Raw genomic sequence first — 72,089 nt, 5'->3', positions numbered from 1 at the left:
TATTATTAATTATTGATCTACTGACTTGAAGAAAGTCGAGTTCGATAATGGTGCACGCCAATCCATACGATTTGACTGGATGTTAGGGAATATGCTTATATTGGTCTTATGGGTAGCCAAGTTGGCTACGAGAAAATAGCAGAATGAATAAATTTGTAAACAATCTCAGTAGGTCTGTAATAAATGTTAAGGTGTGACATATTAACACACGTCGCCTAATTGTACCAACACATTCAAGATTTGAAGGTAATTTTGAGTTTAGACTTGTATTAGACACTGATATGAAACTCAACTGAAGGAACAAAATGTGAATGTATTATGTGGCAGGATATCTCGAGGAATATTTTATTTATAGGCTTTAAACTTGTAAACTTGAAACATCATATCTACATGGACAATAATGAGCTCTATGATGTTGTTTATTCAACAATGGAATTGTGCTGACTCATCCCTTCATAGGCTGAAAAAGTGTTTCTTTTGTTTGCTGTGGAATGTAATTTTTTCCATATATTTGTCTTTCATTCTGTCAATGATCTACATAGACATTATCTATATAGACTTGTAATTATACATTGAACCCGAGCGAAGCCTGATACATTTAGAATAATCCTCCTTAGGGTAGGAAAAGTTTAGACGATACATATATACATGATATGTGATAGATATTTCATTTTTATTTTATTTTATTGTAATTATTAAATTCCATATAACGTTATAATTTTTGTTTATGTTTGTACGGGTTTGATATTTTAATAATTTACCTTGTATGTATTTATATCTTGTATACACGATAAGCTTGAGTGGTACAGAGGGCTGATAGCCATAACTCTTATCTTTGTATAAAGGCAGTTTGTCTCCCATTTAAAGTTTTCATACATACAGAATTGTTTAAATTTCCATACTGCAATGGGAAGATTAGAAATATATGTAATATCGCCCGGAATTACTTAAAATGTGCATTTGATTGCCGTTTCACTTTTGGTGGTGGAATGTTCAAGCGGTCCAATTGGATAGGTAAGGTAAGCCATAATACAAATTATAAATTACCCAAGTAGTGGCCAAAAGTTATTTCTAACCGTTTTAACTCTTACTATTTCATATTTTTTGGGTTCTTTGTTAATAAATGCTTAAAAAAACGTGAAGGCTCGTTTGCTATTATATACCATTTTATACTCCATGGTATAGGTTGTCGAAAATATATTTTTCATATACTGTGAAATACACATATACTATATCTCATATACTCATATCTCGTATACTATTTCTCATATAGATTCCTGTGTTACTTGTAGAGTAGGTACCACATGGCTAATTATTTCATTTGAAAGAAATGAGACATTCTCTCCATATAAGTTTAATGATGTTGCGAAACGTACTGTTGAATAATTTATTGTCTACTGTTACTTGCGATGTACTTTTCTTCAGACTAGTCCCTATCCGTAATTTTCAACATCCAATATCATGTGGCACGGAAAAGTTGTTTACTTTAACTGGCTGAGCTTTATCAAAGCTTATCACTCATAGGGCTGGAAAAACTTCATGTCTGTCTGTATGATATCTCAAAAACTAACTGATCTATATGTAATCGCGCATGAAGCTTCTATTTGTATATGGAGAACACTGATTTTGATGATGGGACATAGCCTAGCAATCCATCACATTTGGCTGTGTGTTAGCAAATCTATATTTACATTGGTCTTATGGGCAACCATGATATAATTGATAAAATAGCAGAATAAATAAATGTATAAACAAACTCAATACACCCATAAGATATTTAAGATTGTGATTTACCATATGTAGCTGAACGTATTATTAAACTGATATGAAACCCAATGTAATGAACAAAAAAGTGAATTAACCATGTGGTAATATTTGTTGAAAAAGATTTCATAACTAGATTTCAAAAGTTTTGCATGAATTTTCGTTCCTACAAGAATGCATTTATATGATGCCATTTTCATGACAAATTATTTTTTGTACGATTGTTTGTCTGTTCGCAGGAAATCTCGAGAAATGAGCTGTAGATCCCGCTGTTACGTAGTGTAACGTACTTCTACCTTGTATTAGAATTTTACTTGGACCAAACGTATCTTCAAATCTTAAAGTGTTTTTCCTATTGCGGCTCGTATGTTCAATTGTTGTTAAAATTAAAACCACCATATAATAGAATGTTAAACTTCTTTTTGCTTTTCTACCTGTAAAACAATCATTTAAAAACGACTCTTTATTATATATTGTAATACTAAAACTATGCATGTATCAAAACATTTCTTGATTTTTGTCCATAAACTTACAAGAAACGCATCAAAAAATATCAACCTAAAGCTCTTAAACTCTGACGTGCCCTTTGCAGATTGTGAATACGATCTACTATAGGGCTCTGCGAGACGGACTTCGAAAATTCCAATGTTAACTTTATGAGAGTATTCTTCTTTAGTTTGAAACTGCTGATTTCTAAATCACACGTGTTGCTAAGGTTGCTATTCTCAAACTACTAACCGAACTAGTATACAAGTACTTAATAAATTATCACAATTTTTAATTTATTTTAACTTTATTTACCGTTAAGATTCTTCTATTCGGCGTAACTACAGTTCATCAAAGGTTGACAGGCTGTAGTACTCCTATAATTAACATATAATTATTAAGATCACAGGTCACAGTAAAGTACACAGAAAGTTGTTGTGGACCGTCTTCAGGTGGTTTAACATTTCACACCTCACAGATACCATGAGATGTACTCTATCGCACACTCACTGCCCCGAGTCCCTCCTCCAGGGAACGAGCCTTAGAGGCGATAGTATCGCGCAAACTTATTGCCCCATTATTGGGTGCGTCAGGTCTAATTGTCTTCACATTCTGGTACTGTATATATATATTGTAATTGTACTCTAACGCACACTCACTGCCCCGAGTCCCTCCTCCAGGGAACGAGCCTTAGAGGCGATAGTATCGCGCAAACTTATTGCCCCATTATTGGGTGCGTCAGGTCTAATTGTCTTCACATTCTGGTACTGTATATATATATATTGTAATTGTACTCTAAACGCACACTCACTGCCCCGAGTCCCTCCTCCAGGGAACGAGCCTTAGAGGCGATAGTATCGCGCAAACTTATTGCCCCATTATTGGGTGCGTCAGGTCTAATTGTCTTCACATTCTGGTACTGTATATATATATTGTAATTGTACTCTAACGCACACTCACTGCCCCGAGTCCCTCCTCCAGGGAACGAGCCTTAGAGGCGATAGTATCGCGCAAACTTATTGCCCCATTATTGGGTGCGTCAGGTCTAATTGTCTTCACATTCTGGTACTGTATATATATATTGTAATTGTACTCTAACGCACACTCACTGCCCCGAGTCCCTCCTCCAGAGAACGAGCCTTAGAGGCGATAGTATCGCGCAAACTTATTGCCCCATTACTGGGTGCGTCAGGTCTAATTGTCTTCACATTCTGGTACTGTATATATATATTGTAATTGTACTCTAACGCACACTCACTGCCCCGAGTCCCTCCTCCAGGGAACGAGCCTTAGAGGCGATAGTATCGCGCAAACTTATTGCCCCATTATTGGGTGCGTCAGGTCTAATTGTCTTCACATTCTGGTACTGTATATATATATTGTAATTGTACTCTAACGCACACTCACTGCCCCGAGTCCCTCCTCCAGGGAACGAGCCTTAGAGGCGATAGTATCGCGCAAACTTATTGCCCCATTATTGGGTGCGTCAGGTTTAATTGTCTTCACATTCTGGTACTGTATATATATATTGTAATTGTACTCTAACGCACACTCACTGCCCCGAGTCCCTCCTCCAGGGAACGAGCCTTAGAGGCGATAGTATCGCGCAAACTTATTGCCCCATTATTGGGTGCGTCAGGTCTAATTGTCTTCACATTCTGGTACTGTATATATATATATATTGTAATTGTACTCTAACGCACACTCACTGCCCCGAGTCCCTCCTCCAGGGAACGAGCCTTAGAGGCGATAGTATCGCGCAAACTTATTGCCCCATTATTGGGTGCGTCAGGTCTAATTGTCTTCACATTCTGGTACTGTATATATATATTGTAATTGTACTCTAACGCACACTCACTGCCCCGAGTCCCTCCTCCAGGGAACGAGCCTTAGAGGCGATAGTATCGCGCAAACTTATTGCCCCATTATTGGGTGCGTCAGGTCTAATTGTCTTCACATTCTGGTACTGTATATATATATTGTAATTGTACTCTAACGCACACTCACTGCCCCGAGTCCCTCCTCCAGAGAACGAGCCTTAGAGGCGATAGTATCGCGCAAAACTTATTGCCCCATTATTGGGTGCGTCAGGTCTAATTGTCTTCACATTCTGGTACTGTATATATATATATTGTAATTGTACTCTAACGCACACTCACTGCCCCGAGTCCCTCCTCCAGGGAACGAGCCTTAGAGGCGATAGTATCGCGCAAACTTATTGCCCCATTATTGGGTGCGTCAGGTCTAATTGTCTTCACATTCTGGTACTGTATATATATATATTGTAATTGTACTCTAACGCACACTCACTGCCCCGAGTCCCTCCTCCAGGGAACGAGCCTTAGAGGCGATAGTATCGCGCAAACTTATTGCCCCATTATTGGGTGCGTCAGGTCTAATTGTCTTCACATTCTGGTACTGTATATATATATATTGTAATTGTACTCTAACGCACACTCACTGCCCCGAGTCCCTCCTCCAGGGAACGAGCCTTAGAGGCGATAGTATCGCGCAAACTTATTGCCCCATTATTGGGTGCGTCAGGTCTAATTGTCTTCACATTCTGGTACTGTATATATATATTGTAATTGTACTCTAACGCACACTCACTGCCCCGAGTCCCTCCTCCAGGGAACGAGCCTTAGAGGCGATAGTATCGCGCAAACTTATTGCCCCATTATTGGGTGCGTCAGGTCTAATTGTCTTCACATTCTGGTACTGTATATATATATTGTAATTGTACTCTAACTAACACCATGCATCACAGTGCCAGAGACGTCGGCGTCGGCTCGGTAACTCATTATAATTGTGCAATTGGCGCCAAAACAGCTTGTCTGATACGTGGTGGAGCGAGGGATCTGAGACGCTAGCCGATCCGCACCGCTCTGGGCCGACGGTGTCATTTGAGACCATCCTGTAGCTGTAAAGAGAATGAATTAATTTTTAATTACTGCACAGAAAAATGCCTATTTTTATACAGACTGTTTAAAAAATGGGGAAATATTTTGGATGTTGTTCAACACGTGAAAATAAAAAACTTTTTTTCAAAAACTGTGCTACATTTTCGTTCATTTAATGCCGGTCTGCCTTCTTAAAATAAAGAAAACCATAACTCAGAAATATTTTCAACTACGTCATTTAAATTTTGCACGTTTATGTGTTCCTGTTCCGAGGATGTTGCTTCGGCTGAAAGAAAAAAAAATCAATGATTGATAGTTTAAAAATAAGTCTTTTACAGATATTAAACAAAAAAATAATAAAAACCGACGAGCAGGCAAAAATGTTTAAGATGAATAAAATGATTTGTCCATGCCTTGTTATAAACTACTGATGAATAACGAAATAAATATGTGTTTTTTATTCTCTTAATCCACTTAATTCAATAAGTACACAGATAAGGATTTTACGATTGCAGTAAGCACGCAATTCTTCCGTTATTTATCGTCCACTCATAACGGAACTGATTTTATATCTAAAATTGTAAAACATCCTTAAACTAAACAATAACTAAGTTTTTCAATTTATAATTACAAAAACTTATATGATAAATAGAATTATATAACTATAAAAGTTGTTTCTAATTGAAGTTGTAACGCAATAATTAGGAGTGTGTGAATGTGGAATTCAATAAAGTTTGTTCACCAATTTAAGTTAAACGGTCATCCTGGTAAATATTTTGATGTAGCAATTACATTCTATTAGTAGAAAAGATTCTATTCACATTTAACAATAACATCTGCAGAGCCTCTAGTTCAATGAATTATGTCAACATTTGGATGCCGAAATAAAAATACTATATATTAAGAATCAGACCATTTTCACTGGAAAAACGCTGTTTTTACCTGTACTTGGGAATGTATATTTTGTGCCTTCACTAGTTTAAAGGTAGGTTTAATTTTATTTTAATATACTGAAGGGAAAAACATAACAAAAAAAAAAAAACAAGGACTTTCGAGTATTCTAATTCGAGTATTTACAGTCCACAATGTTCACAAAACTGAATGTAACGTTATTGCTTTAAAAATCTTCAAATAAGTCACTGGTGATAGACAGCAAATGTTAGTGATGTAAATAAATAAAGTGAAATAACCCCATTAGGGTTCTAAAAGATGGTCTATGTTAGAGAAATATGAAGCGTTCCCATGCTCAATCCGACAACCCCGTGGAGGGATTAACACATCAGCCGTAAACATCCCTCCCTCTCCCGCCACTTCACACCCCACACAAACGGGGGTGTAAAATCTCACGTATGGCCGTGACGTAATAACTGTTAAGTGAGGAAATATGGACGAGTAGCGGACGTAAAGAGTGGTACAATGTAACATTACTTGGTGGCAGAGTGTGGGTGGTGTTAAGGGCGGGGAGGGGGATTATCCCGGTCCCCTGTCGTTGGTTTCCCCGGCAACCGGCAAAGCCTCCATTCCAGACTTACACGCTATGGCCCCTATTACACAATATCACTTTGACTTTGATTGTACCTTTTTCCTTGGCGATTCAAGGAGTAAGAATCTCTTTGAACCGATGGTTTCTCTGCGAAATGTACAAGATTGCCCTACTTAAAATACTATCTTGGTCCTCCTTTTCCGCTAAACTACTTCAAACCCTTGGTTTTATATACATCGGTTTAAATTTATTTTAATTCATACTTATCTAGGAATATTGAGATAATAGTGGTCTTTAAAATGTAAAATTGAAAATATAAATTTTGTTTGGTTAACAAAATAAAGGATTAACGAGAATAAAGTGACGGATACAGTTCTTGAAATTGTTCAGGGAAAACTATTAAAGGCATATTGTCAGGAACTATTAAAGGGAACTATTAAATATTACTATCAAAAGTGATAATGCCTTTGTAATTAACACTTTTACAAAGCCTAGTATAAAAAAGGCATCTTTGAAAATGCTATGTACAAAAAATTTACTAACAATAAAAGTTGTTATAGCTTTCTTTTAGTTCCTATGTTGTTTATATATCCAGTCTACCTTGAGGCTCCATTCTGTATAGACACAAAATATTACTAACACGCACAAGCCTGCGTTTCTACCATTATGAAAATTTGTACTAATTACTACCACTTCCTACCAACACTAAATACAGACATTAAGCTAACAAGGAGTGGTATGGGGCAACACTATCCGATGACTTTGCAATAATAAACTTATTCGCAGAACTTTCAGTATCTCAGTACTTATGCAGCTGCGGCAAGAAGTAGCAGATCTTGAATTTTCTAAGTAAGTGGTAGTTTTAAAAGGAACATTTTGATCATTTTGCAAACAACTTTAACTGTTTGCAAAATAGTAAATTGCGGACGCGTACTCAAATCACTAGTACGCGTGCCTGTAATAATTTCTTAACTCACATAATACAGGGTTCTAAAAGCTAAGATAATTTTCTGCAAATGCTAACGGCAGCCTAATTTAAACCTTTTAATGTATAGGGCTTGTCAATGAGCTTAATCAAGGCATATGCATTTGTGAGTATAACTGTGACACAAGGAATATTGGAAATGTTGTCATGGAGATAATTGCAATAGGATGTATGGTTGTGTAACCATTTGATAGTTTAATAGTTTAAAATACCTCTCACCATCGTTTTACAAATTTCACCCCAATATTTTATTAAAAACAAATAATAACAACAATTTGCCAAACAAAAAGATTGCATTTTAGTGGACATAATTTTAAATAAAACTTTCTATAAAAAAATGAAAGTGTCCTATAATGGAAGACAGCATTCTGTAGTTTTAGGACTCCAACAAAACGATTAAAAAAACTAGCAGAAAGTCAAGGTATTTATTTGTCAGGATCGGATGCCTTTGTCCGAGTGACGAGGGTGCTTCAATGAACTCTGGGGTGCCTGGAACCCCAAATGTGCCACAGCAGTGCCATGAACCTCACGGTCGGTTGATTTCATTGACTCTAGTTCATCATCCATTCACCTGGCCGTATACAGACATCAACTGTTTACCTGGCGTCACAACTAGACCTGAAAATAGGGGAAGTCACAAAGCACCTTTTGTGGGCCATTTTGTGGAGTCATTTCTGGCTTTGCCATGAACAACCACTTCATCCTGACTTGGATCGCCTTCCACTTCTTCTTTCTGTGTAGGGCCATTAAGAATTATCCTTTGAATGGGAGCAGGCGATTTGGTGACAAGGCATTTAATCTTTCCTGCATTGAGAGGAATTTTCTAAGCAAGTCTTCACACTTTCTGTGTTAGTCAATGTTAAATCGCCTGCTTTGTTGACCTAATATCTTTATACAACAGAGTACAGGACCCAACAGAACGTCATTATTGCACAGAAGAACAAACTGCTCTTTCACCTTTCTAAGAAAATCAATAGCTCTTCGTTGGACTTAAGGATCCAATGCGCCAAGTTAAGTCTCTGGACCTTTCTACCAAGAGTTATCACTGAAAAGGACGGACATACTGATAACAACACGATAAGACCCTGACGAGTCATCAATAATAATTCATCAACAATTAGGCAAAGTGCGAATTCACATAATTTATGTTTTCTTTGAGTATATATTATTAAGTATACTATTGAGAATATTCTAACAGCATTGTTAGACATTTTTGAGAGAACTTCGATTTAAGTTTTAAATACTATAAAATTGGTAACTCTAACTAATACAGAGGGTAAAACATTAGATCCGTCCTCCCTACTTGTTATGTTGACGGTACATTTCATATCTACACCAAACAGTACGTCTAGACCCCAAATATAACGCCTGTTTATTTAAACTGTTTCAAATCCAGTTCGGTAAGTGAACGTAACTTATGAGTGGCTTTATTACATATATTAGTATAAAGTTCTTCATTGAATATACAGTTTTGAAATATTGTCCGATTGTATTTGAACAAAATTGTCACCTCAATTATTGTATTAACTAAGGTGAAAAGCGCATAAAACACTAAGCAATTGGTTTTTTATGTCTTTAAAAGTTTTAATATGGTGGAAGTTTAAGGTATGAAAATGCCACAAAATATGAGTGAAAACGAAATTATATTTCTGATTGGTAATAACTTATTTCATTCATTAAGCTTCAGCTGGTGGCTCTACACTGAAATTTGTGGGTGATGTTTTCTGGTAATCTCACAGCATAGATTATTAAGGTAAAATATGAAAACCGGTGGAATTATATAATCAGCGTATATAGACATCGCCCTATACTATATAGAGCAAAACATATTATATTCATAAACTTGTCTGGTGTAGCATACGCGTAAACATGATAAGTACAGTAATTTATAATTGACTCTGACTAACCAGTATGTAAATAGTATGCCTATCTGCACATGCCTTAGATGACATAGCCAGTTAACCTCATATTATAATCAGTTTCAAAATGGTGGTCATCAAGCAAATTTTATTTTAGTTATTACACAATAGAAATCAGCTATGAGAGTTTTATAGTTACGTGATCAAAAATATTTTTTATGCTGTATTTTAAGGTTGTAAAGTTATTTTTGAAGATTGTTTTTAAGATGGTGTCCATTCAGGTTCAAAAGGGAATAGTTATATTATATCAGGGACATGTCACACGGAGTATCTTTGACATGGTGGAGGAGATGGGTCCGCTAAAGAATGTATTGTCGGCTTCTGGTTAGGATAACCTTTAAATTTTAAAAGCACAACACCTTACGATAACTTCAGTAAAGATACGAAAGTAAATTTATATATATATATATATATATATATATATATATATATATATATATATATAAAGAATAAAAGAAAACGACTTCACATAAATCCTTTAATATTTCGACTGTTATTGTCGTTACCAAAAAGGATACAAAAAGTCTATTATATATATATTATATATATATATATATATATATATATATATATAAAACATTATAAGTGAGGTGAAACTTACACGTTTTTAATGATGATTTTTTAAGAAAAAAATATTCCTCAAAGAAATTAAATTTCTTTTGTGTAAAAGTCACTCCCTCCAGAGAGTTTGATATTTCTAATTTTTAAATTATTTAAAAATTACAGTGAAAACTAAGAATAATATTACTCTGCATAATGACATATTATATTACATAACACAGAAAGTATATTGTTCAAATCCATTCACTCGCCATCGGTCTTTTAGACGCAATCATCCGTTCCCAGAAGTTTATTCTACACTGAATTAAGTGCGGGAGTCCGTGGGTGCGAGGCGACTACCTGGCCTCAACCGCAATCCCTATTTTCTAATGGTATAAAGTAGTGTGTGATGATCGTGGCTGCCTAAAAGAGACGTAAAACTTTTTGTTTTAAATACAAATTTATCAAATTTAGTGAACTGGCTCACTGAGTTGTGCCACTAATTGAGCCAGCAGCGTACGAGCAGACAAACTCTGTGATCTTGTCCATTTTCTAAAAATTATTGCAATATTCAAAAATTTTTAAGTAATTTGAAGTATATATACACACACTTAATAATAATATATATCGTTATTTTCAAGTGTTTATTTTTGTCTTAAGATGCTCTTAAACCCATATATATTTAAAATTCAATTAGAAACCACTTTCTTTTTTTCTGATGGGCTATGAGTTTTTTATTTAAAAAGAGTTATAGCAATCTAACATTATCGGTTCCACTATGTTGATCAAGAAGTGTTCATATACACGCTCGTACTCTTGCCTAATATCCACGCTAAATCGTAGATCTGAAATATTTGGTACAGTTGTCACCACTCCATAAACGCAAGAATACATGATTTTTTACTATTCTTCTCGAGAGGCAGAAAATATCATAACTGTCCCTTCTTAGTGTGTTTCCCTAGCAAAGTACTTCCTTCTCTCTACTACTCACCAGTGCCTTTGATCATCTATTTGGTTTAGAATTGAATAAGGATCTTAAAGTAACGGATATATTCGTGGCAAACCCGCTGCCTTAGTAAATTATTTGACGGCAATCATGTAGGAATGGACTAAACCCACCGTTTTTGTGTTGCAGCTTTTAAGGTTTGATCTCTTTTTTCGTTTTCTTATCAGATACTAAAGAATAAGGCCCATAATTGCAAATGACACAATATTAAATACTGTCAACAGAATAGATAAACTTTCAAATTGATTGGAAATGGGGGAGAAGCGTCTAAAAGTATGTGATTTAGTGAAATTGTAAATGGAAACTGATATTCTTCATCATACAATCAGCGTGATAGGACTTTCACCGAAGCATTGTAGATTAAAGTGGAAAGTGATAAACTCTTCATTCATCTGTAATAACTTTATATGTCTATTATATACAGTTGAGGTTGGGTCCGTCCTTAGTTTTTAGAAGTATAAAATAACACATCAGTAATACCAAATAGTGCGATGAACACTATAATTGTATCACGTAGCCTATGGCAACGCGTCTTCACTTAGAAATACAGATTATATATGCTCTAGGTACGATAGCTGCTCACGCTCATTCGATAAGCAATATCAGATTATGGCCTTTCACATTGTTCAAAGTTCACTCGTGGAAAACGCAAAGCAATATCGGTTTTTTAGAAATTTACTTTAAGTTTCTTAAAAAGTAATAGTTTCTATATGCAATACAGGTTCAAGCTTGCAGCCGGTGAAAGTATATTGCTACTTTATCGATCAACAATTGAAGATGTTTTAAATAACAAAAAATATTAAACATTTTTCTCATATTTTTTTCAGTAGATATCATATCTCTTCATGGGAATAATATGTCCCTAGTGTATCCACGTGGTACAATATATTTATTTGTTTTCGTGACATAGTTGCACGTAAGCTACGAAACTAATTAAAATTAATTGCGAAGAAGTAATACGAGTAGGGTCGTGTTTACAGCTGTATTAAGTATTTAGTTTTTGTAATGTTACGGCTTATGAAGGACTTCACCAGTATATCTCTACTATATCGAAGGCCTACTGTATATGACGGTGCTTTAGATACACTACACTATTTATGGCTTATTTATTCGTAATTCCCTCAAAATTTGCCATATTTTTTTTAGAATATATTTATTAGATATAAAACACAAAGTTACTATCTAACATTTAGTATAAATTTAAAGACTGTTATAAAATCCATCTTAGTTTTCTTTTGAAAGAAGTAGACTTCTCTGATCTGTAATGTATATTTCCTTGATCGGGAACAAGATAACTCTGGAACAAAGAATGCTAAGAACAAAGTAAAATTTAAAATGACATAAATAAACTCTTTTTGGCGTATTTCTTGATCGTGACAATGACGTAAACTCAATACTAACGTCCGAAACACAATTCACTCGAACCAGTAGTGGCCATACACGTTCAAAGCCTACTAAATTTCGTGTAAAGCAGAGATTAACTGCTAGCATTGCAGATATAAAATACAAAGTAGTTTAACTTTTACTATATATTTAAAGACTGTCATGAAACCTATCTTAGTTGCTTTTTAACAGAAATGGGCTTCACAGAGTTGTGTGTATATATGTATATTTTCTTGATCGGGGAAAATTAAAATCAACTATGAAAAAAAACACACTAAGATCTGATTGAATACCAATGGCCCTAAGTACACACTATACTTTCTTGATCGGGCCTAGAATGTTAAGTCAATATTGGCGTCGGAAATATCATTCATTCGAACCAGAAGTGCTCACACAGGTGCAAATCTACGATAGGCCTATTACGTGCGAATTCGCACGTAACTGCTGGTTTATTATATATTTTCACGGTTAAAAATAAGCACTAAACAAGTATTATACAAAGTTGACAGTTAGACTTTCCTTGGTCAATATATTGCGTTTTAACCACATGAGACCCTTAAATTTAGCCCTTAATAACAAAATCGTTAATAGCTACATACAGCTGACTCAAAGAGAGATGTTTAAAATATGTAATACATATGGCCCATATACTTGATATTTTATTTATTTATCTTCAGTAAGTTTACTAAAACTACTGATAATTAATTACAAAAATTAGTTAATTACAAAAACACCACTTCAACTTTTTCGAAAGTCATTTTCTGGTTGGTATCAAAACAGAATCCGTCATTTTAGAAACACCCCATATCCATTTTTGGCCAAAATTGATTTCGACATATTAAATTTTTAGCGAAGGCTAAAATAATACAATACGCATAAAACAACCACGGTAAAGCCAGATGTTCAAATATACATTCCTTTGAGCACATCTCATCTCCTGGAATTGAGTTGTATCTCAAATGACTTATAGTGTAGTAGGTGCCAACACTTTTTATTCTGACCCTTTTTTAACCTAAACAGCTATAATAAAGTTTTCTGTTGTGAAGTCGTGTTTATTTTATTTTTGTTAAATTAAGTTTATAAGTAAAAATAAGTTCTATTGAAAGTGACAGTAAAAATTCCACAGATTAAAACGTAAAAAGGGCGGAAGAAAGTAAAGTATAAGCGTGAAAAAATAAAGAAATCCCGTGCAAAAAAGAGGAATTTAAAAACTGAAAAGGAAGTGTTGCGAAACCAGAAGAATGTGGGTAACTTAACCTGTAACCTTTATCACAGAACATCTTACATCCTTTAATCTAGAACCCTTAAAGAAAGAACATTTACCTGTATAGCAACAGGTTGTAATGTTTTGTAGATTATAAGCTATTATCATCTATACCAAGGCCTATTGAGATTTTATTGTTTTAGGTGCAGATGGAAATGTATATCGGAAAGGTTACAGATAATAGAGTAAATGTAGCATACACCAAGTTCATTTATTTCAACACAATTTGAATAAGTGCAATCCAATTGAAAAAAGGCAAAATTGGAAGATGGAAATAGGCCTAACTATGGAGCCAAAACCACATTCCTTTGCATATTCTTAGTCTACACCTGGTGGAACAGTACAGTTGTGTAAGCTTACGTTTTTTCTTCCCATTGCATATCGTCTGAACGTGTCAAATACTGTGTAAACTACTCTATCAATTCAAGTCACCAAAGGTTTTAAAATAATGTCATATTATAAAGGCGACCACATAGCCTATTTCCCCAGAAAGAAAAATCTTACACTAGCAGGTTTTACAAATATTTGAACATAAGCCTTATGTAAGAATTATGTGGTAAATTGTAAAGCAAAATATCCAGACGAATGTTGATTACACAAGTTATCTTTGAAAATACTTCATAAGCATAAGAACATACTTTTAAGAGGCTGATTGATTATTGTTAAAAGTGTGAGGAATTGTCTGTGAAATTCAAAAGTCCATCTTTAAGTGATGCAGTTAAGAGATTTTATGTTGCTGAACTCCTTGTGAATCAAAGTTTGTTAAGGCTATTGAAAATATATCAGACTGAAGTGTTTAAAGCGTGATAAAGTAGGTGGTATCTGCACAGTTTTTACGCAAAACCTTCAACTTCCGCAAATACCAGCCCACGAAATACTGTATTTACGCAGTTGACAGTGAATGTCTTAAATATCTATGATGTTTTAAACAATAAAGCCAAGTGTTATGTATATAATGAGGGCTTGGATGACGAGGAGCCGAATGAAATTTGTTTATTTGTAGTTAAACTATATTGTTGACAAGTTCAAACAAGTTCTTGTCTCTGGTGTTAAGCATCTTTACGCTTTTATCATATGCTGCAGCTGGACATAATAAACACAACGTGGTTGTGCAGTTGTTTTTGCTCTAATATAAAATGGCCGATTTGACAGTATTCATCACTATTTCCCGATACGAAGTCATTCATATCTCTCGTGTGAACAAGACTTAAAATGAAATGAAAAAGAAAAAAAAAATGACAGGATTTAAACACTAAAGTAGTATGCTGAGCATATGTTCCATTTTACTGCTACTTTAATTGTTTTTAGCCTTGAAGAATACAACAAAAATTCTTGAATGCATACAAAATAAGATTATGTTTAGGCTTATGAAGAAACGATGTGTAATACTTTCCCGTGTTAGTTTAAGCAATATTGTTTCTTTATTTCTCCAATAAAACATACATTGGTCAGATTAGGTCTCCCAAAATGCTCTTAGAGGTACGATTAATAAGAGGACCGGGTGTAAATTCTTCCGCCATCCTAATTAAAGGGCAATTTAGTTACCAATATCGGTTTCTAGCTCAATCGGAAGGTTGAATAATATTTATCAGTAACTAAGTTAGTATTATACAGTAGCAAAAGTCGTGGACTAAAGCATTTCATAGTCCAGAAAGTTCATATAGAACAGCCTCAACAATAGGGGTGGAGTGTGCTTCCCATTGTATTTCAGGCTATGATTATCTTCCATTTGTTACCGGTTTTCGATGAACCACACATTAGTAGGTGTTATCATGATTCCTTTCTTCTCCTGTGTCCTTTCTTTTTCTACTTTTCTTTGCTATTTTTGTCCACAACTTACCTTGCTTGGTGTGTCGTTGTTGTATTGTGGTTCTGTTTCTTCCAACTTCAACTCAATGTGGCTTTAATGCTGTGCTGTGTATGTGCTTTTGTTTTTGACAGATTATTTATCACAAATCTTTGATTTGTTTATCGTCATATTTGTTTTACTAATTACTTTCTTGAATGCTCTACCTTAATATTTGCATAAACATTGAGTGTAATTTTATACAATATATAAGAGTTTTTGTTACGTAATGATTTTGCTATAAGATACAACGATGTAAAATTTCCGTAATCCTGATATTATTTAATTATTCCTTACTAATGAAGTGTTGTTACCATATCTCCCTGTGTTAAAGCATTTAAACTGGTACAGTCTTGCATACGGTGACATTATCAAAGGTAAATATTTAATTCTGGAATATCAGTTTAATTTATATATAACTAAAAAATTAATGTTTTTAGCAACGTGATAAATACAAATATGAAGAAGCTCCTTCTTCGTGTGCAAAAGGTATGAAAAGTGTCGGCCTGTTCCATAATCAACGAGAGATGGTTGCTTCCAATGAGAAAAATAAATCTTTTTTATAACGTGAAAATATAAAAAATGTAAGTGCTCTTCGTTTACGAAAATCATTACAAAATTAAACTATATGTAAAATCAGTTATTTTACAGGCACTTTGTAGAAAATAAATTTAAGTTGAAAATTAAACACTATATTAATAAATGTTTGCCCAGAATGTTACAGTAGAATTCAATAAATCTTACTTTAAAGTATATATGTATAAAATCATTGCTGAGGTAACTGAACTTGACACATTTATCAAACTTATTTGCTTCCTCTAACTTCAATGTAGAATAGGAAAATAAGAAAAAATAATATATGAAGAAGATTCACAATAAATTTATTCGGGTTTATTTACAGTCGAAGAATATAAATCTATTTTCAGATCTACATAGTCTACAGAAGGCGTAATATACAGTTTTTACAATAGAAAATGGCACAAGTCTAGCACTTCCTATAGGTATACTAACTTCACTGGTTAGATTCTGGCAGAGTCCAATACAGTACTATCAGACAATAGTATTACTCTTTCTTAACAAAACCTTCCTGAAACAACATATGCAACGCTTCTATTTACTGACGAAAATACGCAAAAACTATGTTCACATAATACGAATAATTTTTACAATACTTACATTAAAATACATAAGAGTCCTTACATTTACAATAGTCTCTAAATAAATAAAGCTAATCGGTAACAAAATTATTAATAGGAATGGCCGGTCTGGCCAAATACTTGATCAAAAGTCAAACAATTGTTGTTGGGTACTACTAAAATGTTTGCAATAAAAGTTTGAGGGCGTTATAACCTTTTTTATAATTCAAATGTAAATAATTTTAATCCAGAATTCCTGGTTCGTTCACAATTTACTTCCCGAAGCAAAACAAGTACTCTTTAAGGTACTCAATTTTGAATTATAACCTGTGCTTAATTGTTAAATTTAATTTCCCAAAAATGTTATATGAGGAACAAAATTGGATAAGCGCCTATAGATACAAAATGTATTGTTCTTCCGAACAAGCTTCTACTGCAGTGTTATCGGTTTATAACTTCGGTATCGGATATAATCGATTTCGAACATTCACGTTTGATGTTTTCAAAGATTGAAAGTTGTAAACGAAGCAATTCCGGTTAAATTGGAGCCATTATCTGCCGCTCGTACAAACACTACTGTGTAGTTCTACAGCGAGCGGCACGACATGGAGTCGAGTTGCTATAAACGCCCATGCCCCGACACAAAGACTTTGTCATTGCTCTTTACGCATTATAAAACATTGCATTTTTACAACGGTAATGAATGTTGTAAACGATCGACACAATGGATCGTGATAGTAATTACAATGTAGGACTGTAATACGGTGCTGCAACATAGTGACTGCAATACCTATTGCCAGTGATTACAACGTACTTCAGCCTACAGACGCAGATTCAATCTGCAACGCTTTGTATTATTTCACGTGTTTTAAAAATATCACTAATTAAATGCATCTCAAACTTTTATTACCTAGTTTATATTTAATTGCCGTTAAAATAATATAAATAAATAAATTGAGTAATAACGTTTCTGTAAATCACAGTATTTAGGGCGGAGAAGACAAGTTGTGTAGTCTGAAATAAAATAAGTGGATAAATAAATCCTTAGGCCAACTACGCGTAAAGGTCTCTACTAAATAACGTAAAATAACATATAATTGTACACATAACAAAATACTTAGGTACGACACTGCTTATCACTTTAATTTAATCGAAAATTATGTACAAAAACGAAAGCATACAACGAATTTCTATTTACAGATATATAACACAGATAATGTACTCACTCATACATAAGTTTCTTGTTTAGTCAAACGTTTTTGGTTTAAGAGTTGTCAATCTCACTTTTACTTAGTATTTTTCACTGTCACTTTTTTTAAATTTTTCTTAGGGCAATAGTAAAATAAAGTAATGGTTAATGTAGCTTTTAAATGTCAATCAGAGTTCATATTTGGTTTCACAACGTAAGATCGATATGGGAACAAATGTATCTCAACTTTTACAATAGGTTAATTTTAATTATTTCAGTAAATAAATTGAAACTTCAGATACAGTAGAAGAAAGTTTCGATTAATGTTTGTACTGAGTAAAATATTTCAGAAAACTAACAATCTGTTCAAAGTTGCAAAGACGTCTAGAGGTTTATGTGACTCCATTCGCGACACAGTTCTTGCAGAATCTAGCCGTCTTCTTTGGTTAGTCAGAGTGTGGCGTGGTGACAGTAGTATAATATCAGTAACTTATAGACTTATAGCTGAATGTTTTCACTTTTTTCACATTCTTCAATTAAGTCAAATGCACTCTGTTAAAAACGAACTCATCATCATCAAGTTTAAAGAGTGTTAAAACAGCCAGGAGTGTCCTGGATCTGCTATCCGTGCTTTGCAGGATTAGGGATGCCCACAGTTAGGATGACTGAAGTATATATACTGAGGTCTTGGGATGCCCTGGGGGCGGCGCACGTTACGAGAGGCCGGAAGGCGGTGTGGCAGCCCCCGCAGCGGCGGCCGGTCCTGGGGACGACTGCGACTGATGGTGAGGTGGCATGGGGCCCATGAGGTGTGCCATGGGGTGCCTCAGCAACGCCATAGGGTGGTGCAGCAGCGCCTCTGCCGGGTGGTGCTGGAAGTATTGCAGGTGGGGTGGTGGCCCGTATAAGGGGTGGTGGGGTTTCGCGGCTACTGCTGCTGCCATCCTCAGCTTCTCCAGTTCTGCCTCTTGCAGCCGCTTTGCTTTCGCTCGTCTGTTTTGGAACCAGATTTTTACCTGCAAGAAAAATTCCATTATAATTTAGTGTTTTGAAAGTTACACAACAATTATTTCTTCACAGGTGTATGCTACATGCGCAGTTTATGAAGCAGAATAAAGAACTTTTAAAATAAGAAACATTGGAATTCTTTTAATTTTAAGTCGTGTTGTTATAAGCACCTTTATAGTATTTTTTTCTCTTATTATGTTATGTTCTTTTCAAACCATACGTTTCTTGAATATTATAAATTGTATTGAAGTTAAGTGGGGAGAGGACTTAAAATGCCTGACTTCGCCTCCAAAATATCCAAGTTTCATTTATATCATTCCCTTTTAAGTTCGACCCGCTTAATGGACGAATAAGCTACATCCACTATTCTTTACTATTAAATACAATAGTTACTGCTATAGACTAAGTATAGTTACTGCTAGTGCTGTATACTGTAAATGTTGTATTGTAAGATCTACAATACGTATGCTATTTTTGTCACGGAAATATATTTAAAACCGATGACATGATTATAGAAAAGTGGCTTTTGGAGTTTTTAAATGGAATCACATCATATTCGTTAATTGTATTTGAATAAGTGTGACAATGTCACCGATACAATGGTACCTTTTTCATATGATTGATTACCCAGTTCACTATCCTAAAATTATTTTGGTAAGCCGGTGTGAAAAGGTCTCACAGTAACTGACAAACTGTCAGATGGAAATATTACCATTAGATATGCATTAGTATTTTAAAACTGACTAATTCGTAATCATTCAAGCTATGATTGATAACTGTGGAAAATAAATGTGTTATTATTTTTTGTTGTGAACCTGTTAGCTAAATAAATTGTAACACGTATTGATAAAGTATTTATTGTTGACGACATTTCCATCAACGCTTTTTGGATTTTCTAATGGCAAAGTATGAAGTTTAGAAAAAGTTACTGACCTGAGTCTCCGTAAGGTGTAAGGAGTTACTGAATTCGGCTCGTTCAGCAATACTGAGATACTGCTTTTCTCGGAATTTCTTCTCTAGACTCAGCAACTGCTGAGTGGTGAAGGGCGTCCTGGGCTTGCGGTTGGGTTTGTGCTTCCTGAGGTTGCATTTCAACTTGGGCGGCTCACCATTGTTCGAATCTGAAACACAGGATTTACTGTGATTCTTTGCAACCAATAAACGCTCAGACAAAGGACAATTTACGATTAGAAATAATTCTCGTTCCGTCATAAAAGATATTTCCACATTTTCTTCTTTAAAATTTAATCAGATATGTATTCCAGAGAGAAAATTTACAATTACATGATAAGTATAAATTTGATGGAATTCTGAAATTATATTTGTAAGTAACTACTATCCTTTTTTTAATTATTTGTATAAATCACTTTGAAACGATTGCCTAGATAAAAGTATTGATTATATTAAATTATAATAAAAATATATAGCCGGACAACTTATGCCTAACGGAAGTACATCAAAAAACTATCTTTAAAATTTAAATGAGGTCTAAGAACATGTTCGTAAAATGTCAGTTATTCATTGACGTTGATTTCCATTTACTGATTGGGGTTTCACAATGCTATTAACTGTAAAAATGTACGAATATTTATTTGGTGACCGTTCAAGAAGTTTTATTACAGTAATAAATTGACAGTAGGTTACAAACTAACCACTTGACCAACTCGTATTCAATTATTTCCGTAACAAATCGGAATTTGCCTTATTGTAACCTAACATATTTATTCACCACACGATTAAAGTAACATAGAATATGCTTCATAAGTCACTAACACAGTCACAGCAGTTCCATTACCGTTCACACGTTTGCATACTAATCCTATGTATCACAATTACGTCCATAACTCAGTTTAGCAAACCAATTTGGTGGGCCGCTAATTAACGTTGCAAGTGGGCTAATTTAGACACCTGTCAAAGTCAATTAAAGAGCAGAGAGCAATAAAGAGTAGATATTGTGACCAGTAGTGGCAATTAAGAGAGGCTATGCAAATATCAACAGCAGGAGGTCGAGAGAGGGACCCTGGGGCACACCTGGGCCAGCTGAAATCATAGGCATTGTCTCCGGCTGACATCTGATCACCGATTGATTTACTGATTTACTCGCTGATTACCGATCTGATAGACCATCAGCTGTTCAAATGGTGATCTCCGCATTAGTGGGGGACAATACCACTTAATTAGCCCTCTTGATGGCTTACTGTCTGTCTTTTATTAGGTCGGCCGATTATGTCAGATCCAAATGATGTTGGAATACGGACAGTAAATCAATGTGATTAAAGCAGATCGGCTGTCATATCGTCCTTCACAGCGAAGGGTATATAGTTGTACCATATAAACTATTACAAAATGCTTCGCGTCTTGTCATCCATGTTAAGTCTAAAATACATGTTTCTCAAATAGTTTAACATTACGCTTAATATTGGTTAATATAAGTGTGGAGCAATAAGTTATTTTTGGCAGAAAGATTTGCTAGCAATAACCATATTTTGCGGGATTAAGTGATAAAAATTAAAAGTAAACGAAGTACGATGAAGTAAAAATGAAAAACTAGATGAATAACAATTATATAAGCAGTAGTTTCATTATACTCGTATCTATAACTGCCGTATACGATTATATTATAGTCCATGAATTTATTAAATTATAAGACTAGTACATCAAAGATTTTTTTCAAATTTATATGGAAAGTTTGAAAATTATTTTACTTTCAACTTATTTCTTATTCTAATTGGTTAATGTAAAAGTTGTGTTCTATAAGGTCATAATAATTCATTACAGAAAATCCTTTTTACTGCACTTTTTGAAGAAATGTACAGGAAATATACTCTCGTGGTATAATTCTTGATTCTCTTAGGTTAAGATTTTTTCACTTCTTATAAGAAATATATAACTAGCGCTACACATTAAACGTGATGTATTCGTTGGAAAAACTATGTATTAGGCCTACATATGTACATATTGTATATGCATCTTTTTAATCTTTAGTTTCCTTAAAAGAAACAACGTAACGTGTCCTAGGCAAGAAAAAGACTAAGCACGAATTTTTAAAGATATTGAGGCATATTGGACAACTCACTGTATACAAATATTGTGCAATAGTTCATACTAATGCTGCAGTTGCTTTAACTGTAAATTATAAACAATATTCATATAATTTATATTATCTAGATTAATTTATAATAGAAATTTAATTGGCTCAGAGTAAAACCCCCGTTAATGGTTCAAACCGAGAGCAATTATTTTTTATTCTGCAATGTCTAATTATGATATTAAAACTATAGCGCAATAAAACTATAGATAAAACATGCTCCTCTTAATAGAGGCATGTTTTTATCTATGATGTATGTAGAGCGAGAAAAGAAATAACCGCATGAACTTAATTTAGCAGCACAATTGTTGTAAAAAGTAGAACTATATTTCATCACTAGAAATATTTATATTTAATTTAACCAACCCATGACGTTCTTTGTGCTTTAGTTTTCATGTTTATGAGAAATGTCAACAAAGCAATAGGTGCCCGATGGTTTCAATTAATCAGTACAGGCTGTAGGATTCCATTTAATAACTGTAGGCTAAACACTTATTTGATCATAATTAATAAATGATTAAATATCGATAATTCTATTGCATAGTTAAGCATACATAACGCTTATTATCTCGTGATTACAATATTACAGAACAAAAAATGTGAAGGACAAGATTCAACGTCGATTGTGTATACTGTAGAGAATGCGACGCGACAGAGTGGTAAGATTTAGCCTTTCTAATAATCACTGTAGTGTAGAACAATGTAAGACAATTACTGATAGTTACGAAACATTCCCAAAACCTTATTGCGCGTGATTTAATTTGCAGAAACTAGAACGGCTACAATTACTCTAAGTCGGTTTACAACGGAGAGATAACGTTGGTAACAAGTGAACTTCTTAATTGGCCGGGAACTCCAGACACGGACGGAGACATGGCGGTCTCACACACGGACAGACACGCGGACAAACGGTCGGACGGACAGACTAAACGCTGCAAATGGCGGGTAAACGCAAATTAATTGAGTAGAATTAGTGTTGGCCGCAGAAAGAAGGAGCTATTCCGGGGTGAGACACTTCGACCATTTCTCACCGGCTAAATGGCTACTGTCGAAATGGAATCTGGCTTAAAAAAACATTCTCAACGGGTGCGGGTCGAATTTGAGCGCAAGCCATGGCGGTGCGACGCTAGCGTGGTACGACGCGGGTGTCTCGTGATCTATAGTCGCGCGCTCACCTAGCCAAAATATCACGTCGTACGACAGGGCAGCAAACCCTGTGATTTATCGGGACACTAAATACTCGCGCTGTTGAATGGGCCAACACACTTACTACTGTAATGGGATCAGTTATTTTTATTTAATAGCCGGTAATCTAGCTCGGTTAAACGGTTCAGGTATGAATCACTGTAATGGAGATTAAGGCGGTACATTTGGATCGAGTACCTGAGATTCTGAGTGTATCGCAGTAATAAAATCCTCATATATTCCAATATTTTATTCCGTGTGCAGATAAAACTGGTTCAATATAGCACCGTCGATTTACGAAACTTAAAAAAGCAGTATTTTTAGGTTACTCATGTTGTCGCTGAATACGGTTTATGTGCACCAATGAAACGATTTGGTTATAAATGAAAAGAAATTTCACGTTTCGAAATTTGTATCGCAATTCTCTTTTGAAATTGATTTAAAATAAAAATTATATTTAGAAAACTTTCAAATCTTTGTAATAACGGTGCTTTATAGAGATAGAATTCGAAATTTGTATTGTAAACTTTCTTGGAGTGGAAAAATTGAAAACATTGCCGATGGTTTATATTAAGAAAACTTTCAAATCTTTGTAATATCGGTGCTTCATAGAGCTATTCGAAATTTGTACTGTGTACTTTCTTGGAGTGGAAAAATTGAAAACATTGCCGATGGTTTATATTAAGAAAACTTTCAAATCTTTGTAACTTCGGTGCTTTATAGAGATAGTATTCGAAATTTGTTCTGTGTACTTTCTTGGAGTGGAAAAATTGAAAACATTGCCGATTGTTTATATTAAGAAAACTTTCAAATCTTTGTAATGTCGGTGCTTTATAGAGATAGTATTCGAAATTTGTTCTTTGTACTTTCTTGGAGTGGAAAAAATTGAAAACATTGCCGATGGTTTATATTAAGAAAACTTTCAAATCTTTGTAATATCGGTGCTTCATAGAGCTATTCGAAATTTGTACTGTGTACTTTCTTGGAGTGGAAAAATTGAAAACATTGCCGATGGTTTATATTAAGAAAACTTTCAAATCTTTGTAATTTCGGTGCTTTATAGAGATAGTATCCGAAATTTGTTCTGTGTACTTTCTTGGAGTGGAAAAATTGAAAACATTGCCGATGGTTTATATTAAGAAAACTTTCAAATCTTTGTAATTTCGGTGCTTTATAGAGATAGTATCCGAAATTTGTTCTGTGTACTTTCTTGGAGTGGAAAAATTGAAAACATTGCCGATGGTTTATATTAAGAAAACTTTCAAATCTTTGTAATATCGGTGCTTCATAGAGCTATTCGAAATTTGTACTGTGTACTTTCTTGGAATGGGTCCAAAGTTTGAACATTCAAATTAATAATAATTGAAAGTATGGGGTAAAACTGTATGGAATCGCCTAAGTGTGGTTTACATACTTAAGCTGGTGAAGTTGAATTAAACATATAAAGAAACCGTTTGATTGACAAAAACATATTACAAATACCTGCTTCTTCATTAAAACCTGTAGTAAAGTAATAAGAGGCAGTAGAGTCTTAATTAACTTGACTCGTAAAACCGAATAACTAGTAGCATTTGTTTGTCGTTGGGAGTCAACCAAACTGAGCCCACTCAACCTCTCACCCGAGTTTGACACTAACGACAAAGATCCCGGTACGGAAATGACCCGTAGTTAACCCAAGTATAGATACGTCAATTACGTGTATGTGAGGGCCGTGACGCCAGTTAGTATTGTAGGCAATAGGGGTCACCACTACCACTGGCCCTCTAACAATGGCCGATTCTCCTCCTCAATAATTAGGTCTCCCTCGAATCGCAAATTGCACATAATTTGCAATTTAATCGAATTTAAAAGTGTACCACTTAGGCGGCGTTATATTAACCGCAATAGCGCAATTTTTCTCGGTGTTTAAATATTACAGGTTGGCTTCCAAGTGGTTTTACACTTTGAACTAAGAAACCACTTCTAACTGATCCGGGTATTTATTCTATATTCACAACATATAAGTCCACGAAAATACTCTTTAAGACATGTATGTTGTAAAACTACTATTCAACTATTATTTATTACTATACATCACATTTATAACGTACATAAAATAATTATAACCTCTTTAACAATTTGATTTAACTGCATTATTTGATTAACACATACTGACAATAAAGAATACGCTAAAAGTTAGGAAATACTTGGATGATCTCTAGCATAAATTTAATTGATAGAAAACTTTTCTATTGCGTCATTACAATAATAGATAATTTATTCTGATGACACTATGAGTATGATGGCCAAACTGAAAAAAAAACTTAAATAGTAAACTGTTTAAAACCATTTTTTTAGATTAAAAGACCCTTGTCAGGGTCTATGATAAGTAAATGTTTATACAAAGTTTCACGACATTCGGTTACTTAATAATTTGAAAGCGTCATTATTTTATTTGAAACCAAAAGGTAAGCTGAACATTCGATAAATGGAATCTGCAGTATATTAGCACCATGGTATAAGTAAATAGTTTTCAAAAACACAATTAAAATTCATATATTTGACAAAACGAGTATATATATATATATATATATATACTCGCCTTCGGCTCGCTGGGGGCTACGCCCCCAGGCCCCCTTTTGGGTGTTAGCCAAATTCGGGGATAAGAGTGGTTTTGTGATAGGTAAAATTCGGACATGATGTCATGCCAGGAAATTTCCAGGGGGGGGGGGGGTTTAACTTTACTGGATGTTAAGACATCAGGGGGTTATCTGGTCATACCAGGAACTTCCCAAGGGGGGTTAAGAGATTTGGTGATTGGTAAAATTCGGATATGAGGTCAAGCCAGTATATTCCCTGGGAGGGTTAACGTTACCGGGGGGGGGAATAACACATCAGGGGGTTTAATTTACTCAGGAGAATATCTGGTCATACCAGGAAATCCCGGGGGGGAGTAATGTTACCGGGGTTAATGACACATCCCAGGCCCCCTTTCGGGTGTTGGCCAGATTCGGGGATAAGCGGAATTCGGAATTAAATTGAACCCATTTTATTGAATATTTCAGTTTTAATCAAAGTTTTGACTTTAATGATATTTTTACGGGTTAACCGTTAAAGATACGAGAAAAAGTGACTGGACCTTTCTTGTCGGAAATTTTCGATTCTGGCCTCAGATTTTAGCTATGATTTCTGGTTTTCTCGATATGGAGCTTGGGAGAAAAGTCTGCACTGGGTAGCTAGTGTGAATTGTTGAGTATAAATATAATAAAAAAACCAACAATAAGTTAGTATTTTTAACTTGTTTAGGGGGTTTAATTTGATCAGGAGTTTATCTACTCATACCAGGAAATTCCAGGGGGGCGGTAATGTTTTCCCGGGGGTTAAGACACACGTGGGCCTATTTTACAGGGTCTTATGTTTGTGAGCATAAATATAACTCACTCTGTCCCTAATTACTTTTGACTTTCGCTAACGCTCAGCCAATTCGCGATGTTCTCTAGTAGACGTGAGCCCTGATGTTGGAGTGAATTGTTTATAAAATCATACGTTATTTCAGTATATAAACTTAGTTCATGCACAATGTTATTCCATTTATTTTAGTAGGTTTGTACGTAAATGAAGTACGTACGTGATCCGGAAGTAGGTACTCAGGTGATACAATGTGTTACATTTTTCAAATATAACAACCATAATATTTATTAGTGGAAAACGTTTTTAGATTACAAGACTTGCTTTGATACTTTTCCTTACAAGACGAGAATTCAATTACCTATTGGGTGGTCATGTGGACTGACCATTTATTGCAACACTAATATCAAGAAATTGTTCAAAAAAGTGGAAAGTAACAGATATATACAGTATTTAATGAAGCCAAGAGTAAATGAAAATTACGTAATTAAGGTAAAAACGTACAGTCAGTAACTCGAACAATGCAACTCGATTTGTAACAGTTGTATCTAATTTGTTTTTAATAGATAATTTAAAAGATATGTCAAGCTATAAATCAAAATCCCTTAGAGTAGTAAACAGTTGTTAGACACGTGGAAAGTTCTAGCGTTGGTTTTGTAGCGAGTGTTGAAAGGAAATATGCCGCGGAATGCTTATTCAATAAACAGTAGATAGAAGTGCAGATGAAACACAAAGTCTGATGCAACTGTTGCGAAACAACATCGACCAATTACAACAGTTCGATAATTAATAAGAGTATATAATTGTTTAATTGTGCCAGGCGGGGCAGGTCGAGCAGCCAGTCCACGACATAACTACCGCAGATAAATATGCTAATTAGGCCAATTATAACTAGACGATGTCCACTGATAGACGAGACAGATAGTTTCTTGCACGCCAATTAATTGTTCCACTCTATTTTGGGTTTAGAGCTGCCCCATTTACTTACGCTTTACTGTTGGCTGATAATGTTTACCCAGTTAGTGACACTTTTAGTGATAATAGTGATTTTTTTTTTCATTGACAAACTTTTAGATTATATTCGTGACGTGTTGCCGAAAGATTATTTTTATACATTACTGACAATATTTGTAATGCTTTTACTGTCCAGTTAAACAAATCTGGTTTTTGAGTTTCAGAATATTGTAATTTTTACTAGGTTCGATCTAAAGAACTAAATCAAAATATAAGTACAAGGTAAGTATAGTAAAAAGATCTATATTAGAAGGTTTATGTTAGCACGTTACAGAAGATCATACATGAATTTAAAGTAAAGTTAAAATAGTAATAGAAAAGATAAAATTAATCATACAGCTCTAAAAATGTTAGATGTATTTATGTGTTGATATTTTCAGCTATCCTCATAGAATTGTTGTGTTTACTTATCACTCAGTATAAACGTTTTGGCAAAGTTTTAATTTAGCGACAAAATGTATCAGTGTTGATTGTAGGCCATTTTTAAACATAATAAGATTTTATTTTACCTCATACTATTTTCGCATGAGAACTTTCAAAACAAACAAAGTGTTAGTTAAAATACTGAATTTCACTTTTACGTTTTAAACTATTATCAATACTCGTATACATCCCCAGAGTTTCTTTTCTGGAAAATACATTTTTGGTGGAATTTAAATTGTAGTTCGAGTGTTTTCTAAATATTCTTTCCAACAATTATTATTTGAATACTCAAATTCCCGCTCCTAAAGCCACACTCTCTTCTCTTGTACCACCACGCTTGCAGGATTATCAAACCGTAATTGCATGTTTAAAAAGCGTTCTTGCTGTTTACCATACATTGGCTCTGCGGAACTCGACTTGATAAGACGGGTAGATAACTTTTATCTTGAAGTATCATAATAATATGAGGCAGTAGATTAAAGTACAGGATATGACTGAATCACATGTGCCTGAAGTTGCTAATGTTACATTTAGGTCGGATTAAGTCAAACATTTAAGATATATAAGTAATAATCAACTTAATTACGCTCTGTGGTTACAGGGAATGAAGACATGCTATAAAAGAAAATTGCATAGACTGCTGAGGGTCCACCATAGAAGTCACGTTCTGGTAAACTGAATGAGTTAGTTACCCCGGAAACCGGCAGATGGCACACTAATCGTCTCCAACCAAAACTATTCCGGGAGGAATTAAGTTCAATTAATTAGAAAATCTCGTAGAAGCTGGAGCTGAGCGAGGAGCAAGCAGTGAGGAGCGAAGTGGTTCCTTTTTTAACGCTGCGTCGAGTGAATTATCGTCTCGGCCGTTGGTATTTAGACAGGCTCTTTTAGCGGTTTAATGGGGCTGACTGTTGTCCTAATGGCTGACGGTGAATCCTAGACACGTGTTTTGAGTTATGGATCTCGAACCGGCTGTTTTTCACCTCCTTAGCCTCGGCCTCTCGATTTATGTCGACTCGTCGTTGTTCGATCGCTCCGTTAATTAGGGAGCTCGCCAATTAAGATGTTTGTACGCTTGTCGGGCAGTTTAACGGCTGGACTTGTCGCATTAACATCTGACCCCTTTACTTGCACGTGGTTGATTAGCATTGCTTCTAGACCCTGAGTCTAAAGTGTTGCATTTTACACCTCAGGAGTTTCGTCAAGGAGTCTCAGATCTGACAAGTACGGCTTTATGTCTGAGACAACGCGCACAAAGCCGCCAATTAACGTTCCTACATAAATACAGCCATTGCCTGCTCACCTTAATATCTATTTATAAACATCACATCGCAAAATGTAAACTATCTTGTCAGAATATAAAATGTTAAATTGTTTAAGGATAGTAATATTTTAGAAATTTATTGTTGAGTAAAATGACATCATTAGCCCCATAATATAATTATCTATTACATTTTTATTAGTTTAGTTTTTATTTTCATTGTCACAAGTGTTTTGCAGTAATAACTGTTTGTAAATGTTTATTTATTTGTACAGGTACACTACTAGGATTTCTATAGTTGGAAGGATTATTGGCTACTATAATATCAACGCTACGGTAAACTTAGCTAAAAGTTGGAATAGAACATTTTACTTACAGTATAGTATACGTTAATCTAAACCCCAAATCTCATATACGAGTAAAACGGTATACATTTTGATTCCAAAATGTAACAAGTGGTAATTGTCAACGTTCAAACTTTATATTTATTAAAGATACTAAATATTAAAGATTATATTTATTTCGTGTAAATTTAAAAAAATATTTACACAATACTTTTCAGAAGCTCATATCATTATTATGTATAAAAAATATTAAAAATGTAATATAATGAATATGTATATAAAAAAATTTTAATGTTATGTAAAAAATATGTATCTTTATTGCGTATTATGTTCGGCTATTTATGGTTGCGTTGAAACATTTTTAATTGGTGAACTTATGGAACCAGAGAATATATTTTCCTACAATAACGTAAACATTGAAGAGGACAAAACGGATAAATAAATTAGTATGAAAAATATCTAGACACATTTGAAATCAAAATAGTGATTACTTTTTTATGTCTATAAATAAAAAAGTTTAACAGCAGTTTCTTATTAACATTTACCATGTTTTCCTGTAATTCCATAATCCCTATGCTCTTGCTAAACATTTGGTAACGCAAGTTTCAAAGTAGAATTTAGAGTGGTCTGACCATAATTCAGTAAATATATTATAGTGGGTAGTCGATTCTTGAGGAAATATTAAACACAGTGTACAAAATAAAATATTAAAAAAAGTTTGATGACGGGTTATATTTATATAATACTAGCCTAAACCCGCGGCTCCGCTCGCGTGGCAGTAGAGAGGGCTACATCAATCAAGCATCGAAAAGAAATACTAATTTTATTATACGTTTTTCCAATTAATTTATTGCTCTACTAATACATCGTAGCATATCATAAAATCTATTATAAAAGTTTTTTGTTTATTTTAATGCGTTTTGTTAAACAACGTTATTAGTTGTATTATTTGGAGCATAAATATAAAGGTTCTTCGGGTTTCCGACTCTTGAGCAAGCGACGTATAATTGACCGTGCGAGAAACATGAGGGTTCCAGATGGATTCCTGCGACGTTAAGTGATTGTCCTTGTGCCTTATTAATCGTCATTGCGAACGCAAGTCGAACGGGGAACTGAAGTCTCTTAAATTCAAATGGCAAGTCGGATGGAATTAAGGGGATGCGAGGGATGAAGACATCTTCCCTATATTATTTTATATTATATATGTTTACAAAGAACAGCTGATTAAAAATTTGAAAAGACTCTTTCACTTAATAACATATGTTTGCTGCAATGCATTTCTTACGGGTATTTCTGTAACCAGTGGGGCGGAATCCTGAATCGGGAAAGGGATAAAAAGTATCCTATAACCTTCTACAGATCAAGACGAACAAATTAAAAAAAAAATTAGGCGAATCCGTCCAGCCGTTTGTGAGTGATGCTGTTACACACGAACAGTTTCATTTTTATATATATAGATACAACGCTATTATTTTTATGGCAGATATATTTTTATTCACAGTGGATTACACCTGACTGGTTATTTCGAAGATTAGGAAAACAAATCTGAATAATCGTTGACCTGATGTTTTAAATTTAAATGTTGTAAATTTACAAGAGACGTTTTGCTTAGTACTAAAGAACGGAATATACCACATTAACTACGAGAAAGCAGCACTTTATTATTTTTATTGTTACACATCTCTCTCGTAATGATTAAAAAACTTAAAAGTATACTCATTTCTTCACACTATGAATCTTTTATTTTATGGGAAGTAAGTTATCTCAAATGTAACTTCTGGCAACAGCTGAAGTTCGACAATGATGACGCCTATCATTAAGTTATATCGATAGTACAAAGTCCAATCATTTTGAAACTGTGGAATTTAATACTAGCGTAAAATATTTTGGCTCTTTTATATGTTTTCAATAAGAAATTAAATGTAAACGTAAGCGTTTATGTATTTCTGTAGAATGTAGAGAGAGAGAACAGTTTTGAAAAATGAAGATGTCATATGTCAATCCCACAATCCCGCTGTGATCTGCCGATTTAGCGGAGTACGATGTCAATGGTACTCGCGTTAACATTTACATGGACGCACCCTCCATACCCGCCAACCCCTGGGGAAAATTAATATTTCCAGTATTACACAAAAAGAAAGTAAGTTTTATCCAAAAATTTATTTTCGTAATAATTTTCAATAAAGGGATGGAGTCATTCTTAAATACATCTTGAAATTTGCGTAATATAATTGCCATTTTCTTATCCACGCAATATAATACTTTGATTAAAAAATGTTATTTTTACTTGCAATTGCCTAGGAAGCAAAGTTTGCAATATTCCAGAACGTTTAAAATAAATATAAAGTGACTGCAATAAATCAAGGGTTTGATTTTGTAATGGAATTATTACATTTTGCTCAGTAAAACTAATACATAACGTATCCAACGTAAAAATAGTTGGTTTTATTTTTCTATATTCTCCATTACACATAGATACTTTTTTATTTAATATATTCTTGATCTTTTATCCTAGATTTGTTTTATTTGATCAAGCTGTAAATAATCTCACACTTTTACCATTTTTGCAATTGAAGAAAGAAATAATGAAAACAAATATATATGTTTGAACAAGATAAAAGATCTTACATTTAAAATAATTTTCACAATATGAACTTTATCACTATTCACTCACTATCACTACTGCCTTTGATGGGAGTTGCGTCTGTTTTATGTTCACATAACAGTTCAACTTGGTTTTTAAAATGCATCTTTTGCCAGTTATCTAAATTCAAATCTAATTATTGAGTTTTAACAAAATTAGATTAAAATTAAGAAAATGACGATTCAAAGGTATCCCGAGATTATATAAATACCAAAAACACGCCGAATATAAATCTTATGCAAATAAAACTTGTGAATTAAAAGTACGTCAAGCTTTAAAAAGTATCTTAAACGACACAAGCACTACAGCTACCGATTCGTTCCGGCAGAGACCTTAACCACTAAATGACCCATAAAAAGTTATGAATATGTAATACCGATAGAATAATAACTCGCGAGAGGCCAATTTCACAGGTACAAATTACCTATACTATTTGCATTCCAATTGGATCCCAGGTTTGGGCCGTGCAGGTCCCGTATATCGCCCTCAAGATAAATCGTTCCCTGCCGGGCTCGCCACGATCTCTGATGAAGACATCAGAGCCCGGGTTAACTATTCGCCACGGGTATTCAAATGGCGCGATAGCAGCCGAAATCGAATCGCCTGCGAAGAATATTAATCTAAATTATTGAGTAATGTCGGACGTACCGCCCACCAATTTGAAACTAATAAACTCGCCGGCCGCAACATATATTTTGCCTAATAGCGCGGTGCGGCGCGCCACGCCGGGTCAGGGCTAATTGTTAAACAAAGCCCACCGTCTAAACCAACAGTCGCGAGGAGTCGATTACCGCATTAAAGACTCGCTAACAAATCGCTGGCCGGCCGTGATGACGGGTAATCTCGGTGTTTAGGCGCGGAACTCTCTCATTGCCGGCACCGCGCGCTCGGTGCCGTAAACGCGCCAAATGAAGCGATTGTCCGGTAATCTATTTAGCTGGCTGACCTCGATAACCGCATGGACATGCGGAGGCGCTTCACTGATCTCTCTGTTGTATTTTCTCGTTTGGCATCAACGAACAAACGGATAATGGTAATAGAATATTTATTGTTTAACGTTAATGATAATTATAGTAATTAAGTATGCTCAAAACAGTTACATCCGATTTACGTATTCAAATCAAATCAAATCAAATCAAATCAAATCTTTAATTGCTCGTCACAATTACACATTGTATGGCAAACGTCAGAATTAATTATAAATTTAAGACTCGCATTCCACATTACCACCACGTCCAAACTTACATAATGTTCATGCATTCCAGTCTCATTCATCCATCGACAATGTCAACCCACTTCCAGCGCCGGAGTCAGTTATCGAATTGGGCGGTCTTCAGTTTAGTATCATTCCAAATTGCGTAATATTTTCATATAAATAGTCATGACTGTACTAAATAGCTATCAATATGTAGAGTATTTTCCTTGCATTGAGAAACGACTGGGTGGACTAACAAACTCAGATGAAGCTTTCCAAACATTTGCACAACGTTGTTCATACTTTAAATTTCCTCTGAGTGTTATGTACTGCACTTCGTTCACGTGGGCGTCATATACATAAGAGTGACTCAATCAAACCTGTTTGGTAATCGCGCTTTACTTTAATGTTGTTCAGTTTTATGACATCAAGTGTTTGTGCAACATTTTTATGTTTCCACGTCAGCCTCGGCTAATTGATTCCTACACTATCCCCGACTGCTATTTAATTACCAGGAATGTCGGGCGGGGTCAGGGGTTTCCTTATCAGTGGAAAGGCCATCCCCTTATCACCGAGAGTTATTTGTCGTCCCGACGCAGCGATAATCGCCCATAACCGATAATTAACACTCATTAAGCCTGAGTTATTCGGTACATCGGAGTGATTAGGAGGTTGAACGACTGGGATACGACTTGTCCGGGAGTCGCCGTCGTTAACGGCCCTAGAATGAGCTCGTTGCGCCTAATGGTCGGCCGGTCGACTGTGTGGTCGGCGTTTGTCTCGGTTATTGTCACCTCCGTAACTGGGCACACGGTGGGCCACCACAGGGCTCTGTGATGTGTCTGAACATTTTGCTTTTGATTTTTGTGACGTTACAAGCCTGAGTGGAAGAATACAAATTTTATTCACCAACGTCCTTTGATTTAATAATGTACTTTATTTATGAATAAATTGTTTTATAAATCATTAATAGGCACTTTTAATACGAACAAAAAATAAGAATATCTATTGATGAAGCTAAAGTGTCAGTACGGGAAACAACACCAACACAAAGTACCAGAATAAATAGTAACTATTAATGAATAATAACTATACTGTTATAGATTTTCATAGTACATTTAAAAGAAATCATCCATTGCCATTTTTTTGAATAACAATACTTCTATAAATTGGAAATAATTTGTTTTCTTAATGTGATCTAAGAGTATTATATTGATTGTAAATTTTAATTGTTACCCTCACCGAATGATTGTCAAATATTCCTTTACGTTTTATACAGCATACCACACGTTGTTCACATATTCATGTACTGGAAAGGGGGGAGGGGGGGGGGTTCGAAACGGTGTAATGCAACAATCGTTGTATAATTACATCACAAAGCACCCTCAAGAATCTGGGTGCTCTTAAAATTTCGGAACAAAGTATTTCCTTGAGAACAAAGTGCCGGGGACGTTCCGGGGGTGACAGCCGGCAGAGGGGAGGGAGTTAGAGGGTTGTGTAATGAAGTGCCGTAGGTGTAATGTGTGTACGTGTACACCACCGCGGCTGGCCACCCCTCCACCAGCCAATCCCGCGACAGGGTCTCCCCTTATGTAAGCGAAGGGGACTCAGTCTGTCCCAATCACGGTTGTAATACGGTTTAAACATTCAGTCCTCCACTATCACCGTTCTCAACCAACATATTCTCCTGGAACAGTATATTTAAACGCTTTTAACTTATTCTTTCAAATTGTTATTTATTACAATGTTTTATACTCGTATTATCTTATCATCCGGGAAATAAATTACATTGTAACACAATCTACTTTTCCGTGAAGTCGACACGGAAATGTTCTCTCAGAAAGCCATGATAGTTGTGGTGGGGGTCGAAATAGGTTGGCACCGATAGGGTTAAAAACATGAAACATTTTCTTTCCGAGATCATATCAAGCTTGACACCCTCTAAAACAAGCCACAGACTGTACATACAATTCAAATCAGTGTCTGCCGACAATATAAAGCCCGACTATCGGACTCAAAATGGCTTATTTCAGTATTTTTATCTTTGTTGGCTGATAATGTAATACTGAGTATTGCCATCATTAAGGTAGACTGTTGATAGCAAATGAAGTAGTTATTAGCAGCAGATAAACTATTATAATTACATTAATTTTGATTCAAAAGTCATGAAATGTTATGAAAGTACTTTGAAACAATATTATACTAAATGTACGTCTTACAATAGTTTATATTTTTTATTTCATCTCGTATGTGTTTTAAATTTACATAAAATAAATACAATTTTAAATTATTTAATTCCAATTAAAGGATATATAATTGCCAAAGCCGTGTTATATCAGTCTTTAACCTTCGTTTTAACTTTACAGAAAGAGCATAGTTAGTAATCTTTGTGTGCTGTTATATACAACAGTTTTTCTTGCTATATATACCGTTATTTGATTATGGGTGCAATATTTCATATAAGATATTTAAGTTTGTATTATCAAGCATTATTTTTATTCATCAATGTATAAAATTATACTATAATTAAAATATAAATATTTTTTACTTTCAAACTATGATATGTAAACACAATTCCATTTAACTCTGAGAAATAAAGTCGCTGATGTGATCGTCATTTATGTTTTCTTAATTTCAGATCTATTTATAAAAAATATTTGTAAATGTATGTATTGATTTGAAAGAAAAACTTGTTTGTGTTGTGTTATATATTGTTATACGTTATTATATGACAATTTTAAATAATCAACAATAACAAATATTTTAAACTTCGAAGGAACAAAGTAAAACTCATAACGGCCATCTGAACCCACAAAATTCTAATAGAAGATTATACAATTTAACCGTAAAACTAATAAATTCAAACACATTTTTTAATTTCACTAATTTCTTGAAACTTATATGAAACTTGAATATTTGTGTGCATCGCTTTAAATTCTGCAACAATCAAATCCCAATTTTATTACAATAATAAGAACTAAGGTGATTCCAGTGTCAAATTACACGGTAAATAGCGGCGACCGCCGAGGATTGCCCTCGGATTGGTTCTAAAATCGGCTTAATTTCGATGATCAAAGCACAGCCGATTGCTATAATGGACAGGTAATGGCGTTGTTCCGGCGAATGTGAAATCGTGCATAATTATACCCTCCGATAAACTGCTCTACGATTCTACGTAGTAGACTTATGAACAGAGAGTTTTGTTACATCTGGAATAGTGCAGGTCTATAGTTACACCTCAAGAATAATCATTGAGATAGTGAGTATAAATCGTGCATAATTATACCCTCCGATAAACTGCTCTACGATTCTACGTGGTAGACTTATGAACAGAGAGTTTTGTTACATCTGGAATAGTGCAGGTCTATAGTTACACCTCAAGAATAATCATTGAGATAGTGAGTATAAATCGTGCATAATTATACCCTCCGATAAACTGCTCTACGATTCTACGTAGTAGACTTATGAACAGAGAGTTTTGTTACATCTGGAATAGTGCAGGTCTATAGTTACACCTCAAGAATAATCATTGAGATAGTGAGTATAAATCGTGCATAATTATACCCTCCGATAAACTGCTCTACGATTCTACGTAGTAGACTTATGAACAGAGAGTTTTGTTACATCTGGAATAGTGCCGGTCTATAGTTACACCTCAAGAATAATCATTGAGATAGTCAGTATAAATCTAGATATGTATGGCACAAACTATAGTACTAGCTTTCTCCCTTACTGTCAAACATCTGTAACGCGTAAGATAGGAAGAATTGTTCTGGCCTTATTTTATGGCGATGTAACATTTTAATAGATAAATTATGAAGATGCAGTTTTCATTATTTAATAACAGATTGTATGGGTTGTAAATTTACAACTGGAAATAGGAGTCCCCTTTTTTGATTTGCCTTTTATTTCCAAAAACTCATTAAATTATAATTTAATTGTATTCATCTTTAAAAATATATATATAATAATGGGAAATTGGAGTTTTGGAGATGGTTCTAAAGAGTATATTAGTTTCGCACTTCATCATAAATTTACTATTAATTATTAATCTAATTGACAAAATACTTTAAACCAGCAATTTAAATTGATTTTATTTATATATTATTTACAAGCCCTTAATGTATTTTAAGTAATTGATGAAAGGTAAACTAAAATATTTCAACAGGTTTTTGTTAACAATTTTGAATGTTATTTTTATATAAAAACATGGTTTTTATTGTCAGGCATTAATACAAGTTGTAGAAATAAATAATTGTAAAATGGTTTGGGGGGATTAGATGGTGTATATGCATGGTATGTGCCAAAATTCTGCATGCTAGACCCGTTGTTACTACCAAATATTTTTGTATCAAATAATGGTGCCTGCTGAGATATTGTTCAACACAAGCTACTTATATATCCTTAAAAGTTACATGAGTTTTACATTTCCAAACGTTATTTATGATTTCAGCTTCATTATAAATTGGGAATATTTGATATTCACACCCACCTCTCGTAAACTCAGCTATAATTAATAAGATCATGAAGAGTAACATCTGGTAAAACTTTAATAGTTAGACATTATTCCAAACATGCATAAAATATCCATAAAAACTTTAAGTAATGTCTGTTAACATACTACGTAGTATTGTAATTATTCAAGTCTGTGAAATAAGCATTTAGAAAGTTTAAGCATTTATCACTACTAAACTCTTCTAAGAATGAGTATAAAAACTCGTTAAAAAATCATACAGAATTCTGTTTCTTAAATAAACAAACTATTTGATCCAATTTTGTGAAAAACTGTAATGTATTGAAATGTTATAACCCAAACCATTTTAACTTTATATATTGCATATTTTATGACAGAGTTAAGCCCATATAATATAGTAAATGTTAAAACAAATGTATATCTAAAAGTGAATTTTAATAAAATATTTTAAAATACTTTATGATTCTTTGACGATTTAAAGAGTGTGTTCGTAAGGATTAGGCCTATTGTGCAGTTATACTGTATTACGATCAGTTAATTAAGTATTTTTAAATAATTTTAAGTATACATCAGTGTATTTTACAGTAGAAAGGGTTTTCTGTGTAATTATTAATTGGGTTTCTTTTAGATTCTTTTTTATAGATTAAAAATTAAATGAGGACTTTCCATAATATTTAACTCCTACGTCTAGGGGGTTAAAATGATGTGTTTCTATTTCGAAATTGTGTCTGCGTTCTCAATAACCTCAGGTTATCAACAAATAAGGGGTTAATTGGAAAATTAAGTTAAGAGCAGCTGATAATTTAATGTGAGGTTTGACCTTCAGCAAGAAACTAACAAAACATGCCGATGATAAATTAATTTGCTGACTAATATTTTCAGCCGCTCCACAACAGTGTAATTAATTAGGCATTGCTGACGCCGGATAAACCACGTTGAACTGAGGATTTTTGGCTATTTCCTGATGGTTTTTATTGATTATAAGGTAGGAGTGTGTTACACCATTTGTTGCAACAACAGGACCCTGGTTGTCTGCAAAAGTCCTATAGCTCATCTCATCTCTAGATGTTCTGCGGTGCGTACTGATAGATGGACAGAGTGTCTTACAAAAAAATCTTTACATTTCTCTGGCAGACAAAAGAGAAATTGTGTCAGCCTACTGAGTAATATGCTTCAATAACGCTAAGCCAAATCCCACGGATGGGCATGCATCATCATAGAATTTCTTGTCTTTGTAGAAATGGAGTTTCATGTAAAACTGAAAGCCTGCAGATGAAATCTTTCTAGAGACAACTTGCAGATAGTTAAGCCACATCACATGTTAAATCTCATTTGGTTCTACTTAGTTTATTTACAAACTTACGCTGCTATTTACTCGTTGCCAGCATGGTAACTTATAAGGCCAATGTAAAAAAATAAAGATCAGCAAAATGTAGGGGGTAACGAGCACCATCACAGAACTCGATGTTGCCTAAACAGAAATGAAGCTTTATGCAAAATTTCAAATCTATAGGTCAATTAGTTCTCGTTAAATCGTGGGGAAAGACATAGAGGCAAACAGAAATCGAAAACATTTACCATCTCCTCCAGTGATAGGCTTTGCTAAAGCTTGGGCAATAATGAGACTAGGAAGACATCCCTAGAATACATAAATTGCATCTTCTACGTACGTCATTAAGCCAGACATAATGCTCATCTTACAGAGCAATATCTTTATCGGATTCTTGTTCAATTTCTTGATAGTTTTTACCAAACCGTCACTCCAAGAGATGTGTACCAATATGTGTGTTGTTAAGGGCTTTTTGGAGAATCACAAAATAAACCTACCTAATTTATAAGGTTTTGAAAATATTTTCTACAAAAGTTATTGACATAAACGTTTGAAGTATTCTTTCCACACTGCGTAGGCTATAATATTTTGTCTTAAACATTATCATCACTTTTTAAAATTTTTTCAGTTACAAATACAAAAATTACTTGAAAAGAGAATTAAGAACAAAATTAATTTAATTAGTACGTATTTTCAATTATTGTCATCAATAGTCTTAATGCCATAGTTTCGGAGGCTATTGGACATATTGAATTGATAAATAAATAGGTTTTTCCCCAACAACTAAACTGAAACAAACTACTAAGTGTCGTTAAAATTAAAATTACTGCTTTTAGAATCAGTAATAAAAATAGTATTTGTAAATTATTTCAAACTCTACATTGGTGTTAATTAAGTTTCTTTACATAAAAAATATAAATATCCAATTAATTAAAATCCTCATCATAAATCAAAATTTACCTATTTCTATTTTTGTGTTTTAAACCATTCTATTATGTTTATATAATGTATATAGAATATGCGGTTTCATTTTTATTTCATAAAAACAAGTATTGAAAATTATCGCTTCTTCTGACTTTAAGAAAGCTTTTTGTATGTATTCTAACATAGAAAAGACTAACTTTAAATATATTAAAATATTTTTGGTCATTGCAAAAACCCAATCTAAACTTTTATGCCTTTGGAAGTTTATCATCTACTGATTTTGCCCAAATAAATTACGATTCATAGACATTTAATAAGTTCTAGCATTTGAATTGGTTGGAAGAACAAAGAATACATGTTTCTAGTCAATTGGAGATAAGTTTTAAAGAGTTTGTAAAGAAAACTGTATTTTTACTTCACCGCCCTATTGTATTCCATACATTTTTAAAGTGTCCTTATTTTTAATTTAAAATAGAAACAAGTTATAATTTAATTTGAGTTTTGTGGAAGAAGGAGACGTATTACTGTTCAATTACTATTTGAAGAAAATATAAGGAATAATTGATCAATTGTGAGTTATTTCCAAAATAAAACTGTTGAAACTTTATACAGTAATACTACTAAGCCTTTTCTAATTCTGGCAGCTCATAAACTTTTTTACTAGATAAAAACTGCTTCTTAATTGTAATGTATGTGTTTTAGCGCCTAAATTGTGAAGTTACTTACAAATAATGCAATACATGTTTTACAATATAAGGATATCCAAACTGGTTTCATATAATTATAGAACTCTTTGGTTTGTCTTTTTGAATGTATGAATGGAACTAATGTTTTCTTGTCTACGAAATGCATCCAACAAATTGAAGTAAAACGAAATTACGTCCAGCGATTGGGAAACGAACACCATAACACCATAATGAAGTGTCACCCTGAGCCTCAATAGCAGATACAAATTATAGTTGAGTTCAAGCAATCCAAGTCCCAACAAAGAGATCCGTTGATACTTATCTCTCGCCTCAGATCACACTAAGTGTTATCACCTCCAATTGGCCTTATCATCGCAATTAAAACAGCCTTTTAGACCGAACAGCAATATAAATTAAGAATAAATAGCGGCCGACAAAGAGGGAATTAGTATCAATTATGAGTGGTGTGATAAGAAGCCAGTGAGTGGACAGGGGCTGTCGCAAGTGTGTGATAACAGGCGCTTCCGGTCTCAGAGCTAAACATCTGGTGAGATGTGTCTGTGTGCTCTCTTCGTGCCTGCACCCAAACACAGTTTGTATCATTTTTGATAGGATATCCATCATCTCTACGCTTTGTCTAAACAAACTCTACATAGGGAGATAATTGGGTCAAGCATATAACCAGAACACGTTTAATAACTCTTGAAGAGGGACAGTGTATAAAAGTTTAGGGCACATTTGGTTCATTTTGGTGCCCTCACACTTTTAATAAAAATTAAACCTTCTATCAGGACTAACACATTTAAAACTTAACGTTTAACACATAAAAGCTGACTTCATACGGTCGACACGTAAGCATTTTTATTTCAAAATTGTGGGGGGTCTTTTTTGGTTTTATTTAATTTTAACGCTATTAAAAAGAAATTTTGACGCATGAGTTTTGTTGAAATATAAAAAACGTATCAGCTAGAAACAGTCACCCAACTTTAGGTGTGTAGTTCAATTTAACGGTACCATTTTGTATACACCGTAGCGGACAAAATTGAATCTAATAAATCTATACCTTAATATTCATCTGGCTACATACGTTGAAAATAGGTTCCTGTTTTTATGGAACCGTCAGTAGTTGTTTATGCTAAGTGTAAAGTTCCGGATTTGTTCCTTTTTGAAAACAAATTGTTCATCCAGATAATTTGTCTTTGTCGTTTAAGCATAACAGGTTTAATGCGAAAAGAGACGCTAATTAATTTTTGTTTATACTGTGAGTTTAGAAAACTTTACTACACTCTCAATATGCGGGTATTCTCGTTGGATTACCATTTGTACTAATGGATACGATATCGTTGAATCTTTGACATTATGTTATGTTAGCATACATTAAACCCTTAATGTGGTATAAATGTACCGTTTGAGATTGACGCCGCGTTACGTACCGTAACATAATTATTCAATCCTCGTAGATTAGAGTGCAGGGTAATTTATCATGTATCCACTCTCTAGTAAATGAAGTATAAGTGTTCTTAAGTGGTCACCACAAGGTGACCTTGACCTTTGCAGGAAACATCTTGCTGTAATTTCAATGTTGAACTACGGTTTCTTGGTATAACAACACCGACATGTTGTGCTAATGCCGGAAACCTTACAATTACAAGATAGAAAACACTTCCTCGCCGATCAGTAACCGAACACTGTGATTGTAACGACACTGTTATGAAACTAATTTGTGAGTACAAAATATGCTAAATTCTATTAATTTGTAGCCTGGTGTATCAGTAACTTCATGAATATAACCACTTATTTCTTAAGATAAGGTGACGAGTATTTCAAGGATGAACACGACAAAAACATGTCACCTGTAGTTGGTTATAGAGTACAACTACTCTTTGATACTTAACTTTATTTTCAAAAATATTTTACAATTTTCAGGAATTATACTGTTAAAGTTTGAATTTGACTTAAAGAAAAGAATTTTTGAGCTCTTAATGGACAATATTTATACATAAACAATTGATTTAAAGGTAAACTGTTTTCTTTTACTTGACATTTAAAATAAGGTACCGTCGTACGTTATTCTTAGATTGTTTGAACTACGCTTACATTAACTTAATATTTATTATGGTCACAGTTGCATAATTATGATTATATAGGTTGTAACTGTAAAGTAAATTCAAAATTTAATAGCTCAGTTTATTTATTTTTAACATACGGTTTTCTGTTAATCCTAAATTTGTCATATTTTGATATACAATTTTGATATTTTCGTGTATTCCTGATAAATGTTCATCAAAACTTACTTTTTAACCAGATTATTAAACCCATGTATAATATGGACCCTGGATTTTGAAGTTACAAGATGGAATCAATACTTATTACAACTTGTAAATAAAATCGAATGAAATCCTATTTTAACAGATTTCGTGTATGAGCTTTAGGGGAGCTTCATTTTGTTTGTTACAGCTTAAATAATTCTTTCATATGACCCTCATCTGACTTACTCTGTTTATAGGCTAACTAATGTACTAAAGGTGATATAATATAACAGTTCAAGATCAAAATGCTGCTTATGTTGCATACTCTCCAGTGTTGAGATCATCCAATAAATATTGGGAGCTTCATTTTGTTTGTTACAGCTTAAATAATTCTTTCATATGACCCTCATCTGACTTACTCTGTTTATAGGCTAACTAATGTACTAAAGGTGATATAATATAACAGTTCAAGATCAAAATGCTGCTTATGTTGCATACTCTCCAGTGTTGAGATCATCCAATAAATATTGGGAGCTTCATTTTGTTTGTTACAGCTTAAATAATTTTCTCATATGACCCTCATCTGACTTACTCTGTTTATAGGCTAACTAATGTACTAAAGGTGATATAATATAACAGTTCAAGACCAAAATGCTGCTTATGTTGCATACTCTCCAGTGTTGAGATCATCCAATAAATATTGGGGAGCTTCATTTTGTTTGTTACAGCTTAAATAATTTTCTCATATGACCCTCATCTGACTTACTCTGTTTATAGGCTAACTAATGTACTAAAGGTGATATAATATAACAGTTCAAGATCAAAATGCTGCTTATGTTGCATACTCTCCAGTGTTGAGATCATCCAATAAATATTGGGAGCTTCATTTTGTTTGTTACAGCTTAAATAATTTTCTCATATGACCCTCATCTGACTTACTCTGTTTATAGGCTAACTAATGTACTAAAGGTGATATAATATAACAGTTCAAGATCAAAATGCTGCTTATGTTGCATACTCTCCAGTGTTGAGATCATCCAATAAATATTGGGGAGCTTCATTTTGTTTGTTACAGCTTAAATAATTTTCTCATATGACCCTCATCTGACTTACTCTGTTTATAGGCTAACTAATGTACTACAGGTGATATAATATAACAGTTCAAGATCAAAATGCTGCTTATGTTGCATACTCTCCAGTGTTGAGATCATCCAATAAATATTGGGGAGCTTCATTTTGTTTGTTACAGCTTAAATAATTTTCTCATATGACCCTCATCTGACTTACTCTGTTTATAGGCTAACTAATGTACTAAAGGTGATATAATATAACAGTTCAAGATCAAAATGCTGCTTATGTTGCATACTCTCCAGTGTTGAGATCATCCAATAAATATTGGGGAGCTTCATTTTGTTTGTTACAGCTTAAATAATTTTCTCATTTGACCCTCATCTGACTTACTCTGTTTATAGGCTAACTAATGTACTAAAGGTGATATAATATAACAGTTCAAGATCAAAATGCTGCTTATGTTGCATACTCTCCAGTGTTGAGATCATCCAATAAATATTCAATAACAATATTGATAAATCGAAAAGTTTAATTTTACAATTGAAGGTTTGTATTACATACTTTACTATACATTTGCCATGTTTATTTGTAGAAAGTAATAAAAGTGTTTATTTTAGGAAAGGCCTACAAGTTTTATAATGTACACATTTTATATGTAAGGAAAACCTGTGGGCTTGTACTATCTACTTTGCTAGTTTAACAGTAATTAAGTAGCGAGGCGACCCTGAGGTTAGGCAGCCTGAGCCCTCATCAAGGGACTGACGCGGCGCAGTCTTTGGCGGTCGCCGGCCACGACAGTTAATTAAGAAACTAATAAAGATATTTTGGCAATAACTGGGTGTGAGCACCGGAAGTCATAAAGCGGATATTGCGAAAAGTAGCAGTTGGGTGCCATTTTCGTGGCTCCCGACGCGGCCTGGTTCTGCTTTCGCTCTTGGGTCACACAACCTCACGGGACACAATCCTATCGAAACCATGTAACTTCTAGATTAATAATCAGCAATGCATGTAGCCTACGTCTCCTATATGTATAACATTCAACACCGAACGCAGATCAGCAGTGTCTGTTCAGTGATGATAAAGGAGCTGATAAATTATAAATAAGTAGTAGATTAAGTATGATCCAGTAAAATCATTCAAGAAAAACCAATAGTATCCAAATACGTATCTACTATCTTGCTTACACATAATAATACCATCCATATTCTGAATGGATTTGAGCATTAACTAGTGGATTTAAGATATTTATAACGAAATGGATTTGGCTGATGATAGTAGCTGCGAATTATAATTGTTTATTAATACATGAACAACGTGTATTGGACGGTGAAGAAGCAAACAACAATTTGCAAAAAACATGAAATAAAACATGTAGTTACTGTATATAACATTAAACAAACTTCTATATGAAGTAGTGCATGATGAAAAAAATTGAAGAAACATAGAATCTAAGCTGTGCAAGAAAAATAACAAAAGTTGTTTAAATACGTAAATTAATTACACTTTTCTGAAACGCAGTTTACTACTGATATTGAAAAAATCGTATTCAAAACGTAATTTTTTGTATGATTTTTCATGTTCAAGCATAACCCGAAATTTCATCTTGAAATTTTCTAGAAAACCTTACCACTTTGGAGTGTCCAATAACGCTCAAATAGCACGCTGCGAATCTTCGTATCTAGTTCTCAGAAATTGAGAACATCTGGCAGAATTGCAGTGATTTGTAACAACATTTATTGATCTCATTTTATGTTCAGGACACCACTGTGTGTGCAGGTAAGGATGACAGACGAATCCTTATTTGGATCCCTGGAATAGGATGCGGGTGATGAGCAATTTCTCCGCACTTCATAAAACCTGACACCTGGAACCTGTGGAAAATCTCACTAGGATTAAAGTCTAAACAAGACTGACGCATTACTCTTCTATTGAAGGCCATCACATTATAAGCCTTTTCGGGCACATTATATCCAGATTAGGAATGAGATGCAAAAGTGGGTATGTATTGCAGTGACCACTAATAACATAACCTATATTTCCGTACTTAGAGACTACTGGTAGAGTCAGTGCACATGATGGGATAAGCTAATGAATGGGAATTTATGAATAGGGGTCTTGGGATGTGATGATCCCGAGAAGTTTTTTTACAAATGACAAAGACAATGGGGAACGGAACTATCCCGCCAGAGCCCGCTGTAATTAAGTTTATAATAGTAACCCATTTCTTTTAACCATTATAACGAGCGAGATCTAATAGGTTATGCAGAGTGTTTTTAGGCTGGCCGTTTTCATGTCTGTATAAGGATTCTTAATAACTCTTTATTTTTAAATCTACTAATTTTTGTAAAATTGCATTTTTCACACTTTTCTCGTCAAATACAAAAAGGTCTAAACGTTATTTACTGATAAGAGAAGTTTTTTGCAAAAAAAGAACCGTGGAACAAACTCAATATTGAAAATGTAAACAAATAATACTTCTATGGGTAGCCTATTTATTAATATTTTCTATATTTACATGTACGCAACATCAAGGAGCACATGTTACATTAGTGGGTTTAGAAAATTTATTTCTTTGAAAATAAGAACGCGTGGAGAAGCTAAAGAAAAAGCACTAAATTATTGCAACATTTACAAACTCCGTTAATTAATAAATGGATATTCACTTATAAGGGGTAGTGAATTATTAAATAATGCAGTTGCTCTGCACAGTTTTTTTATTTTTATTTAAAATGTATATAGTAAAATTTCAATTAAACGCTTTGCTCGAATTCGGTAAAAGTGGCCTGCTAGTGAAGGAGTACTCTAGTCTACTAGTAGAATGCTTTTTTATTAATGGTAATGTTTCTAATACATTAATCATTAGTTTTTTTTTTAATTTTGTTATAAAATTTATTACATCAATAAATATATAGAATTTTGGGAGGACTCGACAGTAAAAAAAATGTATCAGTGGCCCTAAAACCTCCCTTTGAATCCTTCAAAATTTACAAAAATATAGTAATGAATACAAAGAAGTGTTTTAAAATACCTGCTTAGCAAACGTGGGTGATAGTGGCTTAATTAGTGTATCAGACTAATGTCTGAGGTATAACAAAATTGAAATTTGTACCGTGACATGACTGATAACATAAACTTTAAAATAGTAAATATCCTCTATCGAATATTGAAAGTATGGATGGGAGACTATTATTATGAAATAATAATTGTACTACATTACAAAAAAAGGAAAAAAAAGACAGATAATAAGAGCCAACATGCATTGTCCGTTATAACTGCTTTGCACAGAGAGAGTGCACTAGGCTTACCATTTATAATAAGTAAATGTACAGTTTTCTAATGAAATATTATATTGCACTCTTTTTTAATATAAATATAACTTAAGAAAAGCTGAACTATTCACAATAGAATCAGACTGAATCACCAGAATGATGATTTTTCAAACGTTTTAGAGGTTCGGAACGATCCCAAACCACAGTTATACGTCATCTTCGAGTGTACCTTTTATCTCTACTTTTTCTGCCGTAACAAATCAAGTTTATTTTACGCCTGACGTCAGAGGAGACTCGACCGGTAGTTTTGTGCCATAACTGCCCACAGGCCCGCCTAATCACAGGGTGCTGCCTGTAATAGCGAGGCACTTCTTTGGAAAAACAGGGACATCAGCCTCTGCTACTGGATTTGAATTCGAATTAGTGTTCAAAGACAGTTAGTACAGTGTAGGATACTCGTTACTTTCATTACGCGTAAACCGGTTAACATAGACGACGCAGTATTAAAACGATCATTTCATTCTGCATGTGGAGCTGTTCCCTTCTCTAAACGGTTAAATATTGTAAAGGGTTGACACACTAACACTAAACTCAAGAGCTGGCTGCAGTTAAATGCCCTTGGGTTTTTCCCCATAAGAATAATGTTAAACTTCATGCACGTTTAAGGCCTTAGTTTTATCGTAGCCGTAAGTGAGACGCGTTCGAATGCCTTTTGTTATTTGCTGTTAAGTGTATGCTTGTTAGATATTCTAACAATAAAGTACAAGAAAGTTTAAATTGTTGTGTATAGCTTACAAATGTATTGAAAAACTAGAAAGTTTTCGGATGCATGTTCATTATATCTTTAAAATTAGAAATCTTCCATAATTCGCAAACAAGATTACAGTTATAATACTGCATGAGATTTACATTGTTCTTATAGGGTTGGTATCAAGATGGCCGTCAGTATATCTGGCTCTTAAACTGTAATATAATGTATGGAACAAAGTTAAAAAGAAGAAAAGTTATACATATATCACTCGTGAATACTAAGTTGTAAAATCCATTATTTGATATAAGGCATTATTATAAGAAATAATGCCGTCAATATGAATTGTTTAAACATTTAAATACGCAGTTGTATTGGAATATTTTGTTTGTTTCAGGAAGAATGTTAACATTGTATTGATAATAAATGTTATTATTGAACATAAATGTTATTTTTTTTTTTTTAATTCGGTCAGTAATAAAGTTTGGACATGTGAATATTTATTACACAACATTTTGTTCCTATGAATAAACATATTGTGTAAATCTTTGAAGGTTTAAATCTTCCAAAACTGATACTGAAGATTAAGAAAGTCAAATTTCGTTTTTACCAGTTGCTGTGGGTTCGAATTATTTCGAAACTATATAGTTTATACAATTTCTATAACTGTAATGCATTAATACCATTATTTTGAATAAAACTACGACTATAAAACCAACTTACGCAATTGGCAATATCGATATGGTAACATAAATTAATTCATTACGAGCAAATAAATCTTTCTTCACAAGCTCCTACGATTACGCTCAGTATCCTGCAAACCTTATGTAATATGTAAGATCGCGTGATTCAATGTAAATTACTCTATGCTATTGTACACTGGTTAATCAGCTGATATTTCAATAGCGCTGTTGCAGAAATATGGCAACGCCGCGCCTAACTGTGTGGCGAAGCTGTCGTGTGCTTTATATGTCCATCTGTTGTTGATTTAATAGCGGTTCTCCAGTTGCGATAAGCTACATATATGTTTAGAATAGTCGTTTTGCTTCTTTCCTTTTTATTAAGGTTGTTAACATATCCTTGTAGATATTTGTTTTAAACAGCTTGTCTTTGTTTTCTTGTTCGCCGATGAACGTTTGTAGTGGTATACTTTATTTAAAGTTATTTTTGAACACATAAGTAACAATGTGACAAGTCAATGTGAATCTTTTGTCCTCCCCAGACACGAAACTGTTGCTTTTTACCAGAACCACCATAAAATAGTTGGTCCAGCCAGTCGATATAAAAGACTGGACGGAACAGTTCACTGTTTTTATAATATCCGCCTTGCCTCTCGGCACAAAATTTTTAAATATTCAAAAAGGTATGATTTTCAACACTGGAAATTACCACCTAATTATGTTTTATATTTCCCCATAAATAACGCGGAACGCAAAATCGAATTCAAATTGTATATCATAACAACAGATTATTTCTCTTTTAACAAATGTATATTTTACATTCAATTTTGAGCATTCTTCAGTGTACAGTATAAAATCTAATATATGCAGGCATAAAAATATATAAATGGTTTCAATCGATTTGGAAATTTCGTTGTACAATCGTATACGCTAAAATTCTTTATAGGAAAAAGAATACTTAAATACTTTGTTAATAATAAATGAGTTTATCTCTTTAGATTTGACCGTTTAGCAGTTATAAAAACACTGGATAAATGCAATCACCGAACTACTGTAATAGGAGCCTTGTACGTATTATGCAGTTATAATTTTATTTCCGCTCAGTTCGTTGTTTATTTTTAACATATATTTATATAAGGCCTGTTAGAAAGCCTTTTGTATAGAATGGATGACTAGATTCTGTTTGTGAAAATGCATTTGACTGTGTGTTAATTTTTTCGACAACACCGTGCCAAAATTGTCCTAACACAATGAAAGTTTTGAAATTTCGGCGTTATTGTGGCGCCGGCTATGGTCACACATCCTTGAGTTCTCTCCAATAGAACCTTCAAATATTTCTTTACAGCCATTATTTCTTTACAGTAGACTAATTGTAGATTAGTCTTATTTTTAAAATATTTGGAGATGTCTTATTTTTAAAATATGATTAATTCAAACCGTTTGACATGTTCTTGTAAACTGTATACCTTTTTAATATTTAAACTGGTAAAATAAAACAAGTTTAAGATTTTTCCCCCTAATAAGCAATAAACATGTCGAAAATTTAAAAGGCTTTTGTATATGTATTAGTCATATCTATAATTCTACGACCAAAAATAAGGTCGTAAGAGTGTTTGAGGTTTAAAATTGTCCGTAAGGGACTACAATCAAGATGGTCACCAGTATAGTCGGTTCCTCGCTTGTAATATCTCAAAATCTTAATACTGCAAGTAATTTGGGACTTTGGTGAAATTGTGATACGGTGTGGACCGAAGATATCGGCTGTGTAAGCTTAATTAAGAATGTACACTAATTTAGTATTTGTCTACGAGCTGAAAACCTTTTCCCTCTCGTTTCTAAGTTTAATTCTGACTTTAATAATGTGGTAGATATTGCCTTTGTAGTCATATCTCCTTCTTTGAGAAAGTAATTGAACCTACAAATTGAAAAATTCAACCAAAAATACAAAGAAACTTTTTTCTGTGTTTTATGGTTGTAGGCTAGTAGTTTCTGCAATTGTGTCTGACTGTTGATTTCTTTGCCATAGGCTATATTTTATCTTGAAAAGGCTGACAATGGCGTAAAACAATGTTGTATACGACAGATTCATAATGCTGATATTATTTTCAAGAATGTTATGACTATAGTACTTTGTTGTATTGTAATTGTTCCAGTCACGCAAAATTACATCGCGTCGTAAAATGTATTAGGAGTTCTTTGTTCTTGGTGTAATTATCAATGCACGAATGATGTTCATATCATATCGCACTCAATGGAGTGAGGTTAACAATCGTTTTCTAATTAACTTACTATGTTATACTTGTTTGACAGTTATTCAGCTAATATATTTCATGTGCCGCTTTGTACATTTTGTAAGGGTAGTAGTCTATTTTATTCTCCAATAGCATAGAGTAATAGTAGCCATTGCGATTCCAATTTAATTTTATATTTAAATGATGTCTACTCAGCGTGCTATGTTAGAAGAGGGTTAGTAAATTATTCAGCTCATGATTTCTACCTTACATTTTCATGTAAAATTAATATACTCCGATAAATTATTAAACACAGAAATGTTTATAAACTGAATAACTAAGAATATAACACTGAATGCTTTCTTTACAAAAATTGCTCCTGTATAGATACTTTGACTTTAAGATTCATAGTATTTTAGAAATTACTCTATGCCATTGACACAATATACAATTTTTAATTATGCTATAGTAATTCAAATCCTGTAGTCTGTCTACCAGTTAGTTTTCCGATAGTGAAAATATTTCAATTATAGAATTAAATTGTTCTTATCTAGGAGAGTTAATTATTAATTATCTTGACAATTAAGTGTGAAAACAACTATGCTATTCGAAAGTTTCAGGAAATTCATTATTCACGTACTCATACCTATAACTGCGAAAGGAATATCAACTTAGTTATGAAGTACCGTACTTTATAATTTAGAGAATACATCGGGAAACATGCGTTTGGACTATGATTAAAATAATTACAAAGAATTAATGCTTTTTAAAGGCTATTGCCGCGGTAAAATTATTTCACTTTACTGTTTACAATGGCACGGATTTACGAACATATTCTGTGTGCGTAACACATAATTATCCTTTCAGGTTTGACAATGTATTATAGGCTAATAATCGATACTTCTTATTATTAAATCGATATAAAACTAATTAATGGTCTAAGTAAATTACTGTTGTTGTTATCGTTAATACAATAAACATACAGACAATGTATATAATAAAATGTAGTGTGCTGAGATATTTCAGGACTTCAATGAAACAGAATCTCACTGGTTAGAAAACAGGTGGACAGTCTTAAACTTAAGTTACCTGGTTTTTTCCGTTAATCGATATAAAAAAGTAATCGAATGAAAAATATCCAGTGTTCAACTAACGAAGTTTACCTCCACCTGTGAAAATTAAGCGCGCATGCGCTAAAATTGATCACGCATTGGTCTGTGACTGGCCGCGAGAAATGATGTGAATGGTCTGGCCGTGCTGTTGTACAATGTACAGTAACTACATGGTTGTCGTACAATAAATATTGTTAATTAATTAAAATATTATTTAAGTCATGACGTACATTGTGTGATATTACTTAAATCTCTACTAATGTTGAATTCAATTAAATATCGATGTTATGATTATTTTTGTATGCGGATTTATGTCCCAAAAATATACATTAAAATGACAGAATCCAAATGAACAACCTGAAATTATAATAATGAAATGTATATAAAGTACCTGGTGATCCCGATAGGCCGCCACCGAACGATGGGAAGACGGGAGGACCGGGATAGTGGCCGTGGACACCCCAGCCCTGGGGGTGAGGCTGCTGAAGACCCGCGGAGTAGGCAGCGGCAGCAGCGGCGAGGGCACTGAAGGGGGTAGGTCTGACAGGAGCTACGGGCAGCATGAGGCGGGCGACTTGTGCTTGATGCTGTTGAAGGAAAGAGCTGACGCTAGTCGGCGGTGTCCTGGGGCTCTCGCCCTCTCGGCACACCTCCACGTCCACGATACTCCCTTCGTCCTCCATTCCACTCTCCAGGTCCAGATCCTCGTCCTCCTGATCCTCCGAGGAGGCGAGGACGGGCGAGGGGCCGCTCTCTACCGGCGTGGGCGACCGCCTAGGCCGCGTGTCCGCGAGTAGAGCCGCCACGCTGAAGCTGATTCCGTTGCCCCGAGGGGAGTCCGATTGACGGCTGGGGGTCGATGTCTTGCGAGGACTCTCCTGCTCGGAGTCCATCTTGCTCGGCCGGGGAAGCGAAGGCAGTCGTTGCAACTTGAGGACGGTCATGCTAGCTGGTGCCTCCAGCATGGGATGCGCTACCTAGACTGGCCGCCGCCTGCTCAGCATCTATCTTCCTGACGGATATGTTTACTCGGTGTATCACTTGTAGGTGAAATCGCATACGCTTCAAATATATTCTTAATGTAAATTTATATTGTAACACAAGTTTATTGATTGTTTCTCAAATAAAGTTCATTCGTATACGACGTCACAATTAACACAGACATTTTGAACCGCAATGAATGTCTTTTTGGAACCCTATTCTGTTTGGAAATGTCAAAATAAGGAGCACTTTGATCTCACTATCACAGCACTTCGCGGGCGCGAGAACGTTCTCGGGAGGTTCTTCGGACCCGGCTACCAAGGTGCGACTGAGACCGGACTGAGCGGCAGACGGGGGACAGGGGGGGATAGGCCACTCCCTCCGCGGATCGATAGGCGGGACTTGTAACGACAAAAGGGAGGAGCGACAGAGAAAATAATTCGATTCCCCCTTCCATTCTCTCTGCGGTGTTCCCTCTCTGTCCCCCGACATTCTATCACTTATTCGCGCTCTTTCTCGCGGCAATATTGTCAAGTGCATGAAATTATGTCCGTTCGATCCCCACCGTAACGTTTTTGATATCTCGTCTTATATCGTGACAAAATGAACGCTGCGCAGCCAATCGTCTCGCAGGAAACTCTATTCCACTTTCCGGGAAAGTAAAAATTGCAGATTTCAATGGCCGGAGTGACAATTATCCGAACCCTTCCAATTATTTGATCACAATGAGCCCCGCTACTAAATTACTTTTTCCGCGCTCACGATTTCACTTGATCGTTCCCTGGTATTGACATCTTTGTTAGCCCGACCGGCGCGACCCGTAGCAGTGTGGCTCGGTACTCCAGCCTCCTCCTGTTTACATTAGAGAACGACGCTGGTGTCTACCTTTGTTTCTCGTCGCATACCTTGCTGTCCGCTGCCCTTTCATTTGTCCTGATTGATTTATTTAACCCGCCACATGCCTCCGGTAATTGTGCCCAAGTTCCTACCTAATTGAATACCTCAGTTCCTGTTTTGTCAGTGGCTGCCCCACCGGTTGAGCAACCATTGATGTTGGTACCAATGATCGAAGGCTCACTGAGGAGAAGTAATTACTTGTAAATCTACTGGAAGAGCAATATTTCTAATCTCATGAATACATAAAATAGCATCAACACAGAATCAAACAAAAATCTACTGGAGGAGCAATATTTATAATCTCATGAATACATAAAATAGCATCAACACAGAATCAAACAAAAATCTACTGGAGGAGCAATATTTATAATCTCATGAATACAGAAAATAGCATCAACAACATAATCAAACAAAAATCTACTGGAGGAGCAATATTTCTAATCTCATGAATACAGAGATTGTTTTATTGTTCAGCAATTTTATTCTCTCACCCTCCTATCGTACGATTACAAAACAAGAAGTGAAGGTGTTCCTAATATTAATTCTAAGATATCAAACTTAGTCTAGCTATAATAATTCTGTGTGGTTTATATTTCATCAATGCGATTTTTATTTTATTTAGAATAACGAAACTCGTTTATATTATAACAAGCATAATAACAGGCTATATTAAAAGGGCTTTTAATATTAAATTGATTACGAGTACATTTTATAGTTAAGAGAAAATTTTATATTACTTATTTGATACAATAATTGTATATAAGTAATTATTACTTATTGAACATGATATTTTCAGCTTATAACAGAAAGGTTATACTGTTTCAAACAGCCTACATTAACATTTATCATAGATATCGCACTAAAAGTCAATCTTCCTTACAATAAACAATTAATCTATGTCCTATAATGTGATATTAACTGTTCAAATCCAAATTTGTTTAATAGTTCCGAATTTCTAAACTCGTGAGTCAGTTAAGGTTTTTATTTTGTTTTCGCTGGTTTATGATGCTCACGTTCTAAATATTTAAAGTTTTCTTTGAAAACATTAGTTATAGTAATGTAAAAATATTTACAACTAAAACCAAGTTTTATATTTCTCAAAACTCGGACAATACCTTCGGTCTGTATTTAATATAAAAATGTTTCACCTCTTCCTAAAGTTTTCAAATAATGTTTTAATCGAATTTATTTCAAACATTATCGCAGTTTAACTGTTTTTAACTTCGTTCATAATTTGATTTTTAAAACAATAAAGATTTTATATACAAAATTAGAAACAATACCAGCTTTTTCTTATGTAGCTTACAAACTAAATCTCTGACGTTGAAGAAATTAATGCAACAGCATTACCTGTTTTGTTTCTCTTTACAAACTGGCTGTTACTATTTAACTAATAAGAGACAATTCTGCCACGGTAAAGAATTAGCGGAAGAACCGAAAAAGGGTTCATGTTCAGTGCACGGTTCCCGCCGCTCCAGTTTCCAAGTCACTCCACCCAGTAGACTTTCGTTCCATTACAGCGATTTTCAATTTATTAATGTTTCGTTAATTGAATTATCGTGGAAGAGAGAAATAAGGATACGGCTAAAATATTTTACTGAATTGGATTGTCAAGAACTGTTTGAAAGCTCGGATTAACCGAGAGACCAACGTACCTAACTCAATCCGCTGTATTGTACTCTTTTTAGTGCAGTTTGTATATGAAATATAAGGGTACATATTTGATGAATTATAGTTCTACATCCTTTTTTTTTAATTACAGTTGCACAAGAGCCTTAAAAAATAATACATTAAGGCAACTGAATTTTTATTTTTATTATAGAGTTTAAGTAAACATTTGTCCACATAGCCTACTCCAATACTAATTATAATATGATACTTTGCTGTGGCACATTTAGAGTAGATTTTCAATAAATTAGCAAGCATTTTAGTAAGCATTTCCAAAGGAAAAGTTTCTTCCTTGTATTGTTTTTATCAGTTTACTGTTATTTATGTTTAATTTAATGATTTTATTTCATAAAATATCAATTTTTGTTACAAAAAGGTAAAATTAACCGTTATTGTAATTAGTTTTCATGGTGTTCACAAACGGTGTTCCTTGCTGGAAGAATAAATCTCTGTCTCATTTTATTAAAGTTTAAGTTTCATTTATAGATTTTAATTCAGTATTGTACAGATTTTTGACGAGACATATTGTACTGTATTGACACATAATAATGTACATTGTTGTAATGATTGCTTCTAATAAGTCTCAAATGTTAAACATTTATTTAACATTGCTACAGCCTTTTCAATTTTACTTATAAAAGGCTGTAACCAACAATTTTAAAAACTGTTAATGAAAATTGATGAAGAATATGTTGATAAATATTTACAAATCACAATTTTATCTTAAATTTCATTAAAATGGGATCTATAGTGGTAGCTAGAAACTCACATATGGACAGACTTTTCATTATAGTCTACTCTCTTCCAACTCTGGGGACCTTACAATTGAATATACCATTCAATAATAACCAGAATCGTATTGAATTAATGAAACCACAATGCCAAGACATAGGCATAAGTTTTAGGTTTGACCTATTTTGATGGTAGATTTTTTTTGTCTTCCAAAATTTCAAACTCGTTTTTCTGTATCATAACTGATTGGATTTTAAATATCTAAGAAATTAAAAGTTAGGTATGAAATGTGGAAGAGTAATGTAAAAATATTAACAAATGAGACCTCCTTGTTGAGTTTAATCAAAATCACGAAATTAGTTTGGTCTTTCCAATGGATAAAGTATATATTTGCCCAAAATTTAAAACGTATCTCTCATCACTTTGACACGTATTTCATAAATTCGGCCTATAATTTTCATGTCGGTTTAGCTATTTTGTCTAGCATCAAAGATATCACAAATTACGTACATTCCATGAAATTTTTAGACCCGATTCCTACAATCATGCTTTTTTCACGAAAAGCATCGTTTTTACAGTAAAAGTACCAAAAGTAACAAAGTATGATTATTTTCATTTGGACTGACTATAGTTACATACACCTTTGATTCTGACAAAGTGGGTTACAAAGACGGTGAACTTCATGATACTCATGAAATCAATTTGAAAGAAGTAGAAAAAGTAATTTAGGTTCAGTGCAAAGACGAAGGTATATTTTGAACCAACTGAAATATTCATTTCTTCTTACATAATTGACCAACGAACCTAGCCGAGCCATTTATAATATCAACTGAGAAATTTTCGCTAATTTCTTCCTTGAAGGTGCAATCGCTCCCCTTTTGGATACAAAATCTACCTAAAAGTCCGTTCATCTTATCCTATTTCAAGAATACTAAAATGATGACTATTCATTTTAGTATTTTAGTATATTTGCACATAAACTCAAATCTATTCCATGGAGGAAACAGGATTTTTCCGGACATTTGCCATCGTTCAGTGAAACAAGAAAACAGTAACACTACGTTTCGAGATCTGCAATCTGATCTCTTCTTCAGGTAAAGAACTAACCTAATACATAATTACAAACTAAGTTAGAATAAACAAATCTTACTAAAGCGTTGTGGCACGCCTAAGTCAGGAATCACAACCTACATGTTGTTGTCAACTTCACTAAATAACCTAACTAAAAAAATAACCTTTAAACAAAGTATTCCATGGAGTTAGCACGGAAAGTATTGTACTAAAAGTCATAAGAGTATTTCTTGAAAATGTTTACTGCTCCACAAAAAAATGACGTGTTTTGTTATAAATATACATATTCATTATTATTGGGTTTCAAAAACATTAATAATTAATATAATAAAATTACAAAGAAATATCTACATTTCGTGTAGCACAACAATCTTAAATCCTACTTAGTATAAATCACGTTTAAAGCATAAATAAATTTCTAATCAAAACTAAATATGAAATAACTTTTGAATTACGATTTTATTGGGAATAAATTTAGCGAAATCCTTATAAAAATCGTATGACCCGTAAGACACAAAAAATTGTATTAAAATCATTTAAGCTGTTTTGAGAGTATTGTAATTGATATGGTTTCATAACTAAACGACCAAGATTAGAAAATATATTGCAAACAGAAGACAGTTAAATATAAAATATAGCTTACCTATATAATATAATACCTCAAAATCCGTACACCTGTGTGGCCTTTAGCAAACCTCGAATACCACGTTTTCATACTCGTGGAAACCTAATTAATATGAATGAATATTTGTAACATATTTCAAAATCAATTTCCTGTATTATAAATAATTTTCCTGTATTTCATGTACTATGGGATATGCCAATAAGCACAATATCCGTAAAGACATGCAGTAAAAGCCATTGCGCTGGGTGTACCCTATTACAGACAAATCCGTTTCTACTTCACACATGGGTAATGTGTTTACAAATAAAGGAACACCCTATCGTTACTTCAGCTAACGTTACCCTTATAAGTGGCCCGGAGGGGGAGAGGTTACCATTAAGGTCCGTGCCGTTTTTAGCCCAACTGTAATCATTAACTTACTCATGGGTCATCAAGAGATTTCTTCAACCGACTAAAAAGCCGACACGTTTTGAGGGGTTGTCTCCCCCACCCAGTTGAATGATTAACAGGGCAATTTATCTGATACGGCACATAATAGATGTAGGTCTACTGTTTAGTTACTCCCTCTCCCCACGCAAGGGGTGTAGTGGGGATGGCGGGGGGTGGCAGATGATGCAGATGATACCACTTAGATTCTATCAACTCTGTCGACTGGAATAGACTGAACTGAGAGGCAAGTGAGAGGCCAAATCAACAATGACAATCAATAGAACTCAAGCCATCAATACGATTGTGGACTTCTGTGTAATAGTGTCACCCCACTCAATTTAGCTATCGCAAGTTTTTCAACATTCTACCTTTCTTTTATTGGCAACCATAGAAGCAATGATTGTGTAAACGGTAAAAATCTGTTACCTGCTCTCATAAAAACTTTTCTTATGATACTTCAGTACAGAAATAGTAATGATATTCAAGAAAACCTCTGATGATTGTTAGGATATGATTTAGTTTCCAAATTATCTGATATTAGTACTTCAGGGCGATGGAGGTAGTGCCTATTACGTAAAGAAAGAACATTTTAGAGGATCATAAACTCCTGAGAGCGCTGTCAAATATTATAATCTCATCAATTTAAATAAATTTTTGTAGAAAAAGTTTGAATCCAACAAAGTTTCACTGTGAAGACGTTCTACATTTATTTAAGAAATCGCCATTTATGTTAAGCATAGAATTCGTTTGTTTAGTTCATTTGTTTAAAACTAGGTACTTAATCCTAGCGATGGAATTTATGCATTCCTTAGGGGTCTCCTTCTCAATTTTTCAGAAGGCATAGGCTACATAAAATTTCCTTGACCGACATTTCTTTTACCAACCTAAGTTTTAAAAGTAGTCGCGTAAAATCATGTTCAATATCCGTATAGTCTTCAAACTCCACAAAAATTACTGTGAAAGTGATATGAAATGTGTTACAAAACCAATTTTCATTTAAAAAGTATCATGATCGGTGAAAAAGACAAAATGGCTGTACTAAGTTGCAAATGAAGCCATACACTGAATGGTTTATGACTTTTAATTTCATCGTTACAGCTACTGAACAGATAAAAGTGGATATGTGAGTCAGCTATTGTGTTAACTCATTGGAACATTGAGAGTTTAAACCCTTTGAGTGCTGACAGGAACACTAAGTAGTTATGGAGAAAACTCTCTGGGTTCTATGATTTCTGCCAATGGTCTTTGTTTATTTTTACTACATCTCTTATAATCTTATAAGACATAAACCTATCACTTATATAACAATAATAAAATCTGAATTCAGAATCATATTTTTAGATAGGATCAAAATACTAACAGATTTCATACAAATAACATGTGTTTAAGTTTGCAAAGGGATTAACAGAGCAGAGCACATTATTTCTATTTCTCCGCGACCATTACTTCGGTGCTCTAGTTCGAATAGTTTTGTTATTATATTACGAAATCGAGAATAAAGTGGAATTTCCAGGATGGTAAAAACTAGAAACATGGGGTCTTTTTCATGAAGAGGCATTTCTTCTGTTCATGTAACCATGTAGCCTACTGAACAATTAGATTTTTTAAACGATTTATTCACGCTAGTTTAACTTTTTAATTATTAACTTTTCTTCCAATTCTTTATGTTTTTATAAACACTTTTATGTATAATACATGTATTGTAGGCAAAACATTAGTATTGGCAACTAAAGTAAAACAATAACATTCACTTTTGCGTTCATATAAGGGCTGAGTTTATATAAGTTACATTTGTTCAGGGTGAATAAGCAGCTTTATTTTTATACATAATACATTTAAGCTACACACACACGCGCGCGAGCGCGCGCGCGCGCGCGCGTGTGTGTGTGTGTGTGTGTGTGTGTATGTATATAGCTTATCTGTATAGCTGTAAAAATATACAGCTTATATATTTTTTAGCTATAAAATGTTTAGTTTATTCTATTATTTAGTCTCAATATATACACAGAGTGAGTTTTATGTCCTGGCACACCTGGATATTGTAAATTTGTCATAAAATCTGTTAAAATAAACGTAGAGACCTCTAGTTTGCATTATTGGATTTCTTTTTTTTATTCCCTTTAAAATGATGGGTCGGATGATAGGGGTTTGTATTTGAAAATGTTTAGTTGCCCCCTTTACCCCCCTTTAGAAAAGTGAAACTACTTGAAAAATTAAAAAAAAAAAATGTTATAATAGGTAGGGTCAAGGTTTCACATAGATATCTCGGGCCGTTTAAATTATATCCAGGTGTGCCAGGACATAAATGTATATACTCTCTGTATATACATATACATATATAAATGAATAAACACTATGGACAAAAATGTGACTAGCTTCATGCCCTTTTTGGGGATAACTAGAAATGGCGAATTCCAACACAGCATATGACACAATGTTAGTATATGTATGACACAAAAATATGTAATTCCTAAATTATTAATAAGGTAGTTAAGTAAATGAATAGTCATAGTTGAAACCTCTTAATTAGAATAAAAGTACTAAAAATAAGTACTTAAATCCCACTACCAGTAAAAGTCGAACATAGTATATATAAAAACAACTTGCGTCTACATTTACCAGGAAATCCGAAGATAAAGGTCGTCGGAGAACCTGCTCATATTAACAAACCTCACATCATGAGTCAATGATAAAGTTTGCTCATGGCCAAATCCAAAATCGTAATGAATCGCAGTTACTCAAGTATTTTATTGCACCAAAATTTCTGTTGAAACTCTCAAAGAGGGTAAAAAGCCACTCTCATTTGTTCAACCAAATGTTGGCTAAGTTGATTGTGCTCACACAAAATAAGTGTATTAATCAGTCTCATATATAATGCACTTTTCTGAACGATGGAGATTTCATTTTCCATGCACATTTTATTCCTTGGTTTCACAATGAAAAATATCCAACAAAACGTGTTTAACTGTTTACCCCACTTGTAACCGAATAAAAAGTAATGAAATAAACCAACATGTGTAAATTCGCAGAAAATACTTTTAGACTTGTGAATAACTTGCTAAAACAGTTTGTAAGGTAAAAACCTTGTTGGGCAATCAAAGGTTGTCACAGCAATTTTGTTTGAATTAAACATCAAAAGAATTAATATTTATTAGAACATTAATGAATCCTATCAATGGATGGGCTGTAAAAATGTTTTTTTTAGTTCCTGGAAAGTATCAATGTTCTGCTTCTGTACCATAATTAAGACAGAATCGGATAAACTAAGGGTTCTGTGGCATCTTTGAACAAATGAAAAGTGCACACTCACTGTTAACAATTTTCAAAATTAAAAGAAGTTTATTTGCGCATATTAAATGTTACTGCCAAAAATTATATATACTTCCGTATTGAAACTGTCCAAAAACGTTCCCGCAGACTTGACAATATCCTACAATATAAACCACCTGTACTGAAAAAATGTAACAACTAATAACATAACTTTTAGCCTAACTAATAACTATTAGTTTTTATTGATGAACACTCCTGCTTATTGGTTATGTGCGGTATATTGTAACTCAAACTGATCTATTGCTTTATTTTTAAGGTTTTAGTATAGAGTTTAATTTAATTATATCTTAGAATTTTTTTTAATTGGAGTAAAAATTAAGGTGTGCCATCTTGTGTTGATCAGGACAAAATAAGAAATAAACAATTGGCGAACTAGCTTACCTATTTAGATTTTCAACCTCGAAATTTTAGTGAAGAATCTTCTCTTGAAGTTATTTTATCACCTTATCGTGATTAGAAATCAAACTATTCATCCCAGAATAGTCTGCTACACAATATGTATATTACTAATAATAAAACTAATCCGTTCACAATATACATGGTTTCCTCGTTCAACGTAACATAAGAGATTTTTTTATGTCTAATGCGTAAAGTTATTTATACATTTTACAACAATTACAGTAAAGTAAAGTAAAGTTGATTTAAAGTAGAAATAAAGTAGTAGTAAAGTAAAGTAAAGATGTTTTATTTTACCAGACGAAGTTGGGGCTAAGAAGCCCTCTGTAACACTTAACGTGGGGACCAACGGCTTAAAGGTGACTTCTGAACCACCACTCAATGGCCGGGCAGGCGGGTTGCATGCAAGGACAGGATCGCTCAGCGGTCACCCGTCCAAGCAGCAGCTCGACGTTGCTTGATCTGTTATCTTGCGATTACCGTTCTACCCACTACACTGTGCCATTGGAAAGTTCCAAGTATGTATAATGTTAGTATAGTTTTTGGCATACCGGGTACGATATTTAACGAAATCATAAATTGTGTGAGAACTAAAAACACATTTTTAATTTTTCTGTAAAAATGTTCGGAGACATTTCTTATTTTTTTCTTTTATCTACTTCAACTACACGAGAATTACATTTTTTCTTAAATACAAAATAGAAGTACGCCACGCCATGTGACATACATGTGACACATGACAACAGGTTTCGCTAAAGTTGTATGCAAAATGTGATATATATAGCTCATTTCATTCTCGAGATGTCCAGCGGACAGATATACAGACAATCAAACAAAAATGATTCATCATGGAACTCATTCTTGTAGAAATGATCATGATTCAAAATTTGTAGTCTGCATATGAAATCCTTCTAAACATAAATCTTGCTACATAATACATTCACATTTTTGTTCATGAAATCGTGTTCATTTAAGTGGTAAAAAATAACAGTCCACACACGAAGTCACGATAATAGGGCGTTGTATGTTTTGGTACAGTTAGGCTACCTGTGTTAATACGCCACATGTTTAAATCTCTGTTGGGTGTATTACGTTAGTCCATACATTTATTTACTCTACTGTATTCTCGATGCAATCATGGTTAAAAGTAAGACGAATGTTAAAAATATTCGCTACCGGACATCGAGAATACAGCAGAGATATGGGATTTGGCTGTCCGGTAGCGAATAGTTTTGACATTCGTCTTACTTTTAACCATGATTGCATCGAGATTACAGCAGAGACATGGGATTTGGCTGTCCGGTAGCGAATAGTTTTGACATTCGTCTTACTTTTAACCATGATTGCATCGAGAATACAGCAGACATGGGATTTCGCTGTCCGGTAGCGAATAGTTTTGACATTCGTCTTACTTTTAACCATGATTGCATCGAGATTACAGCAGAGACATGGGATTTGGCTGTCCGGTAGCGAATAGTTTTTTTACATTCGTCTTCCTTTTAACCATGATTGCATCGAGAATACAGCAGATATGGGATTTGGCTGTCCGGTAGCGAATAGTTTTGACATTCATCTTACTTTTAACCATGATTGCATCGAGAATACAGCAGACATGGGATTTGGCTGTCCGGTATAGAATATTTTTGACATTCGTCTTACTTTTAACCATGATTGCATCGAGAATACAGCAGACATGGGATTTGGCTGTCCGGTAGCGAATAGTTTTGACATTCGTCTTACTTTTAACCATGATTGCATCGAGAATACAGCAGACATGGGATTTTGGCTGTCCGGTATAGAATATTTTTGACATTCGTCTTACTTTTAACCATGATTGCATCGAGAATACAGCAGACATGGGATTTGGCTGTCCGGTAGCGAATAGTTTTGACATTCGTCTTTACTTTTAACCATGATTGCATCGAGATTACAGCAGAGACATGGGATTTCGCTGTCCGGTAGCGAATAGTTTTGACATTCGTCTTACTTTTAACCATGATTGCATCGAGATTACAGCAGAGACATGGGATTTGGCTGTCCGGTAGCGAATAGTTTTTACATTCGTCTTCCTTTTAACCATGATTGCATCGAGAATACAGCAGATATGGGATTTGGCTGTCCGGTAGCGAATAGTTTTGACATTCATCTTACTTTTAACCATGATTGCATCGAGAATACAGCAGACATGGGATTTGGCTGTCCGGTATAGAATATTTTTGACATTCGTCTTACTTTTAACCATGATTGCATCGAGAATACAGCAGACATGGGATTTGGCTGTCCGGTAGCGAATAGTTTTGACATTCGTCTTACTTTTAACCATGATTGCATCGAGAATACAGCAGACATGGGATTTGGCTGTCCGGTATAGAATATTTTTGACATTCGTCTTACTTTTAACCATGATTGCATCGAGAATACAGCAGACATGGGATTTGGCTGTCCGGTAGCGAATAGTTTTGACATTCGTCTTACTTTTAACCATGATTGCATCGAGATTACAGCAGAGACATGGGATTTGGCTGTCCGGTAGCGAATAGTTTTTACATTCGTCTTACTTTTAACCATGATTGCATCGAGAATACAGCAGACATGGGATTTGGCTGTCCGGTAGCGAATATTTTTGACATTCGTCTTACTTTTAACCATGATTGCATCGAGAATACAGCAGATATGGGATTTGGCTGTCCGGTAGCGAATAGTTTTGACATTCATCTTACTTTTAACCATGATTGCATCGAGAATACAGCAGACATGGGATTTGGCTGTCCGGTATAGAATATTTTTGACATTCGTCTTACTTTTAACCATGATTGCATCGAGAATACAGCAGACATGGGATTTGGCTGTCCGGTATAGAATATTTTTGACATTCGTCTTACTTTTAACCATGATTGCATCGAGAATACAGCAGACATGGGATTTGGCTGTCCGGTATAGAATATTTTTGACATTCGTCTTACTTTTAACCATGATTGCATCGAGAATACAGCAGACATGGGATTTGGCTGTCCGGTATAGAATATTTTTGACATTCGTCTTACTTTTAACCATGATTGCACCGAGAATACAGCAGACATGGGATTTGGCTGTCCGGTATAGAATATTTTTTGACATTCGTCTTACTTTTAACCATGATTGCATCGAGAATACAGCAGACATGGGATTTGGCTGTCCGGTATAGAATAGTTTTGACATTCGTCTTACTTTTAACCATGATTGCATCGAGAATACAGCAGACATGGGATTTGGCTGTCCGGTATAGAATATTTTTGACATTCGTCTTACTTTTAACCATGATTGCATCGAGAATACAGCAGACATGGGATTTGGCTGTCCGGTATAGAATATTTTTGACATTCGTCTTACTTTTAACCATGATTGCATCGAGAATACAGCAGACATGGGATTTGGCTGTCCGGTATAGAATATTTTTGACATTCGTCTTACTTTTAACCATGATTGCATCGAGAATACAGCAGACATGGGATTTGGCTGTCCGGTATAGAATATTTTTGACATTCGTCTTACTTTTAACCATGATTGCATCGAGAATACAGCAGACATGGGATTTGGCTGTCCGGTATAGAATATTTTTGACATTCGTCTTACTTTTAACCATGATTGCATCGAGAATACAGCAGACATGGGATTTGGCTGTCCGGTATAGAATATTTTTGACATTCGTCTTACTTTTAACCATGATTGCATCGAGAATACAGCAGACATGGGATTTGGCTGTCCGGTAGCGAATAGTTTTGACATTCGTCTTACTTTTAACCATGATTGCATCGAGAATACAGCAGACATGGGATTTGGCTGTCCGGTATAGAATATTTTTGACATTCGTCTTACTTTTAACCATGATTGCATCGAGAATACAGCAGACATGGGATTTGGCTGTCCGGTATAGAATATTTTTGACATTCGTCTTACTTTTAACCATGATTGCATCGAGAATACAGCAGACATGGGATTTGGCTGTCCGGTAGCGAATATTTTTGACATTCGTCTTACTTTTAACCATAATTGCATCGAGAATACAGTAGAGTAAATAAATGTATGGAGTAACTTAATACACCCAACAGAGATTTAAACATGTCGCGTATTAACACAGGTAGCCTAACTATACATGGTTAAAAGTAAGACGAATGTCAAAAATATTCTATACCGGACAGCCAAATCCCATGTCTGCTGTATTCTCGATGCAATCATGGTTAAAAGTAAGACGAATGTCAAAAATATTCTATACCGGACAGCCAAATCCCATGTCTGCTGTATTCTCGATGCAATCATGGTTAAAAGTAAGACGAATGTCAAAAATATTCTATACCGGACAGCCAAATCCCATGTCTGCTGTATTCTCGATGCAATTATGGTTAAAATAAGACGAATGTCAAAAATATTCGCACCGGGCAGCCAAATCCCATGAAAGACACTCTATCATGGAAATCAGTGTTCCTTATACACAATTTCAAGTCTATAGATCAGTTCGTCTTTGTTATAACATGCGGCAAACAGAGAGGTAAACAAAAATTAAATTTCTCCATCCCACGGGTGGTAGGCTTCGTTAAAACTCAGTCAATTATAATGGTATGATAAATCTATTTTAGAAATTCGTTATATATTGGCCTTATCGGAATATGATACTGTGCCGACCTAATGATTTAGAAAATAAATTTGCGTAACATTTCGTTTTCTTTACACAGAAGGTTTTTTATCTGTATTTTAATAGCTACTAGGCTACTACTATATTCTAAAGATTCGACTCTTTATGAAATCGTGTCGTTGTGCATCTATCTGTCTGGCCGTCTAACAGTGCAGCTCGAACAATAGGCAAAAGTTAAAAATTGCAACTTATTATAAGGTAAGATATTATATCGGTAAATAGAAGGCAACAAACCACTAAACATAAAATAGTTACTGGTTTCCCTTGTTTGTGACCGGTATGCCTCATTCAGCTGTTCAAAGCTCAGAGTATGTAAGTAAGAGTGGAGAAATCTATGTTAATTTTAGCAAAAGCATTATGATATAATATGATGTTTAAGGTAGAGTACATATTATCCCAGTTTTAATTGTTATTATATTCAAAAGTTAAACAAAATTGTCAATGGCTCTTATTTTCGGTTTAGTGCGTGAAAAAGCATTTCTGGTTAAAATATATATTTTAACCAAACGCCTCAAGTTTTTCTTGTTGCCAGGATCAAAAATATATTTCCATACTTGATCTGAGGACCCAACTTTAATAAAAAGTTATCTACTTGCGGTCCTTGCAATCTGCTTCATGCCTAAGTTATTCATAGTGCCCCAGTAGCGTTTTCATTGTTGCTCTGGTCAAGAAAATACATAAATACGTTGATCTAAAAAGTTCCCTTCTTTCGAGCTTTCGGGCATTTAAGTAGATAACATAAAATATTGTACTTCCTTTCTCAGGTACTACCGCTACCGTATTATAGTTTGCATTGTTGCCTTCAAGAAACTATTTGAATACACAGATGTTAAAAGCTTTCTTCGGTAAAAAAAGCGCTTTCTTCTGGCCATTGTTACATAATTCCGCTCTAAAGTACTTTTGGTTCCGTAGCAGTGTTTGCCTTGTTGTTTCAATCAAGAAAGTAAATTACACACGTTGGTCTTAAAAGTCTTCTTCGGTCAAAAAATTGCATTTCCGACCGACCAATTTAATCTTAGTTTTATTTATTTCCGGTACCGGTAGTCTGTTAAGTGCACAGTATACATAGCTGTGAAATTACACTTGGAAATTGAAAAGCGAAATATAGTTCTTCCAGGGGTTGCTAACCTATATCATCCCTACTTGTAGTTGATCTATATGAAATGTTTTATTTGATATAGCTTCAGCCACATGTATTTCGAATGTGCACGTTCAAGGGCACCGGGCTGATGGAAATCAAAAATATGGTTATTGCATGATGTTGCAACTTTTTTTTAGATGTTTTTGAATTTTTTCCGATCATGACACCAAGAATCCAAAAGTACAATAGTATGAAAACATATATACTATATATATATATATATATATATATATATATATATCCATATATATATATATATATATATATATATATATATATATATATCCATATATGTGTATGTATGGGCGTACGCGATATAACGCGAGTTTTAAACCCATAACTGCCATATTTTTTTTAATTTCAGGACTAAAGTTTGTACAAAGACAGTACTTGCACATAGCTGAGATAAGTTCGTTAGAAAGTCTTAATCAATAAAAAGTTTTAAGATAGCGCCCATTCGTTTTCGAGTAACAATTCTAACATTACCAATGTCCTAAACAGGCACAAAATTATACATTTTAAAAATATATTAGGTAATGATAAAAAAATAATCTAAATCTTAATTTCAAGATAGGACTCATAACAAATGTGGAAAAGGAATTGTTTTATATATAAAGTATTATAGTGTAAAAAAAGTGTTTTAGAATTCTTAGATCATTTACATGCGTATTTTTCATGTCAAGTAAGATTTTTCTATCGCGGATGTACGAGTTTAAAAAAATATACAATATTATTAATTTAAACAAACTCTCCAATAATATAAGTTTTTATTTTTGTGAGGCCTTTCGTACTCAATGAAAATATCTTCGGACCCAACTGAATAAAAGTAATAATAACATAAACAATTTTGTACTAAATAAGACTATATGTCATTAAAAATACAAAGAGATAATATTCTACGACAGGACAGTATGTTATATGTATATATAAAAAATAAAGTTGATATTTAGTTTCAAAATATTCCGTTACATTATTTAATCTAACTAAATATCAACTTTATTTTTTATTTATTATCTCTTTTTATTTTGGATAATGGCTTTTTAAATTTATAGAAGCAAACAAACACTGAATCGTTATAAGTAACTATAAAGATAATGATAAAAAAAATTCAAGTTCAAACTAAATTAACCTACTATTTACTAACGACATTGATATGCCCATTGCAATTTTTCCCTTATAATATTTCAGGAATATTCATCTTTGGTTTGAAATTTATAGATGACGGTCACATGTGAAATCTGCTTTTCTTTCGTCTCAGCCGAAAGGGAGACTAAAACCCAATGGATGTTTGATCTTCATCACAATATTTATTGTTTTTCTTAGTAAGTCATGAGGCACATGTGTATCAATTTGGCTAGTTGGGAAACAAAAAGTATAGATTTTTAGTGATTAAAAGCCTATTCCAGCCGTTATGGGTGGTTGATTTTTTTAAATGAAAATGCCTTACTATTTCAATGTAAGTCATTGTGTATATACTCGTATATGCCGGGTGCATTGTCTGCTGAGAGCATAAGACACTTGTGCCACAGTCAGTGTCAGTGTGGTGTTCTTCGTCGCAGGAGAACATCGGGAAGTTAGAAAACAAAAATTTAGCTATTCTGGGGTTGCAACCTGGTTTCAACTTCTATAACTGGTTAATAGTCATAATAAAATTTAATTTGTCTTTTGCGAGCTTAAGATGCGTGTGTGTCAAATTTCATCTCTTGGACATCGATATGTTAAAAAACAAAATATAGTTCTTCTAGGACTGCTACCCCATTTCAACCCCTATAGATTTTTGATACGTTGCGATTTGCTTTTCAGATTTTATTATACTAGACATGTTCTGGCAAGTCAAGTCACACACACATACATCATTTACTAAATTCTTTCTGTGTTTTATTGTAAGAATTGTGTATCGAACAATACAGTTTGTAAAAACCATGCAGCTGATTACATCTTGTGATTTTAAAACAAGTTACTTTGAATTCTATAAAAAACTAAGTGAATGTACATTACCAAGGTGGGATAAATTTACAAAATATGCGTTATTCAAGTTCCGGGATTTGTTACGGCGATAACTGGGTCCCCATAAACCTCCCAATCACCGGGACGAGATTAATTCATATCTAATGAAGTAAACCAGAGCGCAGCGAGCAGAGGGTCAGCTTATCGTGACTTATGACGTCATAAACATCGCCTATCGCCCCTCCCCTCCCAACCCTCGCTCACAAAATACTACAAGTTTTTTGTTTCCGTGCTCCTGATATGGCCCATTCTTCAACAGTATCAAAGGTTAACTGAGTAACCGTAAATTTTGATTGAAAAAGTACGTAACCGATTCATAAAAAGGGTATAACGTTTTGTGAGGCCCATGCGTCATATGGGATCAAATACAGGGCCTCTTGTTTAAAATACAAATATTAAGTATATTTCACGCCTTTACCTTAGTCAACTTACGCAACTGTGTTTGTGTTATGTGGTTTATATATTTAACATAATGAGGTTTATATATATATATATATATATATATATATATATATATATATATATATATATACAATCAGTTGCGAGTGATCGGGCTCACAAGTGAGGAGAGAAGGTGTTACATTAAGTGTATACTGTATAACTGATTTAAACCTGAAGGAAGGGCAACATTATGTATACAAACACTTAGAACAATAATGTTACTTAATCATTTCGCCCATTAATCAATAAGAAGTGATTGCCTACTTAATACTACTAATTTTCGGCCTAATCAATACCAACTGATATTCGATCTAACGAGTATTCACTTATATTCAGTCTAATCAATATCCACATATTTTCGGCCTAACCAATGCCAATTAATAATCAGGCTAATTAATATCAACTGATACAATATGAATTAAACCTCTTAGAGCATAAAATTTAAGATACTATTTTCCTAATTATTTTTAAATATACAAATGCATTAAATATAAACTTAATTAAGGCATTCGTCAAGTATCCCCTTACAATGTAAGCTAGACAACCGGAGCATGTTGTGTACAACAATAAATTATAGATGTGGTTCCATTTTCAAATGTATTGAACAAAAAGGTATTAACACTAGAAAGCAAGTAATAGAATATCTATATAACACCTCTCTATCTTATATTCAACGAAATGACCTCAGTTAAAAATAATAAAGCTTTTACAGAATTTATAAGATGTAATGTGGTAAACGAAATTTTGTGAAACCATATTAACGCAAACACTTCTAGCAGATTGTGGCAGAAATAAATTGTTTTTTACCGAGTGACTTTTATGTGTTTAATTTCCGTAAACAAGAATCGTATTTCACCCAGCTGTGTGCGCGCGATGTGTGCGACCGACCAGTCTGGCTTTGCACAGGCGCTCAGGCCGCTCTTATCTCAGTTACCGCCGAGCTATCTGGCATCGCACTGCACCCAGCTTTCAAAATAAGGGCAATTATATAGTCGGTTAAAAAACGCATTCACGTTGTTAGAAATCAGGTTTCTGCGTACTGAAAAACTTGTATATAATATAAATGATTCCTATGTGTGACCAGCTGGGTGTGACATTATAGAGTGCTAAGGAATTGCCGTGTGAAGAATTTTAGGCAAAGTATGAAATAACGTAATTTAATTACAGTTTTCAAATATACTTTCCCTGGTGTTGTATAATATTCAGGAAATGCTAAATAGTTTTTAGCAAATTATTATTTTTTTTTTGTTAAGGATTGATTTATCTCCTCGACTACTGGAGTGCGCGAGGATATTATCAAACAGAATAAAGATGGACTTATTGTGTCTAAATGGTACAGGTACATTTTAAGATCCAAAATTCTGTATTCGTGTCTAAAATAATTTAATAAATCAAAAACAATATCCCTAGCACATCAAACGTACAATATACACAGAAAATTAGTAATTTAAGATATACAAATCTCATAACCTAACCTA

At 34.0% G+C, this 72,089-nt stretch overlaps 1 protein-coding gene across 1 annotated transcript; it reads right to left on the bottom strand.

The window, feature by feature from the left end:
• Nucleotides 1-16,440: 16,440 nt before the first annotated feature.
• LOC124359134 (muscle segmentation homeobox) lies at nucleotides 16,441-53,713 on the bottom strand. The gene is made up of 3 exons (XM_046811618.1): nucleotides 52,616-53,713; nucleotides 19,843-20,030; nucleotides 16,441-18,917 (listed from the first exon to the last, which is right to left on the bottom strand). Exons 1-3 carry the CDS (start codon nucleotides 53,187-53,189, stop codon nucleotides 18,615-18,617), a joined length of 1,065 nt encoding a protein of 354 aa, XP_046667574.1. The 5' UTR covers nucleotides 53,190-53,713; the 3' UTR covers nucleotides 16,441-18,614.
• Nucleotides 53,714-72,089: the final 18,376 nt, after the last annotated feature.

The sequence above is a fragment of the Homalodisca vitripennis genome, chromosome 4 (assembly GCF_021130785.1).
Source record: "Homalodisca vitripennis isolate AUS2020 chromosome 4, UT_GWSS_2.1, whole genome shotgun sequence".
Classification (NCBI taxonomy): Eukaryota; Metazoa; Arthropoda; class Insecta; order Hemiptera; family Cicadellidae; genus Homalodisca; species Homalodisca vitripennis.
This window is presented reverse-complemented; position numbering and strand designations above follow the sequence as displayed.

Bases quoted from the DNA above. Each gene is read 5' to 3' on its own strand.
- LOC124359134 (XM_046811618.1), bottom strand. From the start codon at position 53,189: ATGCTGGAGGCACCAGCTAGCATGACCGTCCTCAAGTTGCAACGACTG. The intron at 20,031-52,615 runs GTACTTTATATA...CCTGTGTTTCAG, and splicing joins CGGCCTATCGGGATCACCAG to ATTCGAACAATGGTGAGCCG. The intron at 18,918-19,842 runs GTCAGTAACTTT...TTTTTCTTGCAG, and splicing joins TACACCTTACGGAGACTCAG to GTAAAAATCTGGTTCCAAAA.